The 68,024-nt window shown below is 58.0% G+C and overlaps 3 protein-coding genes across 6 annotated transcripts in view; 2 read left to right on the top strand and 1 right to left on the bottom strand.

Annotated features, from left to right (window-relative positions):
* Positions 1 to 325: 325 nt before the first annotated feature.
* On the top strand, positions 326 to 21,445 carry LOC148815971 (equilibrative nucleoside transporter 2-like). Of its 4 annotated transcripts, none has more exons than XM_088904810.1 (13): positions 326 to 601; positions 7,485 to 7,526; positions 9,734 to 9,815; positions 10,166 to 10,323; positions 10,695 to 10,834; positions 11,309 to 11,443; positions 12,643 to 12,740; positions 13,384 to 13,462; positions 13,757 to 13,866; positions 14,432 to 14,534; positions 14,842 to 14,927; positions 16,296 to 16,495; positions 17,120 to 21,445. In XM_088904810.1, the coding sequence occupies exons 2-13, from the start codon at positions 7,498 to 7,500 to the stop codon at positions 17,229 to 17,231; spliced, it is 1,332 nt and encodes a 443-aa protein (XP_088760936.1). In that variant the 5' UTR covers positions 326 to 601; positions 7,485 to 7,497; the 3' UTR covers positions 17,232 to 21,445. The 4 variants fall into 4 exon arrangements, with proteins under 4 accessions (XP_088760936.1, XP_088760938.1, XP_088760937.1 ...); XM_088904812.1 differs by having other exon boundaries at positions 500 to 611; XM_088904811.1 differs by lacking the exon at positions 326 to 601 and adding an exon at positions 5,832 to 6,005.
* A 1,915-nt stretch (positions 21,446 to 23,360) lies between these two features.
* Positions 23,361 to 48,206, bottom strand: LOC148815972 (serine/threonine-protein phosphatase PP1-beta catalytic subunit). Its single transcript, XM_088904814.1, has 8 exons — positions 47,937 to 48,206; positions 28,998 to 29,129; positions 28,509 to 28,739; positions 27,427 to 27,531; positions 26,745 to 26,816; positions 25,250 to 25,401; positions 24,825 to 24,959; positions 23,361 to 23,777 (listed from the first exon to the last, which is right to left on the bottom strand). The coding sequence occupies exons 1-8, from the start codon at positions 47,986 to 47,988 to the stop codon at positions 23,673 to 23,675; spliced, it is 984 nt and encodes a 327-aa protein (XP_088760940.1). The 5' UTR covers positions 47,989 to 48,206; the 3' UTR covers positions 23,361 to 23,672.
* A 6,350-nt stretch (positions 48,207 to 54,556) lies between these two features.
* rela (RELA proto-oncogene, NF-kB subunit a) overlaps positions 54,557 to 68,024 on the top strand; it is a 13,711-nt gene continuing 243 nt past the window's right edge. Inside the window, 12 exon segments of the mRNA XM_088904808.1 lie at positions 54,557 to 54,859; positions 59,155 to 59,193; positions 59,756 to 59,892; positions 60,990 to 61,135; positions 62,022 to 62,113; positions 62,278 to 62,295; positions 62,298 to 62,411; positions 63,555 to 63,659; positions 64,381 to 64,596; positions 65,266 to 65,343; positions 65,543 to 65,629; positions 66,358 to 68,024. The exon segment at positions 66,358 to 68,024 is cut by the window's right edge and continues 243 nt beyond it. Of these exon segments, the coding sequence (XP_088760934.1) occupies positions 54,853 to 54,859; positions 59,155 to 59,193; positions 59,756 to 59,892; positions 60,990 to 61,135; positions 62,022 to 62,113; positions 62,278 to 62,295; positions 62,298 to 62,411; positions 63,555 to 63,659; positions 64,381 to 64,596; positions 65,266 to 65,343; positions 65,543 to 65,629; positions 66,358 to 67,184 (1,866 nt within the window). The 5' untranslated portion in view covers positions 54,557 to 54,852 and the 3' untranslated portion in view covers positions 67,185 to 68,024.

A 68,024-nucleotide genomic window follows, 5' to 3' on the forward strand; every position in this document is an offset into this window, starting at 1 on the left:
CCTGCTGAGTCTCCAGTGGGGCTGCCAGCGGGGAGCTGCAGGGCGATATAACTGTTTAAATAGTTTTATTTTCAACGCGGTCGGTAGATCTAGATCGATTCATACTGTGCGCCGATTGGCGGCGTGTTATTTTGTTATTTTCTTGTCCACTTCTGTTCTCGGCGCTCCTTTGCTCCTTTTGTTTGGATGTTTTGACGTGTAAAACGGTCTGTCGCCCCCAAACCCCCCCTGCGGGCGAGGAAACGAGACTTTCCCCAGAGCCCGGCGGCGTGGAGGGAAACCGGCTCCTTTCCGTTTCCTCATACGCACTTCCTGCCCGCGCGAGCGCAGCGGAAAGGTGAAACGCGGAAGTGTAGCGCAACAGCGACACGCTGCTGTCAGCAAGGAAGAAAAAAAGAGCACTTGACACGCCGGCTGAGCTCACACGTGTGTTGAGACTCCGAGGGAGGTCCGATGGCGGCGTTTCTGAGACTTACACGGACTCTTTAACCTCTTTGGGTCCGAACCGACCCACCGTCTCGGACCCGGTTAGCCCGGACTAAGGCGATCGATAAGCCTCGAGTCGCGTCAGCAGCACGCCCGGCTTGTTTTGACCCTGAAGGTAAGGCAAGGTGAGGTGAGGTTACCTCACTGTTTCTGTGGGGAGACGGGGATCGCGCTGTCCTTGTAGTATGACCCCCCCCCCCCCCGGGGAAGGCGATCGGAGGCGGCAGGGGGGTTGGGTGAACAGACCAGCCTTTGTGCTTGGGGTGAGTGGGTGGGGGGGGGCATATCTAATTGAGTTTACTCAAGTGCCGCAGTTTGTCTAGCGAATTTCGTGGCTGAATCCGGCTACAATAAGGCCCGTTGTCCGCTCTCTCTCTCCCTCTGAACGGACTCGTTTGTCAGTGGTGGCTGTGGAGACACTGGCTCGAATCGTGAGGATTAGACCCGGACTCCCTGTAAATAAACGAGAACCTCCACGGTTTCGTCTGTCTGTCACCGGGCAGCTGCCTCAGCGTCCTTATCGAGCAAGCGTTTCAGGCGCTCGTGTGGCGTTGGGGTACCCCCCCCCCCCTGCGGTGCCGCTGGGACCCCTTCAGAAAGATATGACATTGGCCGATTTTTTCGATTCTCGTTTCCGGTCGCTTGATATGGATGTGCGAGGGTTCAGTATTTGGCTTGAAACGATTAGCTATTGTGATCGATCGATCGCCAGTCGCGCAGGTTTAGAGAGCGATACAAACCGGGCACATCGGGTTAGAGTGAGTCGACAGCCACTGCAGTTCTGTTCAGGATCATTGCGGTGGAGTTTGCTTTTAATATAACACAGTGTGCCTCTGATGCTGGATGCGTCGCCGTAGTGTGCTGTGAAGCGTTGAAGATGGATCGTGGAGAAAAGAAACAGGATTAATCTCTATTCTGCGCTAAAAAAAAAAAAAAATTCCTGTTGAATTCCTCGTCAGGTTTGTTGGTATTGATGTATGGAGAACCTGGCTGCACTGTGAGGGTACATGCCGAACAGTCCCTGGAAAAGGTGGTCAGGTTCCAGGGTCGGTGTCCTTAGATTGCTGCCTGCTGTTTTTAGTGAGTGAGCGCACTGTGAGGACAGTTCTGTAGTCCATGTTGATGCGTTACAAATGAGGAGACCTCTCTCATTAGGCCTCCAGCTGATCCAAGACGATCATCCGTTCCTTTGGTCAGCAGCCATATCTCCCTGCAGCTCCCCACTGGAGATTTAGCAGGTGGGAGCCTGGCCAGTACCTGGAGGGGAGACTCCTGGGAAAGCTGAGGCTGCTGCTGGAAGAGGTGTTCCTCTCAGCAGGGGGCGCTCACCCTGCGGTCTGTGTGGGTCCTAATGCCCCAGTTTAGTGATGGGGGACACTAGACTGTAAACAGGCGCTGTCCTTTAGATGAGATGTAAAATTGAGGTCCTGACTCTCTGCGGTCATTAAAAATCCCAGGGTGTCTCTCGAGAAGAGTAGGGGTGTTGACCCGGTGTCCTGGCCAAATTTCCCCCCTGCCTTTACCCATCATGGCCTCCTAATAACCCCCCTCTCTGAACTGGCTCCATCACTCTGCTCTCCTCCCCACTGAGAGCTGGGGTGTGGGGAGCGGACTGGCGCCTCATCCAGGTGGGGGTACACACCGCTGGGGGTGGAGGGGGATCCCCAAGACCTGGAAAGAGCTCTGAGTGGGGTGTCCAGAAAAGCGCTATAGAAGTGTAAGCAATTCTAAATTATTATTTTTTCTGGGAGATTCCTGTCAGATTTCCTTAAGCAGCCTGGCTGGGTAGCTTGTTCCGCGCCCCCGCCACCCTTTGTGTAAAGGGTGCCTCCTGTGCTTGGTTTTGAAAGCTCTTCCCTGTAGTTACCTCTTGTGCCTCCTGTCCCAGCTGGAGGATCTCACCCAGCCGGTTCTTAACGGAAACCAGGGGTCCGGCTTCATCAGCCCCCCTCTGCGGAGTCCTTACCACACGACAAAGGGGAGACGCGTGCAGGCTTCAAAGCGCGCAGCTCCCAACTTTTCTGGGCGTCTCCCCCCCCCCCCCCTTTAAAAAGGAAGTGAGAACGCTTTTTTTTTTGCACGTGATCGCTGGTTGTGGTCAAATATTAAAAGTGGAACTGTGAGCCGGTGGATTTGCGGCAGATCACCTTGCAAAACAAAGGGCGTAAAACTGATCCCCCTCCCCAGATTTTCCCTGGAGGGTTTCCCTGGGGGTTGTGTGTGTGGGGGGGGGGGGGGGGGGCTGGCTCCTCATAGGCAACTGGGGCATCCCCCTGCTCAAAGGGGGTTGGGGCTGTCTGAACCCAGTTTTTACTGGTTATGTGGGGTGGAATGTGCTGGAAAGTCTTCAAACTTAAAGGGGGAAGGAAAATAAGGTTGCACAGGGTTCCGAAGCCTGCCGATAACCCAGGGTGTTGGGTAGGTGGAGGGAGAGATCCAAGCACGAGATTGAGGTATTTATAGCAAGTCAGGGTGACCTTCTTCCCTGCAGTTTCAGTTCTCTGTGAGAAGAGAGATTCAATTATCTTCTCCTTACCCCCCCCCCCTCCTCCCAGCAGTCTGTGGGTCAGAAATGGCGAGCTCAGCAAAATCTCTCTGGCCGCCCGTCTCTATGTCACGGGTTTCCGGCGCGCGGGGCTCTCTTCAGCCAGGACCTGCCAGAGCCCTGGGACCTGAGCTCCTCCGGCCGGCTGCCTGTTTTAGGCCGTCCCTGAGAGCGGTGGCTCTGTGGCTGAGGCTCTGCGCCTGTGGCTGGGAGGTTGCTGGTTCAAATCCCGCAGCCGGCAGAAGGATCCTACTCCGTTGGGGCCCCTGAGCGAGGCCCTTCACCCCAGCTGCTCCAGGGGTGCTGTACAATGGCTGACCCTGCGCTCTGACCCCCCAGCTTCTCTCTCCCTGTCTGTGTGCCTCCTGGAGAGTGAGCTGGGGTCTGTGAAAAGACACTTTCCTAATGCAAGAAATTGTATTGGGCTGATAAAGCAACAGTATCATTACATTACACACTGCTGTTGCCCAGATCACGCATCAGCTCAGTTCTGGTTGGTTCTGGGGAGGCCAGGGAAGCATTCGGGTCAGTTTCAATGCGCAGGCGCTGGTGAGCACTGGCTACAGGGAGCTGCCAGGCTGTTGTGGGGACCGGGCACTGCAACCCCCGCAAACTACCTTTCCCGTGACGCTCTTCATTATAAATAGCTTGAGGTAAAGATGACAGATCAGTAAGTAATGATGGGAATAATTTTGATTAAGTTATTATTATTGCTTACAATTATATAGCGCTTTTCTGGAGCCTCCACTCAGAGCTCTGTACAGGTCCTGGGGATCCCCTCCACCCCCAGCAGCGTGTACCCCCACCTGGATGAGGCGCCAGTCCGCTCCCCACACCCCAGCTCTCAGTGGGGAGGAGAGCAGAGTGATGGAGCCAGTTCAGAGAGGGGGGTTATTAGGAGGCCATGATGGGTAAAGGCCAGGGGGGGAAATTCGGCCAGGACACTGGGGTAACACCCCTTCTCTTCTCGAGAAACACCCTGGGGTTTTTAATGACCACAGAGAGTCAGGACCTCGGTTTGACGTCTCATCTGAAGGACGGTGCGGAAGTATTGTGTGGGTGTGCTTGTCTGTGTGTGTCCTGCGATGGACTGGCGTCCTGTCCGGGGTGTACCCGGCCTGTCGTCCGTTGCTTGCCAGGATAGACTCCGGCTCCGCTGCGACCTTGTTCTGGATTAGAAAATGGGACAGGTGGAAGTGTAGTGGGGAAAGATATTAGCGCTGCACACACGCTCCGCAGCCCGCCGGCGGCGCGTTTCCATTTTCCCCCCGTTTATCTCACGACTCGGGCCCGTGGCGAGGGGCTTCAGAGCGGCGTGCGACGCCGAAACCCTTCCCCCGTGCCTTTCCTGCCGAGCGCGCCTCGGAAGCGTTTCCAGAGCAGCTCGAGCCCCGGACCCCGCCGTCCGAGGAAGGAGGCTGCGTCTGTGGGAAGCTGGTTACCAGGCGACACCTGTTTTGTTCCGTGTGAAACACCCCTACTCCGATAACAGCTGGGAGCTGTCCAGAGCTCCCAACGACGAATCGGACTCCCTCCCTCTCTCTCTGACTGGTAGAGGAGTTAAAGAGCCACACACTCAATTCAATTCAATTCAATTCAAGGTGCTTTATTAGCATGACCGATGGGTACAATCAGTGTTGCCAAAGCAAATGAAAGTAATGATATTTACATGAAACAAAACAAAAATAGAAGTAAAATAAAATCTACAGACATATTACAGACATTTACAACAAAGACATATTATACAATATTATGTTATTATGTTAATTATACACTCACTCTCCAGTTTCAGGCTTGCCGGGATCCCAGCGTGACTAGTATCGTGGGGCCTGTCTTTTTTATTTGTTTTATTTTTGCACTGCCAAGAGGCAGCCCTCTTCAGAGAGCGTGGTCTTGCTTGCATTGCGGGCCATCCCGAGTTCTTCTTGGTGGGGGGGGGGGCAGTATTCCGACCGTCTGGCGCCTGCCCTGTGTGGGAATGCCTGCTCCCTTCCAGCCCCAGCTTACTGACTTAACTGAAGCCCTGCTTGACTCCACTCCCCCCCGGGCCCAGTCACCGTGGAGACGTTCTTTGCTCCCATCCCGCCCCTTCTCTGTGTTTTTCCACTTATGAAAATCAGGAGCCGCTCCTCCTGTTTGCTCCTGCCGCTCGGATTAAGCTGTCCCGGCTCCCTGGTGCGGGGATCGTGCGGGGGGGGTCTCTCTCTCTCTAGGCGTTTTTATCCCCCTCCCTGCGATCGGAGGTCCAGCTTCCCAGAATCAGCCGGTTTAGTGTCCCTGAACGCGGAAGGGGACCCGACTCAGGCTCTCTCTGGCGTGTGGTTAACTGAGGCACGGGCGGCCCCTCCCTCCGTCTGAAAGTATGCGCTCCGGCTGCCTGGGCTTGCCCCCGTAGCCTGGCGCTGAGCTCCGGGGAAGACCGACTCCCGCCTGTCCTGCCGCGGATCCCGGCTCTCTCCGGAGGCTGAACGGCCTGCTGTCGTTTGAAACCTTTCTGCGGTCTCGGCGCCTCCGGTTTTCCACAGCTTGGATTTTGGAAATGTGGGAGATCCTGCCCTCTTTGTCTTTGGCTACTCGTTTTATCCCAGACGGGCCCCCTGGCGTTCTGAAAACGGGGGCTCCCCCTCCTGTTTAGGATCCAAGAAGGCCGAGAGGGAGTAGTGGAACAGGGGGGTTTCGGACCGACCGGGCCGAGGGGGCGTTTCCTGCGCGGCCGGCGGTTCTCGGAGAGGGGTCTCCTCGTCTGCCCCCCCCCCCCGCCTCAGGGGGTCCTTCGTCTCTCTTGCGTGCTCCCGTGTTTTCCTTCGGAGCGCCCGCCCCGTGTTGTGGAACGCCGTCGGATTTACTGTCGTCGCCGCCGCGGAGACAGCAGTGGGGGGGGGGGGTTCTGGGTTCTCGAAGAGATGTCCGCCTGTCGCTCGCCCGCGGCGTCCCAGATGCCCCCCGCGCCTCAGGAGGGGGGGGCGCCTGACAGGTGAGATTTCGCCAGCGGGCAAATGCGAACGCAAGGCCAATTGCGGAAGACTTCCCTGGTAAGCCATGCCAAATGCAAAAATGTAGCCTAAGATCTAGTGTAGAATGTGAGGGATGTTAAAACTGTTCTATCTATCCCTCCATTTTACCCAGTTCAGGGTCGTGGGGGAGCTGGAGTTTATCCCAGCGAGCAACGGGCTCAGGGCAGGACACTGTACGCCATCCTAGCTAGTCCATCCCAGGGCGGGCACGCACGCACGCACCAGGACCAGTTTTCCCAGAAGCCAGCTATCCCACCAGCATGTCTCTGGACGGTGGGTGGAAACTCGCGTGAACGTGGGGAGAACATGCAAACTCCCCGCAGACAGCACCCCCCGGGAATGGAACCGGGAACCCCAATGCAGCGAGGCAATTAACTAGTAATAGCAAAGGGACGTCTGGAATAGTGTGCGATGGCTTAGAAAGGTGTTGCTTTCTAGGTTTGATCATTCCTGGGCTCGGAGCAACGTTCCCAGACAGGCCCCGAACCTTTTTAGTCCTGCTAGACGTCTTCGGAAACCGCCAGTGAAAGCCAATCCAGAGCACGGTTTCGCTCTGTGAAAGGGACTTTAAAACCGGGAGCTGGAGACGCCTCTTCACGCAAAGGGTGGTGGGGGTGGAACAAGCTACCCAGCCAGATCACCTTATCGGCCGATTTCTTGTATTAGGAATTTATCCCAGCCCCCAGCTTGCTCTCCATGAGGCACCCAGACAGGGAGAGAGGAGCTGGGGGTCAGAGCGCAGGGTCGGGCATTTATACAGCGCCCCTGGAGCAGCTGGGGTGTTAAGGGCCTCGCTCAGGGGCCCCAACGGAGTAGGATTCCTCTGCCGGCCGCGGGATTTGAACCGGCAACCTCCCAGCCACAGTCGCAGATCCTCAGAGCCACAGAGCCACCGCTCCGCCCCATGGTGTTGAAGCCGATACCCCGGCTTCTCTTGAGGACCGGGCGGGCAGAGATCCCCACGTCAGCTGCTGGCTGACGACGGAACGACCTTGATGAGCCGAGCGGCCTTCTGTCGTTTGAAACCTTCCTGCAATGTCGGCACCTCCGGTTTCCCACAGCTTGGGTTTTGGAAATGTGGGACTTTCCTGCCCTCCTTGTCTTTTGGCTACCTGTTGTATCCCTGTGCGCTTGAGTATCGTGTTGGGAGGTTTTGTGCTCTGGCTCACTTGGGGAGCTTAAGAGTCCTGCGATTCTGAAATGGCAGAAGATTCAGTGTATCGGAATACGCTGTGCATTTAGCACAGTGCCATCGGAAGGGCCACAAAGGTCTCTGTGGGCCTCTGTGGGCCTCTGTGGGCCTCTGTGGGCCTCTGATTGAGAAAGCAGTCAAGGTCCAAAAAGAGCCGGTTGACTCAATCTCGGGCTGGCCCTGCTGTATCAAACCAGTGTGACTGACCCGCGCTAACCCCCCCCCCCTCTCTCTCCGTTCCCTACAGGAACGTGCTGACCATGGCCCGGAAAGACACCCCAACTGACCGGTGAGTGATCATCATCCACCCCCCCCCCCCCCCGTCTCAGTGGTCCGTCCAGGGTGACGTTCCCAACGCTGCATACCTTCCCGCGGCCCTGTTCCTGTCCGGCATGGCGGGATCGAGCCCGGACCACGCCGGAGCCCCGGGCTTTGAGCCGGCGTCGGTTCTGTGGGACAAGCGGCCGGGGGGGGGGGGGGGAGTGGACACTCGGGGATGTTTTCGGTTCTTCTCCCAAGTTTGTTTGTTTGTTTGTTTGTTTTCCACTTGTTTTTCCGACTGCCTTGTCCCCGTTGGAGGATTTTTCTCACGGCTTCCATGTGCGCATGACGTCACGGAAAATGAAAACTCGGAAGATGTTTCGGAGACAGACCTGGGGAGAGGAGGAGGAGGAGGAGGAGGAGGAGGAGGAGGAGGAGGAGGAGGAGGTCTCTCAGGGATTTTGTTGGGGTGGGGGGGTGGCTAGATGGCTGTGCTGGGCCGAAGAGACCCCCCTGGCTCAGAGGCAGAGCTGGGGGTCCCAAAGTCTGCGGGCCTGACCGACCCGCTGGGACCCCCACATCCGGAATCTGGCTTCCTTTCAATTGACTTGGCTGCCAGTCCGATCGGGAATGTTTCTAGGCTGCTCTTTTTTTTTTTAAATGATAAAATTCTGCTTTTAGCAACAGTGCTATTTTTCTTCGACATGCCAACTACAAGAGGCGAGGGGGGGGCGCTTCCGGGGAAGGGTCTACTGTTCTGTCTTCAGAAGCCGAACTGTTTTTCTTGAGCCTCAGGAGAGGGGCCGATCCCTCTCTCCCGGCATGCTGTCCGCCGACAGCAGCGGGACGGGCTTGTTTTGAAGGCCCGTGTTGTCCTCTCCCAGCGCTCTGTGGGGCGGGTTCCCATCAAATTTGCCCCCCCCTCCCCCAACAAAGAAACAGTCTGGCTCCATCACGCATCCCTCTAAATCCCTGAACTCCCCCCCCATGTTGTGTACACGTCTCCTCGGAGGCTCCAGTCAGGCGGGGCCGGTCCCGTGCTCACTGTACGTGGGAATAAACTTCTCACTGCTGGAGGTCCTGCCTTCTCTCTCGCTGCTCCTGTGTCACGGGAAGCCCTTCCTCCGACTCCTCCAGAGACAAATTCTCCGTCTCTCTCTCTTCACGTCTGATCTCAAAAACTTTTTACTGGGGCTTTTACTGGGTCTGGTTGGCTTACGTCCCGTCCTGTGCGATTTTACTGAACTTTTTATTATTTTATTTACCTCGTCACTAGGTGCAGCGTCCTTGTTTGTATGGAAAAGTGCTCTATAAATAGGTTATTATGACAGACTCGGGCATTTCACATGTTGCCAATACCAGGGGCCTCGTGTGACTGTGTCCCACATAAGGATCCCAGATCCCTCCTCTCAAGTGTGGGGGGGGGAAGGGGGAGACAGCCCTACATAGACAAAAACAGCCACCCTGACCAGCCTTTTCCGGCCTGTATGGGGAATTACAGAACAGTTGGGTTTTTTTTTTTTTTCCAGTTGATACAGTGTGGTCACTTACAGAAGGGTCTCGATATGACGGCTACATCAAAAACGTTGCCGTTTTAAAAAAAAAAACGAACAGTACTATTTTAGCACGGGGAGAGAGTGTTGAATGCTTCCTCTCCTGCCTGGCATAACATTTCTAGACGACGTCGTGTCTTCGTCCCTTTTCAGCACTGAAAGCAGCACTTGTAGCTTCACCAGGGAATTGTCCTCGTCAGCGGTTTGATAGACGTTTTTAATTAAATTTTTTAAAAAAATTTTTCCCCCGTTTTGCCGTTTCTGTCCGTAGCGGTTGCGATGAGGGGGAAGCGGAGGGGTGAGGCACACGGGCCGGGGCAGAAAAAGAGTTAGAGCAGGGGGGGGGGGGGAGCCTTACACAGAGGGTGGTGGGAGCGTGGAACAAGCCAACCAGCCGGCTTGAAGCCGACACCCTTCCCGAGAAATTGGCTCGCTCCGTTAATTGGCAGCCGACCCGATGGGCCGGAGGGCCTCCAGGCGTTTGAAACCTGTATGTCCCTGCGCTGTTGTGTGCGACGCGTAGCCGCTGTAGAGTGTGAACAGACCCTTTCTCGAACGGGGGGGGGGGTCAGCCGTCTTCCAAAGCCGGGCCGTTTTAAAATGAGCGGCCAGGGGCGAGTCCCGGGATGGCGAGGTGAGGTGGAAGCCCGGCTTTTGAGACTCCCTGTTCCTCCGCTTTCAGAGGCCGGATCGTGGGAGTGATCTTCTTCATCCTGGGGCTGGGCACCCTGCTGCCATGGAACTTCTTCCTGACGGCGACAGAGGTCAGTACCCTCCTCCTCCTCCTCCTCCTCCTCCCGTCTCCAGGTTTATTTTCAGATCCGGGGGGGGGGGGGGAAACGAGCCTTCTGTTAGCATCCCGGCTCCTGGAATGCTCTTGACACCCCCCCACCCCACCTTACTAATCTTTGACTTGAGTGAGGGAGAGCCGATTCCCAGGGCGGGGCAGTTTCCTTGCTAGGTTTTGCCGATTTCAGCCAGTCGGCAGCGGGTGGGCAGCCATCGTTTGTGGGGAAGCAGGATTGGGGGGGGTCGGGGGTAGGGAGGGGCAGCTGGAGGAGTTCTGACGTGGCTCTCTCCTTCCTCCCCCCGTCCCCCCCGTCCTCGGGCACAGTACTTCCAGCGCCGCCTGCGGCACGAGGTCAACGAGTCCGCCTGGGCCAACGGCACCGTGCCGCTCCAGAAGGAGTACCACTTCAACAACTGGATGACCCTGCTGTCCCAGCTGCCCCTGCTCCTCTTCACCTTCCTCAACTCCTTCCTGTATCAGTGGTGAGTGGGCGACGGGGCCACTGGGGGGGCGAAGGGTGAACGGGAGCGCTTCCTTAATAACCCCCCTCTCTGAACGGGCTCCATCACTCTGCTCTCCTCCCCACTGAGAGCTGGGGTGTGGGGAGCGGACTGGCGCCTCACCCAGGGGGGGGGTACACACTGCTGGGGGTGGAGGGGATCCCCATGACCTGTACAGAGCTCAGTGGAGGGTCCAGAAACTGCTTTGGGATGGGTGGGAGGGCGTCCCCCCCCCCCCCCCTCTACCGTCTTCATTGTCCGACTGAACGTGCGCTCTGTTGAAACCCGGGAGTCGTTATCCACAGCCTCATCCTGTGATGTTAACCCCCCTCCTCCTCCCCGGCTCTCCCCAGGATCGCGGAGAAAGTGCGCATCGCCGGCAGCCTGGTCTTCATCCTGCTCTTCTTCGCCCTCACGGCGGCCCTGGTCAAGGTCCCCATGGAGCAGGACCAGTTCTTCTCGGTCACCATGGCGACCATCTGGTTCATCAACTGTGAGTGCCCACGCGGGGGGGCTGGGTAGGGGTCAAAGGTCAGGTCCGGGAGATGAGCCAGCCCTTGTACCGGCTTCCAGAAGCTCAACATTATCAGGACTGGGAGCAACAGAAGAAAACAGTTTGATACTGGTATCTGCAGATTTATCCTGTTTGTAGCTGTCAGGTTGAGGAAATGACTTTTTTGTGGGGGGGGGGGGGGGTTGAATTTAAAGAAAGCTGAATACAAAACCAGCCCCTTTCTCCCCCGAGTTTCATCCCCGCAGAGCCCTGATCATCTGAGGTGCAGGAGAGTTGGGGTTGTTCCTCGTCGGTAAGCGACGGATCGGGCTTGTGAAACTCTGAGTCGTGGCGGCGCGCAGCAGGAGTCTCAGTGCGCTGAGCTGGTCTGCTGTCAGCGGCCGTGCTGACCGAGCTCGTTGATCTTGTGGGTGCTAACCTAGCCCCCCGTGTGTGTGTGTTTGTGTGTTGCAGCGTTCGGGGCCGTGCTGCAGGGCAGTCTCTTCGGCCTGGTGGGGATCCTGCCCCAGAAGTACAGCGCCGTCTTCATGAGCGGACAGGCCCTGGCCGGCACCTTCGCCGCCCTCGCCATGCTGATGGCCATCGCCAGTGAGTGCCACACCCCCTTCTCGCCTCGCACCGCCACGTGGCAGGGAAGCGGCCGGTCCGAAGGGATCTGGGCTGGGTGGGGGGGGGCGAAGAGAGGGCATCTGCCAGCATCAGCAGCCTTATCACTCTGCAACTCACAGCTGGCACCCCCACTCAGCAGGTGGGAGCCTGGCCAGTACCTGGAGGGGGAGACTCCTGGGAAAGCTGAGGCTGCTGCTGGAAGAGGTGTTAGTGGGGCCAGCAGGGGGCGCTCACCCTGCGGTCTGTGTGGGTCCTGATGCCCCAGTATAGTGACGGGGGACACTAGACTGTAAACAGACGCCGTCCTTCGGATGAGACGTCAAACCGAGGTCCTGACTCTCTGTGGTCATTAAAAATCCTGGGGCGTCTCTCGAGAAGAGTAGGGGTGTTACCCCGGTGTCCTGGCCAAATTTCCCCCCTGGCCTTTACCCATCATGGCCTCCTAATAACCCCCCTCTCTGAACTGGCTCCATCACTCTGCTCTCCTCCCCACTGAGAGCTGGGGTGTGGGGAGCGGACTGGCGCCTCACCCAGGTGGGGGTACACACTGCTGGGGGTGGAGGGGATCCCCATGACCTGTAAAGCGCTTTGAGTGGAGGGTCCAGAAAAGCGCTATATAAGCGTAAGCAATTATTATTATTCTTATTGTTGTTATTATTGTTATTAAATATCTGGGCGGGGGGCGAGGAGAGGAGATCTCGAGGCGCGGTTTATTCGCTCCAGCCTGTCTGTCCTGGAGCGGCTCTTGGCTGTGCGTCGTGTGGGTGTCTCCAGGGGACCCATGGCAGTCAAGGCAGTAAAGGGAGGGGATCTCTTGGGGGCGCAGGTGTGCCCTGCGGATCAGAGAGAGCCGGGTCACTCCCGGGTGACCCCTTCCTCCGGCTCCGTCTGCTGATTTCCCACAAGGCTGTGCGTGGTCTGCCGAGCCGGGTTGGTCGGGTGGGCGGGGGGGGGGGTGAAGTGAATCAATTTATTCCGGAGATCGGGGCTCCTGATGCGAGCCTGTCGCCTCTCCGGTCGGCAAGGTGCATCGTGGGTACGTCCGGGGAGAGCGCGTTCTTCTGGCCGGGGTGCGCCCGGGCAATCGGTGGGCGGCAGGGAGAAGCCCAGCGGTGTCCCAGGGGGAAGGGCGAAGGCCCGGGCGCAGAGGGCCTGACTGTGGCGCTGTCTCTCCGCAGGCGAAGCCGATAGAGAAACCGCGGCTCTGGGCTACTTCATCACCCCCTGCGTGGGCACGCTGGTCACCTTGGTGAGCTACCTGGCGCTGCCACACCTGGTGAGTGCTGCCCTCCTCGTCCTCAGACGGTCGACCGACAAGAAGGGTCTCGGTTTTAAACACGCTTCTGCTCCGTTTCTCCTTGTTCCATGAAAGTCATTTCTCACTGAACATCTTCCTCTTCTGTGAAGCCCAGTTAGAGAGCACGTTGACACTTTCTGTTGACGGGACAGTGGCACAGCGGTGAGCATTCCTACCTCACAGCACCGTGGCCCTGGGCTCAGTTCCTGGAGTCTGTATGCTCTCCCAGCGTTTCCTCTGGGCGCTCCAAGTTTCCTCCCACAGTCCAAAGACATGCTGGAGGGTTAACTGGCTTCTGGGAAAACAGGCCCTGGTGTCACTGTGTGCGTGTGTCCTGTGATGGACTGGCGTCCCATCCAGGGTGTACCCTGCCTTGCTCCCGTTGCTTGCTGGGATAGGCTCCGGCTGCCCCATGAGCCTGAATTGGAGGACGAGTTTAGAAAATGGATTAATGGAAGGGACTGTCGAGTCCAGACAGGCCATAAAGGATGAGAAGGGAGGGGTCTGGTGGAGGCCGTCGCTCCCACCTCGACCGAGTGGACGGTGGGGAAAGAACGAGTGTCTGTTCCCGGCGGGCTCTGATCCCGGGGCTGATCGGCCTTTCCTCCCTCCCTCCCTCCAGGAGTTCGCCCGATTCTACTTCAGCGCCGGCGGGCCGAAGAGCTACGAGCTGGAGAGCAACGACGAGCTGCTGCGCACAGGTGGGCAGGTGGCGGCCGTGGTCTGGGGAGGGAGGGGGCGCCGCCACCGGCCGCTGTCGAGCGGCGCTGGGCCTTGGTGTGGACAGCCGCGGCCGGCGCTATAGATTGGCAGAGCCAACGGCCCTTTCGTTTCTCCCCAGTCTGAGCCCTGGGTGTGTTGCTCGTGTTTGATGGGGTGTCGTTTTCCGGCCTGTCTTGTGTGGGGGGGGTTTTGGGGGCGTCATCTAATTGATGAAGATGACGAGCTGCGCCCGGCCTGCGGGTCTCATTCCTCCCCCCCCCCCTCTCTCCCAGAAAACGGTCCCACGGAGAACGGGAAGCCGAACGGCCAGGCCTGCCTTGCCCTGGAGAACGGCCCCGCCGGCCCAGCCAAAAAGTCTTCGGTCATCCAGGTTTTCAAGAAGGTGGGTCCGGCTCCTTCCTTCCTTCCCCCATTTGTCCTCCCTGTCAGAGACCCTGCTGGCCCGGTTTCCGCCTGCGGAGCTCTGGGGGGAGCTCCTGCCTGCTTCCCGATGAGGGGGGGGGCGCCATTTCTCCCAGCAGGCACCGCTCTCGAGCGGCTGCCCAGCACGCCGGAGAACGAGGGCGTGCAGACGGGCTCCTGGTGGCGCCGGGCTCTCCGCGCGTCCTCATCCTCCCCGCGCGCTGGACAGTCGGCTTTATCCCTCGTCTTCTCGCTTGTCCATCAGTCCTTCTCCCTTCGCTGCGCCCGTGACACTCCGAAGCTTCCAGCTGGCGCACTAGAGCAGGACATTCCATGCTCACGGGTTGTCGGTACCCGATTGATCCCAGGACTTCTTCCTATCCCAGGAAACCTGCTCTAACAGCATGCTGGGTGGTAGTGGGGGTGGGGGGGGGGGGATTCGTCGCCAGCCTCTGCGTCAAGTCCCTTCCGTTTCCCTGCCTGAATCCCAATCCTTCCTCAGCCGCCCCCCCCACCTAATCCCCCGCGTTCCCTCTCCGTCGCAGATCAAGGTGATGGCGCTGTGCGTGACCCTCGTGTTCACCGTCACGCTGTCCGTGTTCCCCGCCGTCACCGCCGACGTCAAGACCCTCTATCCCGGGAAGTGGGGTGAGTATCCCTGAACCCGAGCCTCCCCGCTTCCTGACGGGAGGGTTATTCCAGGAACCTCCGGTCCGGCATTGTTGCGGATTTTCATTTGGTTAAACTGCCTGCAGATGGGGAACCTTCAATCGGGGGGGGGGGTGGGGGGGAGTTGTGCATCATCCGTTTTACCTCTACACCCCCCCCCAGGATAAACGCTGTCCAGGGGCGGGACAAGGAAGTTTCCCACATCGTGCCCAGATCAGTAGGGGGGGACCCCCCCTCCCCCCGAAGGCCCTGGCCTCACGCCCCCCCCCCCCTCCCTCTCTTCCAGAGGCCTACTTCATCCCCGTCTGCTGTTTCCTCACCTTCAACCTGATGGACTGGATCGGCCGGAGCGTCCCCAGCGTCGTCCAGTGGGTACGTGTCGCGTGTCCGGCGGGCGGTGTAGCTCCGGGCGGGGGGAAAACCGATGGGACAAAATTCAGACGGAGGTGTCCCGTACGCGCATAAATGCGGCTCGGCCGTTTTTCGTTTTGTTGGAAGTTTGGATGGGATACAGATTTAAAAAAAAAAGAAAGAGAGAGAGTTCTGTCGACCCTGCCTCTCCAGGAGCCACGTTCCTCAGTTCCTCAGACAGTCCTCACGGTCGCTGTAAGAGGATGCCGTGCGCGTGTTTCCTCAAAACGTTTTATTTATCGGGGGCGAAAGGAGATGCAGATGGGCCTTGCACGGAATAAAGTAACGCCTGCGTCTCTCATTTTGTCTTTTATATAATTCGCTTTCTGACATCGGGATAGATGCGAGGTGACTTGTGGAATCGTAATCAGTAAAAACACACAAGCAGATTGCCAGATTGCTCTGCCCTCTTTCACAGATCTTCTCAGTGGGGGGTCACTAATGTCACCCAGGCGGCCCAGTACATGCTAAACCTTTCCTCATCGGTTACAGGCGGAGAGGTGATCTTTCCCCATTATATCCATCCCCTTCACAGCACTGACCTCTTGACCGGATTTCTCCAGTGATTCTTCATTGATAAGATCACTTTATTGGCCATATCCAGTTTCTTGCGTTAGGAATGTGTCTTTTATCGCAGACCCCAGCTTGCTCTCCATGAGACACACAGACAGGGAGAGAGAAGCTGGGGGGTCAGAGCACAGAGTCGGCCGTTTATACGGCGCCCCTGGAGCAGCTGGGGTGAAGGGCCTCGCTCAGGGGCCCAACGGAGTAGGATTCCTCTGCCAGCTGTGGGATTTGAACCGGCAACCTCCCAGCCACAGGCGCAGATCCTTAGCCACAGAGCCACCGCTCCGCCCCTCGTGTTTGCGATGTGTGTTCTTACTGGCAGCTATGAGATGTGTGTGTTTTACTTCATCCGATCAAAAGTTAAAATTACACGACGGAGAGTTCGAGAGGTAAGGACGTACGGTTAGTGACGTTTAATCCGAGGTGCAAGCGATCCAGTCTTAGCGCGGTTTGGAAACCTTCGGGGGACTGGATATCCAGTCACGCTTCGGGTGGGCTGACTACGTGCGCTTCTGGCGAGGATGGGTCGACGAAATTCTCTCTTTTTACTTTGTGTCCTTTCTAATTGAAACCAACAGAGCCGTATTATACGTGTATAGAACCGTTGTGTGTGTGTGTGTGCGGACTTGACCGGTCGGGTTCAGCTGGGAACTGAAGTACTGTGAGCTGCCGGGCTGTGCCCGGCGTTCCCAGATCTGTGAACGAGCGGAGTGGGGATCTCTCCGGCCTGACGTCGCTGCTGTCTCTGTCTCTGTCTCCCAGCCCCCCAAGGAGAGCCGGCTGTTCCCGGCGCTGGTGGCGGCGCGCCTGCTGTTCGTCCCCCTGCTCATGCTGTGCAATGTGCAGGCCCGCGCCCGCCTGCCCGTGTGGTTCGCCCACGACGCCCTCTTCACCGCCATCATGGTCCTCTTCTCCCTCTCCAACGGCTACTGCGTCTGCCTGTCCATGTCCTACGCACCTCAGTGAGTCCCCGCTTCCTCTCACACACCCCCTGCCCTCCAGAGCAGAGAGGGGACCCCCTCTCACACACCCCCTGCCCTCCAGAGCAGAGAGGGGACCCCCTCTCACACACCCCCTGCCCTCTAGAGCAGAGAGGGGACCCCTCTCGCACTCCCTCGCCCTCTAGAGCAGAGAGGGGACCCCCTCTCACACACCCCTGCCCTCTAGAGCAGAGAGAGGACCCCTCTCAGACACCCCTGCCCTCTAGAGCAGAGAGAGGACCCCTTTCGCACTCCCTCGCCCTCTAGAGCAGAGAGGGGACCCCTCTCACAACCCCCTGCCCTCTAGAGCAGAGAGAGGACCCCTCTCGCACTCCCTCGCCCTCTAGAGCAGAGAGAGGACCCCTCTCGCACTCCCTCGCCCTCTAGAGCAGAGAGGGGACCCCTCTCACACCCCCCTGCCCCTCTGACTCGGCGATGAAAGCAGCACAAACACTGCTCCACTGTGCAGACCGGCCCAGACAGGTGTGCTGGATGTAAGCGGGGGGTCAGCTGAATCAGGAACTGCCCTGCACTGCCCCCTGGTGGTGGTGGCGGCTTCAGAAAGCTCTTATTGAACCTCCCCCTCTGTCTCCCCCCCTCCCGCAGGCTGGTGGAGCCGCAGGACGCTGAAACCGCAGGGGCGCTCATGACCTTCTTCCTGGCCCTGGGTCTGTCTCTGGGGGCCGCCCTGTCCTTCCCCCTCCGCTTCCTGGTGTAAGAGGGGGGGGGGGGGAGGGTAGTGGCCCCCCACATGCGCGCCTGCTGAGGACGGCAGGACCAGACAGAGCGAGGAGAAGGTAGCAGGATCTGAACAGGGGGGCCCTCTCGCCCTGCCACGGACCCCACAGAGATGAACCCCTGACCTGGCCTGGCCTGGCGGCCCGAGTTTCCTTCTTGTTACAAAGACACCCCTGTTGTTGTTTTTTTATTGTCTTAGAAGAGGGGGGGCACTGCCTATACCAGGCCTTCCTTTGTCATTTATTTATGATTTTTAATGCCTTTTGTGAGTTTTATTGCGTTAGCTATAGAAGGGCACTCTTTGTCTTTTATCTTTCGACATCGTCTGAGAGAGCAGGAGGCCAGGTGTTGAGGTTCCTGGTCCGATTCTCCTAGGGGCTGGGCCCGTCTCTTGTTCAAGTCCCGTATGAGAGTCCTGCTGCTGCTCTTGCCTAGTTTTGACCTTTTTTTTTTTTTTAGTCGAGTCCTGTCGGCTCCTGCGCGGCCAGATCGTTCGGGTTTTGTAACGGCTCTCGCTCCGGCCCGCTTTCTCTGAGCCCGGGTCCAGGCGGTGCTCGCCGGGCTGGAGTCACGAGCGACTGAGCAGTGAGGCTCTTGGGAGGGGCCGACCGCGCTATCCCAGCAGCCGCTGGGCTGGACGCTGGCCTAGCCTGCCCGCCGGACACCTGTGGCGAGCGCTCGCTGCCGGGGGCCCCCTTCTCCCTTCCCCACTGCAGATATGAGAGCCGTTCGGTTCTTTGTCTTTGGGGGTGGAGTACCTCCCCTGTGCGAAGACCGCAGCTGCAGGAGAATTTCTTTTTTTTTTAGTGTTTTTGTCGGTCAGCAGCGGGCTTCGCTGGTGGGGTCCCCCCCGTTACTGGTGTGCCCAAAGCTTGGATCTTCTCGGAGAAAACGCCACAATGCTAACGGCTTGGCGGTTTTCAGATTGGGGGGGGGGGTGGCTAGGACTCCTCTGGCCTCCCTCCCGTGAGCCGTGTGGAAGGAGAGCCGATCGGAGTGGAGCCAAGCGGACCTGAGGGAGCGGGCGACACACGAGGCCAGTTTTCAGTATGAGCCGTGCGCGCGCAGTGGTCCTGTTACAGTCGCCAGCTCATCCCAGCACAGCCCGACAGGACCCAGAATACTGTTTTTAGCCAGACGCCACTAAATGCTTGTTCTTTTTTTAAAACCCAGCTCAGGAGGGGCAGTCGTGTGTTTTCTTGCTCAGGGGGCTCCGCGTCTGGATTTAAGGGAATTGAGTTGTGGGGAGGGGAAAGGCAGCTAATGTATAGGGTCAGAAAACAGATCAGGGTCTCTAAGGAAGAGGCTACAGCAATCTGGAGGAGAAACCAAGACTTTTTTTTTTAACCTGTTAATGTTAATTTATTGAATGTCGAGTGCAGTACAAAGAGAACTTTATCGATGGAGAGGACGAAAAAGGGAAACTCCCTGGCCAGTGAAAATGTCTCCACCCCCCCCCCCCCCCCCACCCCAGTTCATGGCTACGGGAGGATCAGGGCAGCAGAGTTTTTGGAAATCTGTGATTTAGGTCAGATTTGTTTTTGTTTTGTAAACCCAGGCTGACTTCATGTGCGGTCGTTTGATTATTTAAGTGGCCGATGAGAGTTGGCCGCCCGGGTGCCGAGCCATCTCGCTCCCTTGCTCTTTTGCGCTTGTGTGACTCGGTGTCCCTCTCTTTTTTTAAAGATCGGAGTGGCGCCTTGCCCCCCGCTGCGGTTTCTGGGGGCGGGGGGGACGTTTCACAGCGCCCGGCGCTGGGAGAGATGAACGGGGTTGCTGGAGTGTTGCTGGGGTTGCTGCGCTGGCGGGGGTGGCCAGGCTCAGTTTTCCGCGACACAGAAGGTGGCTGGGGAGAATCCCTCCACCCATTTTTCTTTCCAGCCAGTTTGATCCAGTACAGGGCCGCGGGAGAGCCGGAGCCTATCCCAGCAAGCAGTGGTCACAAGGTGGGGTTCCCCCCCAGGACGGGACGCCAGTCCATCACAGAGCACGCGCGCAGACGCACCCGTTCAGGGCCAGGTTTCCCAGATCCAAATCTACCTCCCGGCCTGTCTCGGACTGTGGGAGGAAACCCCCGTGAACCGGGGGGGGAACATGCAAACTCCACCCAGACAGCACACCGGGTCTGGACTTGAACCCAGGGCCCCCGGCGCTGACCTGCGCGCCAGAGTGTGGCCCGGATCCACGACCTGTGCTTTTTGATACTTCTTAAGAGGTCGGCCCCCTCCCCGGTTTGATTCAGGTCCTGAGGCGCCAGTCTGGGTGGAGTTTGCATGCTGTCCCTGCCTTTCCGAAGGCTCTTGAGGACCTTGCTGTCTCCGTCCTGGGGTAGCGCACTCCTGTGCACCTGGGATGGGCTCCCGCGACCCTTTCCCAGGGATAACCGGCTTTCCGATGATGGATGGAAAATAGTTGAGCCCAAGGAACATTTTTTTGGATAGTGCCTGGCTCCCCGCTACAGCACCCCAACAACCGCCCTGGTCCCAGCAGTTTTTTTTCCCCCTAATCCTCCAGTAGGTTGTGGATCTTGGGGGGGGGGGGTAGATTCGGTCACGCGAGCACGGCCCGTGTTTTCGTTGCCGTTACTCTAGCTAGGGCGGCGCAGGTAGCTGCCGGCGGTCAGTCCTGGATGGACCCCCGCTCTCGGAGACGAAGGCCCGGATCCTGTTTTGAGTCGGTCACAGTGCGACACCAAAGGATATACAGCTCTAGCCAGCACTGGGCACAGAGATCTGTGGACAGCCCCAGTACAGTCAAACCGGACTAATCAACCTCTTCTGCATCTGCAGCTGCGGACAATTGGAGAGACACCCCAAAACGCGCTGGGTTCTGGCTAAGCCTCCGTGGATCAGGACGGTCGGGGTACCTCGGTTCTAGCGTCTCGGAAGAGTTAGGGGTTTCTTCAGTGAACGTCATTGAAAAGGGACTGGAGGTGGAGCGACTGGGATGTGAGTTAAATGCTCAGGCTCCTGCAAGAGCATTTGAAATCCCAAGCTCCAAGCGGGGCTTTCTGAAGCAGGAAAGCCCGATCGGATCTGCGAGAAGATGTACATTCTGCTGGGAAAGCAGGCTGTGTTCCTTGGATCTGAATGTTTCAGTGGACTGTTGATGTTACTGTGTTAAAAAAAAAAGCTGGTAAAGTTATCTAGGTCCATGAAACGTCTCTGCTCCAGTATTTTGTTTCGATTCCATCTTCGATGTAACTATGTAGTTCGTCTTCAAACTCTCTAGGTGGGGGGTAGCTGCCCTGAAATTGTGGGGAGGGGAGGTCGCCATTGGCTGGTACCTGACTCATGTTACGTTTTCCAAGTTTATTCAACACTGTCGCTCTCCAGAGGGAGGAAGATGCTCCCCAAGCAGAGAGACTCCAGCCCCGGGTACTGAAGGGCCCGATCCAGCCGGGTTTGTAGGACGATGCGTTGCTGAAACCTACAGCCCCTACAATTAAGCCCGTTTATTCAACTTGGTCATTTAGAGATCATTCAGAACAGAATTCCTTATACCCTTCGGTCTGTAAAGGTTCATGCTTGGTTTAGGGTGGCCCTTTTACACAGCATTGACTGGACTGGGGCTCCCCAGGACCAGGTCTGGGCGACACCTGCTTCAGGGTGACCCATAAGAGTAACTGGACTGGGGCTCCCAAGAACAGGGCTGGAGACCCCCTGATTCAGGGTGTCCTGTAAGAATAACTGGACTGGGGCTCCTAGGACCAGGGCTGGAGACCCCTGATTCAGGGTGTCCTGTAAGAATAACTGGACTGGGGCTCCTAGGACCAGGGCTGGAGACCCCCTGATTCAGGGTGTCCTGTAAGACTGACTGGACTGGAGCTCCCCAGCTGGTGACTCCTGCTCTGGAAGGCTGGGGAAACACAGGGATACCGGAGAGCCCCAGAGCGGTAGCGCTGGTTGGGCGACACCCTTCTCAGGGTGGTGGGAAGATCAGGGACCATTTCTAAACAATAAGGGAAAAATGTACCGAGAGAGCAATAGAAAGGGAGCCCGTTGGTCTGCGGTGATTCTGTGTCCAGGTGCGTTTGATACCGATGACGCAGGTGTTGTTTGAGCTGGTTTGTCTGCTGGACTGTCTGAATGGGACTGCTGTTGCCTTTGGTTTTGAGGCCTGTGCTGGAGAGGGAGAATTTGCGGTAGTTCCTCGTCATCTTCACTGTCTGCTACAATAAACTGTTTTTCTGAACTGTGTCTTTTTTAACACTGTTGGCAGTGTTTTGTACAAGTCAGGGGGAGGGGGAGGCAGGAATCATTAAGCCCTTGGTAAAGGGCACCCTGACTAGGGCAATATTGGGGGCTCCCCCTCCAAATAATAGATCACATTGTCATTACCATTAAAACCACCTTAGATTTTTTTTTATCCATCCATCCATCCATTTTCTAGCTGCTTTATCCAGGAGAGCTGTGGGGGAGCCAGAGCCTATCCCAGCATGCAATGGGTGCAAGGTGGGGTACACCCTGGACAGGCCACCAGTCCATCACAGGACACCCGCGGGCACCCCAGAATGATTTGCCCAGATGCTGCCAGCATGTCTTCGGACTGGGCCAGGAAAGCAGCTCACCCAGAGAAAGCAGGGAGACCGTGCAAACTCCACCCAGACAGCACCCCGGAGCCAGAATTGAACCCAAGCTCCCCTACTGCTACCAAAAACTGAAAATAACCCAAGTTCTTGGATGGAGAATGGTGAGATTATCCAGATCATGTCCTGTAAGTCTGTGCAGCCTTTCATTCCTGCTGGGCTTTTAACACGCTAAACCTGCTCGTTATTAGATCATCTGGCCCAACGGCATAGCAGCAGCAGCACCTGCAAACCTGGGACAGGCGTTTCAGAGCCCTAGTGCACCTGCAGTGGCAGTCCAGAATGAAAATGAGCTGAAATTTCAAGCGTTTCTTGACGAACACCACGCACGCCCTCTACTCCTCTCCAAGTGCACAGACGTACCCGTAACCGCCAGGCTGCGCTGGTGGGGGAGGCATGTGTGTCCCACCCACGCACAAGCTGGGAGGAGTGGTTCCTCCTCTTCTTGAGAAACACCCTGGGATTTCTAATGACCACAGAGAGTCAGGACCTCGGTTTTACGTCTCATCCGAAGGACGGCGCCTGTTTACAGTCTAGTGTCCCCCGTCACTATACTGGGGCATCAGGACCCACACAGACCGCAGGGTGAGCGCCCCCTGCTGGCCCCACTAACACCTCTTCCAGCAGCAACCTTAGTTTTTCCCAGGTGTCTCCCCTCCAGGTACTGGCCAGGCTCAATTAAATCAGAAAAGGGAGATTTTTTTTTTGTCCAAGGCGGTCTCACAGCTACACTAAAGCAATATTGACGAAAGGAAAATAGCAGCTACATTTTAGATTATTAAATATGTGTTTCACCACCTGTGTCTGAATTATTACTCTTCACCACATCTGCGGCAGAGTAAAAGAAACCACTTGCCTCGAACTAAACCATCCCCTTGGATATAATTCTTGATAAAATCTTTACAAGGTGGTGGGGGGGGGGGGGGGGGGAGGGATTAATTAACTTATCAATTTATCTGCTTGGCTTATCACTGATTTCTCTACTTTCTTCACCCCTTCGCTGTAACAGTTTTTAAGAACTGAGGCATTGGGAAAAAAAAAGTCAGTGTCAGAGATTGGAATCGAAGACGAGTTTTTTTTTTTTAACTAGAGCTTCTAGTGCAGGTTTAAGTGACATCGGGCCCTGCCAGCTGTGGCCCTTGAACACCAGGAAGGCCTCTTGCAGGAGCTGTGCGATGACAACTCCTGTGTGGGGGGAAAAAAAAAAACTCCGATCTAATCCGCTATGAACTTCATTAAACGGGGGAAAAGCCCTGTAAACCAACCGCTCCGATGACACCGACCGGAGCCAACGCAACTCCCAGCCTAGTGCCGAAGAGCAGCTCACACCTGCATGACCGACAGCCACGGTCCAGAGCCTTAACTCTCCAGTTATTTATTGATAAGCCACCGATCAGAACTCACGTCGGAGTGCGGACAAGAACGGAGCTGGAAACACAGGAGGGGGAACGCCGTTCGGAAAGAAGGGGGGGGGGGGGGGGGGGGAGAGACTGGGGTAAAAGAGAAGAGAGGACAAGGCGCTGAATTTAAATACTTTTTATAAACAGGCGTGGTTACAGAGGGAAGGGGTGAGGGGGGCAGCAGTGCAGGAAATCAACAAGGCGTGAGCACCTAACAGGAGACAGGTTTTCTTTCCTTAAAAAAAAAAAAGAAGCAAGTTGTCGTTTCGGTTTTTAAATTCGTGTTGGTTTGTTTTTGTCGCTTGTGGTTGTTTATTTTTTCGGATGCGTCTTCTTCTCGCCTGGGGGGGGGGGGGGGGGGGGCGGTGATCGCCGCTGGGGGGTCCCGTCCTCTCGCTCTCTCTCTCTCTCTCTCTCGTCGCTCGCATGCGCTTCACCGCTTCTTCGGGGGGGTCGCTGTGCGCGGGGGGGTGACCGGCCGGCCCGAGTTCATGCCCCCGTACTGGTACTTGGCTTTCTTCTCAGACGGCTTCAGGATCTGGGGGGGGGGGGAGACAAGAGAGCGCGTTTCTAAGGCGTCTTTCATTTTGCACCCACCCGGCGAGAAACTACCGCAGCCCTGCGGGAGGCGCTGTTGAGCCGTGAGCAGGCAGAGGACTCTGGGGTCCCCCCAGCTCTCAGCAGCAGCGGGGGGTGGGGGGGGGGAGCAGTACTTAACAGACCCTGCTGTCAGTGTTGTGCGAACACCAGACTCGCACTTTGAAAAGCACCTTTTCGGGCCTCTATAGCACTTTGGCCGACGTGCATTTTCGCAAAGCCAACGCAGCTGTGAAAATGCCCGCGTTGCTTGTTAAGAACGAGCCTTGCTCGTCTTCTTGAAAGCCTCCTGTCCGCTGATTAAGAGGAGCACATGTCCTGCACACTGCTGGGCTCTCCTCAGCAACGACTCCATTTTACAGAAACACCCAGTAGAAATACTGCTCTCCTCTTCCAGACGGTTTCACTGACAAATACTCCTCACTGGTTAACTCTGCCTGCGGATCACGCTGGAACATTTCTGCAGTGAAATGTCTGCTGCACAACCTGTACTTATCTCAGTACATTAGTCAGCACAGGGACTAGTGAGCAGGAAGGGCCGCTGCACATCTCAGTACATTAGTCAGTACGGGGACTAGTGAGCAGGAAGAGCCGCTTCACATCTCAGTACATTAGTCAGTACGGGGACTAGTGAGCAGGAAGGGCAGCTTCACATCTCAGTGCATTAGTCAGTACGGGGACTAGTGAGCAGGAAGGGCCGCTTCACATCTCAGTACATTAGACAGTACAGGGACTAGTGAGCAGGAAGGGCCGCTTCACATCTCAGTGCATTAGTCAGTACGGGGACTAGTGAGCAGGAAGGGCAGCTTCACATCTCAGTGCATTAGTCAGTACGGGGACTATTGAGCAGGAAGGGCCACATGTCGCAATTCATGGGACGTGGGGTTAGACAGGAAACCTAACCACCACCCCCCAGCCTGCTTCAGCCTGTTGAGAGGGTCTCTGTGAACTTTGCATGTACTTCTACTGCTGAAGCTACAGTATTTACCTGGAAGGAGCACATGAGGGTCTCGTCCACACTCATCATCCCCCCGGCGTTGTCGAACTCCCCGCAGTAATTGGGAGCAGAGAACAGGGTGACCAGCTGCCTCTTCGCGAAGAACTCGTAGCCGTCCTCCACCACCTGCGGGGCGGAGCCAACAGCAGCTGACACTGAGAGCGTGTGGGGGGGTTTACTGAGAGCGTGTGTGCGTGTGCACGCGTGGGGGTTTGGATGCATGGCTGTTCTCCCAAGAACCCCCTCCGGGACCAGGGCTGCAAACTCCTGGGGTGAGCCGTATCGCACTGGGGTGTCCTCGTACCTGGTGCGCCCCACAGATGAGGGAACCCCTGAGCGGAGCTGTATCGCACTGGGGTGACCCCATACCTGGGAACCCCGGAGCGGAGCTGTATCGCACTGGGGTGACCCCGTACCTGGTGCGCCCTGCAGATGAGGTCCAGGTCGTGCCGGTTGAGGAACTTGCTGACCACGTCGGCCCCGAAGGTGAAGGAGACGCCACGGTCGTTCTCCCCCCAGCCCTGGACATCCTTGTCGGGGTCCGACCACAGCAGGTCGCACAGCAGCCCTGGGACGGACAGACAGACAGACAGACAGAGGGGGCCACTCTCACACAGGGTCGCCAAAGGGGGACGCGTTTCCCATGGGACCACTTTCACCGCAACACCTGCGCGATGTCATCGTTCAAGCACACCTGGCACGTGTCCTCACAGAGAGAGGGATGTACACACCCCACAACCTCAGGACAAACACCAGAGGCACCCACCACCCACAGACAGACAGACGCACCGCCCTGCCAGCACAAGTGGATATTTTGACAGTCATTTCAACCTGGAGGGGGCTCTGCAGTGCCGTTCTAATTTCAGAACATAAACACAGTATTCTGCATGTGAGGTGTGTTATCTTCCAAGCGGTTGACACACTATAGGAGAGTCAGGACCCATGTGGATATACTGGTGCTTTCTAGCTTCGCTGCTGCTGGACGATGCTGCCCTCTGGTGGAGGTTGCTGGTTATTGTAATTGACCTGCAGCATCGCTCCTGTGAACTGGCAGTAGAACTGCAGGCAGATATCCCGCTCACCCTGAAACTACCACTTAACTGAAGCACATCTGAATAAAACCTGATTGAGTGAAACCAGCCTGAAAGGCCGGACTGCGGTATGACCACTAACGAGACGGCGCTATGCTAACGAGCACACGTTGAAGCAGACCTGGCTGCGACAAATACCAGTGATTCGCTCTTCACTAAAGCCTGAAAAATCTCCACTCAGCAACTGGCTGAAAAACACTCATTTAACTTTTCAATTAACTCATTAACAGTTCAAACAGAGGGCAGCACGGTGGCACAGTGGTTGGCTTCGCTGCCTCGCAGAGCTGGGGGCCCTGGATTCAACTTTGGACCTGGGGTGCTGTCTGGGTGGAGTTTGCATGTTCTGCCCATGTTCATGTAGGTTTCCTCCAGGTGCTCCGCTGTTCCCCCATAGTCCAGGCACATTTTGGGAGGTTCATTTGTCTTCTGGGAAAATTGGCCCTGGTGTGTCTGTGTGTGTCTGTGATGGACTGGTGTCCCGTCCAGGGTGTACCCTGCCCTGTGCTCTTTGTTGGCCAGGATAGACTCCGGCTGCCCAGCGACCCTGAATTGGCTAGAAAATGGAGGGAGGGATAGGACAGGTCAAACAGTGACAAAGATATCGCTCCCGTGGTATTAAGTTCAATAACACTGAAGACCTGGTATCTCTGCTGGCAGAAGAGAAGATGAAAAACCCTTACAAGCATGAAGAGGACACAAGGCCCAGCTCAGCTGATCTGATGATGTCGCACAGCCTCTTCTTCAAGGGTCCCAGGGGCGTGGGAACACGCCTGCTCGTGCGAGGGGGGGGGGGCGTTTCAGGGCCGGGGCGGGACCTCACCTGTGTCCGGGACGTCTGTGGGTCTCATGATGCGACGGATCTGCTCCATGGACTGCAGGTCAGGAGACAGTCCTGGAGAGACGGAGGGAGAGGTCAGGACAGGGCGAGGGGACAGAGGACACAGAGAGACAGAGGGAGAGGTCAGGAGAGCAGACAGACAGAGGGAGAGAGGTCAGAGAGGGCGAGGGGACAGAGGACACAGAGAGACACAGGGAGAGAGGTCAGAGAGGGCGAGAGGACAGAGGAGAGAGAGGTCAGAGAGGGCGAGAGGACAGAGGACACAGAGACCAAGGGAGAGGTCAGGAGACTAGACAGAGGAGAGAGGTCAGAGAGGGCGAGGGGACAGAGACTGAGGGAGAGGTCAGGAGAGCAGACAGACAGAGGAGAGAGGTCAGAGAGGACGAGGGGACAGAAGTAAACGGAGAGACAGAGGGAGAGGTCTTTCTGAAGGAGGGGGTTTGGAGTCTGGATGTGAAGGAGTTTAGAGAAGGTGACTCTCTGATATCCTTGGAGACAGAACTCCAGAGCTGTGGTGTGCAGCAGGAGAAGACCCTGTCGCCCACAGAGTGTAGACGGGATTTGGGGGGACAGACAGGAGACCAGAGTCGGAGGAACGAAAGTTGAGAGGTGGGGAGGAGGAAGACAGTAACTCAGACAGGTACTGAGTCGCCGGGCCAGGTACCTCCGTGGCAGCAGAAGATCTTCTCGTCCACGATGGCGGCGATGGGCAGGCAGTTGAAGCAGTCGGTGAAGGTCTTCCACAGCTTAATGTTGAACCGCCGCTTGCCTGTCGGCAACGCACAGGGACTCGTCAGACCCGGCCCGCCACTCCGCCCAGCCCCACAACACCCTCCGCCTTCTTTCAGGACGGGGCTGGCCCGTTTCCTTCTTCTGGGCCCGCCCCGTCCTGAAAAGCACAAGTGAGGGGCTGACAAATTCCTCCTCTCCCCTCCCTCTGACCCACCCCCTCTCCCCTCCCCTCCCACGGACACCCCCCTCTCCCCTTCCCTCCCCTGGATCCACCCCCCTCTCCCCTCCCCTGGACACACACCCCCTCTCTCCTTCCCTCCCACGGACCCACCCCCCTCTCCCCTCATCATACACCCCCCCGTGCCTCCCACTCATCGTAGAAGCCGTAAATGCAGTTGATGGAGGAGCACTCTTGGTGGAGTCTCCCCTCTCACTCACACAACCCCCCCCCTCTCCCCCCGACACCCCCCTCTCCCTCCCACGCCCCCCGGAGACTCACACTCGTCGTAGAAGCCGTAAATGCAGTTGATGGAGGCGCACTCGTGGTGGAGTCTCCCCTCTCACTCACACAACCCCCCCTCTCTCCCCCCGACACCCCCCTCTCCCTCCGACGCCCCCCGGAGACTCACACTCGTCGTAGAAGCCGTAGATGCGGTTGATGGAGGCGCACTCGTGGTGGAGTCTCCCCTCTCACTCACACAACCCCCCTCTCCCCCCGACACCCCCCTCTCCCTCCCACGCCCCCCGGAGACTCACACTCGTCGTAGAAGCCGTAAATGCAGTTGATGGAGGCGCACTCGTGGTGGAGTCTCCCCTCTCACTCACACAACCCCCCCTCTCTCCCCCCGACACCCCCCTCTCCCTCCGACGCCCCCCGGAGACTCACACTCGTCGTAGAAGCCGTAGATGCGGTTGATGGAGGCGCACTCGTGGTGGAGTCTCCCCTCTCACTCACACAACCCCCCCTCTCCCCCCGACACCCCCCTCTCCCTCCCACGCCCCCCGGAGACTCACACTCGTCGTAGAAGCCGTAGATGCGGTTGATGGAGGCGCACTCGTGGTTGCCGCGCAGCAGGAAGAAGTTCTCGGGGTACTTGATCTTGTAGGCCAGCAGCAGGCAGATGGTCTCCAGCGACTGCTTGCCCCGGTCCACGTAGTCGCCCAGGAACAGGTAGTTGGCCTCGGGGGGGAAGCCGCCGTACTCGAAGAGCCGCAGCAGGTCTGTGTACTGCCCGTGGATGTCGCCTGCGCGCGCCGGGGAAAAGGCACTTTAATCAAGGGCGCCTTTTTCCACACAGCGGGTTTTAGGCCAAGTTCGAGGCAAAGCAACAAATGAGTTCATCACCAGCACAGCACACCCTCCGGCCAAAATATTAGGAACCACCTCCCATCACCACCATGACCATCGCCCATGTCTCAGTGCATAATGAGCTGGGCTTCGGGGAGCAGCAGAAACAGGATGGGGAGGGGGGGGGGGGGGGGGAAGGGGGGTGCAGCACTCACCGCAGATTTTAAGGGGGGCCTCCAGCTCCAGCAGGATGGGCTGGCTGAGGAAGATCTCCCGGGACTTGATGCACAGGCCCCGCACCTCCGCCTCCGTCATCTGCACGATCTTCCCCGGGCGACATCCCCGCACTGCGGAAGAGAGAAGGGGGGGGGGGCGGGCGTTAGGGAGAGGGGCAGGAATCCGATCCATGCGGGCTTTTTCCGAGCCCCATTCCTCCACGGCTTCCCGCCCCCAAGCCACAGACCCACACCGCCGAGGCGCGGTCGGCTCGGACTCTCGAGGTCCAGGGGCCCGGCGGACAGGGCAGCTCACGGTTCGAGGCCTGGGGCCTCTCAGGCAGAGACTCGCTGCGGGTGCAACAGCTCATCCCGCGCTGTATCGGAGCAACGGAAAAGAGGCTTTTCGGATTTGAACTGTACCGCAGCGGACCCACTGCCACCGGCCAGAGATCCACAGACTAGGGCTGCGGCGCCCCCAAAGCACCCCAAATAAACCCCCCACCCCCCAACCCCACTGAGACGTCTGCCTTGAGCGAGAGAGACCTTTCAGGACGGCCAGCGTTTCTCAGAGAAACGCGCTCCACTGTGCCCAAGGAAAGCTGCAAACTCTCGGGTAAGACATCAGACACTTGCTTAGTGTGTGGCAACCAATTCCAGTCTGAGGGCCATTCACTGCTGAGCCCTCGCCTTCGCCACGACGCCAGAGCACCATGTACTGACCCAGTTCAAAGGCCAAAAGACTAGAATCCGTCATTCCGGCTGGGAATTTTTTCCTCTCCAAAAAACAAATGAAAAGGGTTGGAGCGCTTTCTTATCCATCTAAGACAGTGCTGCGTTTGGGGACGCCCAGATTTGCCCCCTGAAAGGGCCGTGTAGAGATCAGGCTGTGGAAGGGGAGAGCAGCCGTTCCTGAACTCCTGGGGAGGCCAGTGCGGTTCCTGGGAAGCCTGTGGGAGGAGCTGGAATGGCAGAACGGACCGGGTGTTTACGAGCTTGGCGCGAGTCGGGCGGGGAACAGTGCCAGCGTTGTGGTCACACTGTGCTGTCTCAACACTGGACCCGTGCCCAGCTCGGTTTCCCTTGTCCTCCGTGTCCTCGCTGCCCCCAGGACGAAACCGCCCACACAGATCTGCGCCACAGGGGGGGCTGCTTGCCTGCGGTTCTCGGGACACAGGGCACTGCGGCAGCAGGTGGGGTGGATCGGCGAGCCAGCAGCCAGGAGATCTCCATCACACAGAGCTACAGGTAACACTGATCAGACTGAGAAGCTGGGAAAGGGAAATAGAGGGAAATTCGGATAAAGCAAGGAAGACGGACTACAGAGATCGGAGCCAGAGGTGGGACAGATCTAAGGAAAGGACACCTCTGCTGGAAGAGGTGTTAGTGGGGCCAGCAGGGGGCGCTCACCCTGCGATCTGTGTGGGTCCTAATGCCCCAGTATAGTGACGGGGGACACTAGACTGTAAACAGGCGCCGTCCTTCAAATGAGACGTCAAACCGAGGTCCTGACTCTCTGTGGTCATTAAAAATCCCAGGGCGTTTCTCGAGAAGAGTAGGGGTGTTACCCCGGTGTCCTGGCCAAATTTCCCCCCTGGCCTTTACCCATCATGGCCTCCTAATAACCCCCCCTCTCTGAACCGGCTCTTTTCGAGAAACGTCCTGGGATTTTTAAATGACCACAGAGTAGTCAGGACCTCGGTTTTACATCTCATCCAAAGGACGGTGCCCTTTAACAGTCTTAAGTCTGTGACCGTACATTTTCTGTATGAGCTGTATTTTTGCATCCATAGTTTTATTCTCTTTCGTGAAAAACTAAAGCCAAAAACATATCACCGAAACCAAGGAATATGGCCTCTCCAAACCAGGCTCTTGCGAGTGGTCAAGTCCCGGAGACAGCGTGCCCGAGTCTGGTGGCGCCCGTAGCAGTATCCTGTACTAGAAGTATTAATAGTTTCTTCTCCCTGGTGGGTTTGTCACAGCCTGAGCGGGCGAGGGTACCCAGGGGAGCGGGGCATTCTGGGAGATCGTGAACGCGCGGCGGCAGAGCGCCACTCGGTTGCCTGGCAACAGGACGGCGAAACAACAACAACAACAGCGCAACCTGCGCTAAACTCGGTTGTAACGCCTATTTACCAAGTTGTTTTGGCTAGACTCGCATTAAACTGTCTTTATCACAGTCCTACATGAAACATTTAAATACTTATTCTTCGCAAGACGCAAAAGGGGGGAAAAAACATTCGTAATTAACTTGTTAGTAATACGGGGCAGATATCGTATCCACAAACTAAAACGGTCTAACGCTACTCCCTTCTTTAAAGCTTGATGGAAACGCAATATTACTTAAACGGCATGAAGAATAACGAGGCGAAAAACACGACTGATGTAAAATGTTGAACTTGTGCTCCGACTTGGGTAGCGAATTGATTCGAGCAGCGCATTGAGGAGCTGTTTTTTTTTTAGGAGCGTCTTTTTCTGGATAGTTTTTCTCCTTTGCATGATTTCGTGTTCAATAAATGCCTCACGCCGTCCCGTCCCCCCAAGTAGCCCCTGCTATCGACGACAACAGCTCGGCGCTCGGCTGAGCCGGCCTGAATCACAGGCGCTGTCGCAGGGGCCGCTGGGAACTCCTCCTGCCCCCCCCCCCCCCCGGCCTGCCGGTTCACCTTACACGCCGGTAAACAGGGCCCCGTCGTCAGCGGCTGCCTAGCAACCAGACCAAGGGTGACGGAGCAGGTCCCGGCTCAGAGACCCGGCCGGGGGAGGGGGGGGTGGAGAACAGCGGAAGGGGGCTGAGTGACGTCACGGGCAACCTCTCGGCTCCGCAGCGACAAGCCATTAACAACCCGGGGAAGAAATACATTCACCGCACACAGAAGCAGCGGGGGGAGGGGGAGAAGCTGGTTTACTAGGGAGACCTTGGCTGATCGTGGTAGTCGGTTGATGCATTGCCCTCCCCCCCCCCCCGCGGTGAAGCCCGACAGGCTATCCAAACATTGGGGATCACGTGAAAACTGCGCGGCAGGATGTCAGAAAATAGCTCTGGGATCAACTGGGGTCAAGTCAGGAGAGCAGGAGACCTCCCCTCCTGTGCCCCACCTCCACTGCTCCCTGGAAGGCGCCGATTCCCCCAGGAGCCCAGAAGCAGGCTTGCTCACCCCGCAGTTGTAATGAGCTCAGCTCGGGGGTCTCCCCCGGGTCCCCCAGAACCCTCCCGCTGCTGACCGCGCAGCAAAGGGCACTCGATTCACTCGGTGCCAGCAAGCCGGTGGCACAGCTGGGAGGCGAACTGGGGACCTCTGGTCCGCAGCGCACCTTTTCCTCGCCCCCAGCTGCCGGCTAGATTAGGGGTTCCCCACCCCCTGGGCCCGCCGACCCACGCACCCCCGGCAGATTTCAGTTCTCCATCACACCGTGGAGCTCGCTCCGTAGCGGGGTGAATCCGCTCACCCTGCGGTCTGTGTGGGTCCTGATGCCCCAGTATAGTGACGGGGGACACTAGACTGTAAACAGGCGCCGTCCTTCGGATGAGACGTCAAACCGAGGTCCTGACTCTCTGTGGTCATTAAAAATCCCAGGGCGTCTCTCGAGAAGAGTAGGGGTGTTACCCCAGTGTCCTGGCCAAATTTCCCCCCTGGCCTTTACCCATCATGGCCTCCTAATAACCCCCCTCTCTGAACTGACTTCTCGAGAAACGCCCTGGGATTTTTAATGAGCACAGATAGTCAGGACCTCGGTTTGACGTCTCATCCGAAGGATGGCGCCTGTTTACAGTCTACCGCATTCGGTTGTTGTCATTTCGACTTTCAGATGGGAGAGCACATTTAATGCAGCGTACCTGTGGTTGCCTGTATGAAGCCTGTGAGATGCCCGTGTGAATGCCCATAGTTGCCTGTATGATGCCCGTGGTTGCCTGTGTGTTGCCCATGTTGATGCCCGTGGTTGCCTGTGTGTTGCCCATGTTGATGCCTGTGTGTTGCCTGTGTGTTGCCCATGTGTTGCCCATGTGTTGCCCATGTTGATGCCCATGTTGATGCCCGTGGTTGCCTGTATGATGCCCGTGTGTTGCCCGTGTTGATGCCCGTGTGTTGCTCACGTGTTGCCCATGTTGATGCCCGTGGTTGCCTGTGTGTTGCCCATGTTGATGCCCGTGTGTTGCCTGTGTGTTGCTCATGTGTTGCCCATGTTGATGCCCGTGGTTGCCTGTATGATGCCCGTGTGTTGCCCGTGTTGATGCCCGTGTGTTGCTCACGTGTTGCCCATGTTGATGCCCGTGTGTTGCCTCTGTGTTGCTCACGTGTTGCCCATGTTGATGCCGTGGTTGCCTGTGTGATGCCTGTGTGATGCTCGTATTGATGCCCGTGGTTGCCCATGTGTTGATCACGTGTTGCCCATGTTGATGCCCGTGGTTGCCTGTATGATGCCCGTGTGTTGCCCGTGTTGATGCCCGTGTTGATGCCCGTGTGTTGCTCACGTGTTGCCCATGTTGATGCCCGTGCGTGTTTCTGCTACTGCTCTCCCATCCTGCTGCCTCTCCTCCCCAGAGCTGTTCCTGCAGCAGCTGCCAGCAGGCCTGTCGCCAGCACCTGGGCTTGAAGGCCTCCTCAAGTGGAGCCTCTCATCTCCGGCGCCCAGGGCCGGGGGGGTGAGAGATCTCAACAACGACTGACTGAGGAGGACAGGAGGAGCCAGAGCAAGGCGACAGACCCGAGGAGACCGCTGGGCCCCACCAGCCCGAATTTGGTAGCTAACAGCCCGTCGATCCCAGGATCTCATCCACCTGTTTCTTGTCAGGCGCCAGGGTATCGGCTTCAACACCAGGGCCGGGCAACCTGCTCCACTCTCCCACCACCCTTTGTGTAAAGAACTGCCTCCTATCCGGGCTGGACAGGGAACTGCAATACTTTCCCAGCAACATGCAAACTCCACACAGACAGCACCCCAGTCTGGAAACAAAACCCCCGGACTCCAACACCGCAAGGCAGCAATAATAAAAACCCGACAACTGAAACGCACCGAAGCCTGAAGGCCGATCCTGAAAAAGCCCGTTTCTTCTAGCGTAACCACCCCTCACCTGCGCCCCGGGCGGCGCTGTGCGCGGGCGAGAGAGGGGGAACGGGGCATGGCGCCGCTCCGGTCACCCCGCAGGACTGACCTTCCTCAGGGAGGTAGCGAATGTCCTGATTTTTTTTTTTTTTGGTCTTGTTTCAAGTACATTTTATTTTTACGTGCTTGGGCAACACTGATGCCAGTACATTAAATGCCATTAAAATGCCAATAAAGCGCCTTGAGTTGAATTGAGACCGAGACAGAGAGAGATGGGCCGAGCCAGCTGCACCTATCCGCCACTTCGGAGAATGCAGGGAGGAGAGGAGGAGGAGGAGGAGGAGGAGGAAGAGGGGGCAGACTGCAGACGAGGAATCTGCTGTTGCCTGACTGCAGCGCTCAGGAATGCCTGCCCCCCCCACCCCCACCCTCCCAACGCTGCCTAATATGGGAGCCGAGAGCCCCCCCCAAGACGGAACACAATGTCCTAGCCACAGAGCAGGCAAGCGCCCTTGAAGACACCCCAGCCTGGGGCACAGAGCCGAAAACAGCACATCAATCAGCCCGCCCCGTGTGCCACCACCCCCAGTGGTGAGAGGCCATGTCTGCACACGAGAGAGAGAGCTGGGCCTCGTCTGTGCCACGCACAACCCAACCCACGCAGCAGCCTCGCGGAGAACGCCAGTCGAAAACGGAACCGAGGCACCGCGCCTCAGTTATCAGGCGGTGAGCCGACAGCATCGAGATGAAAGGAGGAGTTGAAACCCAGCAACGTGGGATCTGAAAAGCTTCACCTTAACTTGGCCAAAAAAACAAAACGGGGCAGGGATTGTGGGATGTGCCTCGGCCTACAAAAACAGTCTGAAGACGGCAGTCGCCAACAAGAACAGGAGAGGCAATCCAGCCGGTTGGTTGAGCTGTTAATTGAAGACGCCAACGCTATGCACGAGAAGCCTGTCCCACACCCCCACCGCCCTTTGTGTAAAGGAGCGTCTGCTGTCCTGATGCCGGGATCCTATCCAGCCGTGTCTGTTGCCCGACTCCAGGTTTGTCCGCTTCCACCACACGGCTGGGCGGCCTGCTCCACACCCCCACCACCACTTGGTGTAAAGAGGGCCGCGTTTTAAAAGCGGGGGCACCATTCCCACGCAGTCCAGAGATGAAGGGACAGGGAAGAAGACGAGGCAATTTCAAGTTTTAAAAAAAAAAAGCTTCACTGTCTTACAGATGCGACTATTCCACTATCGCTCATATTTGCTTGGTGGATCAATTGGATCAACAGGGGGTGAGAGGTCACGTTCGTCCTGTTAAGCGCCTTTAAACTGTGGCCGCAATGAAATAAAGAAACAAGAAGGGCCAGTTTTTAAAAACAAATGACCTATATGCACCCATTTCCTAGACGCTTCCTCCCATTCAGGGTTGGGTGGGGAGCCTATCCCAGCATGCAATGGGCACAAGGCGGGCTACACCCGGGACGGGACGCCAGTCCATCACCGGACACACAGACACACCAGGGCCAGTTTTCCCAGAAGCCCATTAACCCACCAGCCTGTCTCTGGACTGCGGGAGGAAACTGGAGCACCTGGAGGAAACCTACACAAACGCATGGAGAACATGCAAACTCCACCCAGACAGCAGCACCCCAGCGATCGAACCCAGGGCCCCCGCGCTGCGAGGCAGCAATGCTCACCACTGCGCCACCGCCCTTTAGCCTGCATCCTTGTCTTTAAATATTTATCGCAGGTCCAAGAAAACAGATGCCGCCCGCGAACCCTCCACACAGCCTGTGGCTCGCGATGGTTAACGTTTCAGGAGGGCCTGTGTCCTCTGCATTCCTGCCGGAGGCTCAGTTCCTACCCCCTGCCCTTCGCTTGCTCCTCTCTCCCGGGGGGGGGGGGGGGAGGAGACGGGCTCGGCTGACCGGGGCTGTGTGCCGAACTCCGTCTTGGATGAGGGGCTCAGCGATGCCCTGGGGGGGGGGGACTCTCTCAGCCGGCAGAGAGCCTGAAAATTTCATAGGCGAGACAAAGGGAGCGAGGCCTCGGAGATACGAAGGGATCCGATACTTGATATCCCGAGGGGTCGAGAAAAACTCCAGGCGACTGCGACCCAACAGTCCCGAGACCGAGGGAAGGGACACACGGACAGCACCGGACCAGAAAAACAACACAGCTCTCGTGTCGTACAACAAGGCCCACCGTGGGACGATTCCACACCCGGCTGGGTGCAAATGTTGACTTTTCTTGTTCTCCTCCCCCCAAGGTTTGGCCCTCGTGTCTTTTTTTTTTAAATTTATTTTCCAAATCTCAAGACAAGCCAGTGTGGACCAAGCCCTGTGTTTTTCCGAACCCTTCTGGTCGCTCGTAGAGCGCCTTGGTTCGCGAAAAGTGGAGGCGCTGTGATCCGACGCTCAGCAGTTTTGCCACTAGTCATGCGAACGGCGGTCAGTTTCAGTTTCGAGTGAACAGAGCTGACAAACGAGACGACTGATCTTGCTTGTCCTCCTGCTCATTTGCTACTCGGCACCCAGGTTATCCTGAGGATCTCTCACGGGCTGTTTCTCGAAGATCCCCAGCGAAACGCCACTTCCAGAGCGCGGCCAGGAGGCGCCTGGTTCCAGACACCCGCCACCCTTGGCGTAAGGACGCGCGCGCCTGTGCCTCCCTCTCGCGATCTGCAACGCAGCCCCCCCCCTCTTGCTTCACCCCCCGTCCCCCCGTCCCGTTTACAGAGCTCATCCAATGCCCGCAGATCGAACCCAGGCCCCTAAATAAGGAGAGCAGATTACCGGGTAGGTCCGCTGGGCTCTGTGGGAAACAGATACCCAAGACCCCCCCCAGGCTTGGTTTTGTTTTTACTTCTCTGCGACTCGCCAGCACAGCAGCCCCCTCTCCAGCTAATAGAGACAGAGCCAAGGTCTGGGCCCGGAGGCCTGGAGATGCACTCCTGAGGAACACAGCAGCCCGGCTCCTGGCCATATATGGGCAGTCTTCGGAGAACACACAGTGCGAAGCCGTGACAACAGAGGCAGCGGCGATGGAGGCCGCCGTCGGACACAAACGGAGGGAGGGGGGGGGGGTCACGCGCCGCCGACCCCCCCCCCCCAAAAAAAGGCAAACGACTGCCCTGAACGTCCGAGGAAGCCCCGAGAAATTTAGGATCCTTTCTGACGCTCCGTCAAAACAGTGTTGTTCAGCAGTTTGGGGGGGGGTGGGTCCTGTGACACCTCCGATCGGGGCGGGCACGTTTGAGGGCGACTGAAGATTGATACCTCACTGCTGGGCAGCGTGGGTCAAAATCTCCCCCCCCCCCCCACCTCCTCCTCCTCCTCCTCCTCCTCCTCCTCCTCCCAGCCACACCGGTGGCCTGCAGGGAGGAATCGGGGTACGGCTCCGTGCCTCCATCGGGGGGGAGACCGCAGCAGGTGCCAGCGCTGCCCACAGCAAGGAAAGGGTCCTGATGAACTCGGGGGGGGGGGGGGCATACGCGGAGGGGGTCACAAGGAGCCCACTCAACCGGCCGGCGCCGGGCACGGCCACCGTGGGAGAGAACGAGCTAGAGACTTAACCCCCCCGCGCCCCCACGCAGCTCGCTCGAGCAACACCCCCCCAGACAGCAAACAGCATGTCTGCCCTTGCTGATCTCCCGAACTGGGCTGGCAGCGGCTCGCCGTTAATTCAATTCCATTTTATATAGCGCCTTTCACAACAAGGTTGCCCCCAAGGCGCTTAACAACGCAACTAATCAGGCATTTTGCGACTGTGAATACAGACTGTTCTTACTTCTTACAGAAGCTTACTTCTTGGAGAAGGGGGGGGGGGGGTAGGTATTGGAACAAAGCCCAGTGAATTCCCCCTCCTCGTCGCTTCTGGGAAGCACGATTCACTCCCCCGCCCCCCCCGGGCTGGCAGTGCCACGCGGAGACGGCCCCTCGCGCTGGGCACAAAGGGCCCTCTGTGAGCCCTACACACTGGGGCACAGTCAGCCCAAGGCACACCGACACGACCGCCCTGACACTGGAGAGCTTTCCCAAGTCGAAAACAGGCTCGTGACTTCTGATCCTCCGCGATCCCTCTGGTGCTTGTTCCAGTAACCACGACCAGGGCACGGCAACCAGCCACAGACCCCTCTTTTGGAAGAGTCATTCGAGTCCGACCTGTCCCAAACTTCCCCAGGTTAGAGCCGGGGGGGGGGGGGGGGCAGCGTGCGAGAGCAGCCGGTTACTGGCTTTACTGGGGACACTTACCACAACAACAACTTACTCGCACAGCGCCTTCCCAAACCCAAGCATGCCGTACGTAGCGATCAGGAGAGAGAGAGACCAAAATACAAGCAAAGGTCACAAAGGTTAAAAAAAAAGGTGGTGTCTGAAGTCACCTCCCTACACCTTGTACCTACTGTCCTCCTCCCCACCTCTCAACCTTCACTCTCCGAATCCTGGTCTCCTGTCTGTCCAGCCCCCCCCCCCCACCCCCAAAGCCTGTCTACACTCTGGGGGCGACAGGGTCTTCTCCTGCTGCGCCCCAGAGCTCTGGAGTTCTGCCCCCAAGGATATCAGAGAGCCACCTTCTCTAAACTCCTTCTCAACCAGACTCAAGTCCTCTTCTTAAGAAGAGCCTGTACTGAACCGGTTCTGTACTTCACTCCTCTGCTCCTGCTGTATCCAGAACCCCCATCTACCGTCTCCTCTCACTGTGCGTTCTCATTGGGCACATCTTGTGGATTTTTTCCCAGTGTCATTGCTGTGGTTCTGCAAAGCGCTGTGAAAAGCCACCTGCAAAGGCGCTATATAAAATCAAGTTTGCTCAAAATAAAAAATGACTAGTTACTATTTGCTTCCTACGATGCTAAAACTTCAATCTTTGTAACGGCTGAGGGCTTCGATAACTGGGCTGTGGCTTTCTTAAGGCAGAGTCCAGCCGGTTCCTGACTCACTGTCTGTCTGACCTGGAACAGTGGGTCGGGGGGGGCGATGCGTTTTGAAGGGGGCGCTGCAGGCCTGGCACAAGCACGAGCTGGACGCCGGGCGTCTCGCGCGGGTAACACTCGAGTGCAGGTGCCCCCTGGGTGGGGAGGGAGTCTGTAGGAGTCACAGTCCTGCGGCACCAACCCCAACCTCTGTATCCCCCCCCGCCACAGTGCCACCCCCCCCCACCTGCACAGCGCCCATTTCCCTGAAGCCTGGCTGAGCCCTTTTCGGGAGATCACACTGGAACGGTTTTCACCACGTGCACGAAATCAGGACAGTCCTACCACTAGGGCCTGTAGCTCCTATCCAACTCCTGAACATACCGCTTCTCCCAGTCCAGGGTCGCGGGAGACCGGGAGCCTATCCCAGCAAGAAATGGGCACACACACACACACATCCCAGGGCACACACACCCACACCGGGGCTCGTCTTCCCAGAAGCCCATTACCCTCCCAGCATGTCTGTGGATTGGGAAACTGGAGCACCCGGAGGAAACGCACGTGAACACAGGGAGATTCCGGAATATCTAAAGGACTTCAAAGATTCAGCCGTCTCTTAAATAAGACATCCATCCGATATGAATCTCCGGGTGAGCGGAGCAAACGGCAGATCCAGGAGACGCTGAAAATTTCGCCCTGAACCGTACATTAAAAATCAAAACTGCCCCCTCCGGGTTATATAATCAAACACTCCCTCCCCTAAAGCTCTTCTGTAACCCTCACTTTTGGAAAAAAGGGTTTCTGTTTCCAAATATAGTGCCAAACTGTGGGACGCTACAGGCCCAGAACGGGGAGCCTGGAATTTATAACGTGGGACAGCGGAATGGAACAGCACAAACTGCACAGCTGAGTCATCTCCATATATGAACTACTCGCAAAAGCAGAAAACGCCAGATGGGAGAGAGAAATGTTTTGCTCTTTCTACAAGACTTGAGGACCTTCAAGTCACCCACACCCTGCGGGGGAAACCTGATTTCAAGGACGAGAAAGTGGGAAATGTCACCGTTATCCCACAGGGGTCAGGTTGAGAACTTGTATAAACAAAAGGGTTGGTTAACGGGTTACTTGCCGGTTAATCATACTGAAAACAGATGAAAAGATTCCGGTTAAATTGCTCACATGCAGCAGATGCTGAGACCTTGGGGAATTCCTTCAGTGCGAGAGCAAGGCAGAGGCAGAAGAGCCCTGCGCGTCTTTCTCGAGCACGGCTTTCAGCCCCTCTCCGTACAACCCTCTCTCCGGAGATCCTGTGAGATTTGGGGGGGTCTAGCGCGTCGGATAACACGGGGGCAGAATCGGTTTCCGACGCCCCGAGTTTCAATGCGATTATGCGACAACCGGAGCCCGACAGAAATATCCTAGGACAAAGATCTCATTGGCGAGGGTCAGGAATTCGCCCCGTCTCGTCCTCTGGCTTCCTTTAAAAAAAAACGAAAACCAGCTCAACCGGGAGAAAAGCAAACCGATTTCCCTGCAAAGCCGAATTCCTATGGCTCCCGGGCGTTCCGGGAAATATCGGAGCAGCCTCCCCCGACAGCCGGAAACGGATCGCCGTGCCTGGCCTGGCCTCGGGTGAAAACAAAGCTCTCTCTCTGGTCACCGAGGCCCGGCGCTCACAGGCTGACACCCTAGACCAGTGGTCCTCCAAGCCCTATGGTCTGCGGACCACTTACACCAAGTCACAGATGCACTGGGACCACCCACGCCTACGTCCACATCTTACCCTGTAAAAAATCATCGCCTACCAATGTACTGAAATTTAAGATTGAATTCGATTTTATTAAAAAAGGACTCATATTTTTAGAAACAAAAGAGCATATTTCGCCAATCTTTGTATGACTTAAAAAGTTCCAGGTGAAGAAGGGAGACTTGCTTTAAGAAAGATGACTAGGGTCAGCTCGCGGACCACCAACGGTCTTCGGACCATACTTGGGAGAACCACTGCCCTAGACCACCCTAGAGCAAGGGGCTGCCCCCCCCCCCCGACTGCTACTGAAAATCGCGCAGGCCCGTTTCAGTCCAGGAGCGCTCAGCCGGAGGCTCAGACTCTCTGGTGCGAGGCTGCAGACCGAGCCACAAAACACAGACGTGCATTTCGCAGACAGAACCGAACCGCCCGCTGTCGGCCCACCTGCTCCTCCTCGGACCACCGGGACGAGAGAGAGAGAGAGAGAGCGTGTGCGCGTTTCCGACGCGGTAGCGCTGCTGTCCGGGGAAACCGCAACACGGACGGATTTCCGAGACCGTTAAAAGCTCTGTTCTCGATACGAAGGTGTCGCGGGCTCCTGAACGCAGCCAGGCACCTGCTCTGTGCCAAGACGCGCAGCTGGGGAACCCCAGCATTGAACCGCAGGCCAGTGAGAAACCCGGGTGTTTAAAGCAGGGAGGATTTAGGACATAAATGAGCAGCCAGAGATGGGGGAGGGGCGAGCTGGTCGATACCAGCAGTCAAACTGGACTTCAGGGGACCGTACAGTTCAGTGTTGGCTCTGGCCAGAAACTGCCCTCTGTGCCATGGGGAAAAAGGGCTATTACCAGGCTGGGGCACAATCCTGAAAGGCCTGGAATACTACTTCAGCCTTAACGGAGACACCCAGACCAAAGGACACCGGCCAAGGTCAGTGCAAGTGTATTTTAGGACTTCTAAAAACACAGGAGGCCGGAAGGGGAGCGGACCTACGTAACCACCCTGCAGAAGCAGAGTCGGCATCACTGAGGTCTCTGTCTCTCACGGGGAGATGGCACAGCTGTCCTGTGGACACCGCTATCCTGTCTCTCTCTCTGGGAGATGGCACAGCTGTCCTGTGGACACCGCTCTCCTGTCTCTCTCTCTGGGAGATGGCACAGCTGTCCTGTGGACACCACTCTCCTGTCTCTCTCTCTGGGAGATGACACAGCTGTCCTGTGGACACCACTCTCCTGTCTCTCTCTCTGGGAGATGACACAGCTGTCCTGTGGACACCACTCTCCTGTCTGTCTCTCACAGGGAGATGGCACAGCTCTGGGAGACGCCAACAAGAGGAGGCCATACAGACCGTACTAGTCTGTGGCCGGTAGCCGATCCCAGGATGACATCCAGCTGTTTCTTGAAGGAAGCCAGGGGGTCGGCTTCAATAACGTGTCCGAGCTTCTCGTTCCAGACTCCCTCGTGTGAAGAGGGTGCTTCCCGCTCCTGTCCTCCGATTTGTGCTTCACTGTTCCTTCAGCCGGAAAACAGCGGGGGGCACCCAGTGTCGCCCAACAGGGGACACCCGATCGGGGCCCCCGGTTTCCTCTCGGGGACTCAACACCCGCCCCCCCCTTGTCTGAAACCTTCCCATGAACCTTTGAACTTTTCCCAGAGTTCATTCCCCCCGCACGCTCCTGAAACCGCCGGCTTTAAAAGTCCCGGTCAGGAGCCACCTCTCCTCACTCCGAAGAGTTATTCCGGCAGGCGCTTTTCACCAGAAGGAGTAAACACAGGGAGGTCGGGGAGAGGGCTGGGGCGGACTCGGGGGCCGACTGGAGCCCGGGTTTTCAAGACTGGTCTGTGGGACAGGGGATCAGGGAGGGGGGGGCCCTCCGGGGTGACCAGCAGAGATCGGGAATCGGGACCCTTTCCCTCCGCCTCCAAACCAATCCGAAAGAAAACACAAAACAAGCCCACGCTCGAGACCGCCCTGCGCCCGGGAGTTTAAGACTGGCTGAAAGTTAGAGTGTGGTGCCAATAACGCCAAGCTCGCGGGTTCGATCCCCGAACGGGCCACATCTGCCTTTGGGGCGGAGCGGTGGCTCTGGGGCTGAGGCTCTGCGCCTGTGGCTGGGAGGTTGCCGGTTCAAATCCCGCGGCCGGCAGAGGAATCCTACTCCGTTGGGGCCCCTGAGCGAGGCCCTTAACACCCCCAGCTGCTCCAGGGGCGCCGTATAAATGGCCGACCCTGCGCTCTGACCCCCCAGCTTCTCTCTCCCTGTCTGTGTGTCTCCTGGAGAGCGAGCTGGGGTCTGCGAAAAGACACGTTCCTCATGCAAGACATTGGATAGGACCGATAAAGCAACAATATCATTATTTATTAAAAGCGCCCCCAGACCTCGCCGAGCATGATCCGGAGAACCAGACGCCATCGGAGCGCGGCTCTTCATGCTCGTGTTGGGGGACTGAACGCCATGCTTCACAAGAAGCTGGAGGGAAAGCCTGCTGAAAGCCTGGCAGCCCCGTCTGATCTATTCTGAGACTTTAAGCCTGCCCTTCCACACCCCGGAGCTTAATCCGTCTCTTAATTGGCTACTCGGATGACACCTGAGAGAACTGGCCTTCTGCTGCTTCTCTGTCTTTTTTTTCGGTTTCCTGGAGACTGTTAGGTGTCATTGGCCCCCTTCGCAAGGCTCTGTGTGTGTGTGTTTCCCCCCCCCCCCCCATCGCTCCCTCCTTTAATTTGACTTCTTATCGTGAGAGAAGGTCTGGAGGGGAGAACGTTTCCCCTTTCCTGAATTCCTCTCGGATACCGCACTGGTCCCAACGGTGTACCGCTCCTGTGATAGGACTACAACGCGTAGCTGACGCGGCGGGTATTTTTTATTGGCCGAAAACACTGTTCCTAAACAGGAAGTTCACGAAAACGAGTCCCGCGACGCGAGCGTTTGGACTTTGGGCAGCGGGATGGAGCTCAGAGCTCCAGCTCAGCTCGGTTATCTGCGGGTTATCTCCCACCACTACTGCGCGGGTCCAGCTCCCACACACCCCACCATTCTGGTGCAGAATGATCGCTGTGTGTCTCCCAGGTGGGGGCTGCTGGTGCAGAATGATCACTGTGCGTCTCACAGGTGGGGGCTGCTGGTGCAGAATGAACACTGTGCGTCTCACAGGTGGGGGCTGCTGGTGCAGAATGAACACTGTGCGTCTCCCAGGTGGGGGCTGCTGGTGCAGAATGAACACTGTGCGTCTCCCAGGTGGGGGCTGCTGGTACAGATTGACCACTGTGCGTCTCCCAGGTGGGGGCTGCTGGTGCAGAATGAACACCGTGCGTCTCCCAGGTGGGGGCTGCTGGTGCAGAATGAACACCGTGCGTCTCCCAGGTGGGGGCTTCTGGGGCAGAATGATCACTGTGCGTCTCCCAGGTGGGAGCTGCTGGGGCAGAATGAACACTGCGTCTCCCAGGTGGGGCTGCTGGTGCAGAATGATCACTGTGCATCTCCCAGGTGGGGGCTGCTGGTGCAGAATGAACACCGCGAGTCTCCCAGGTGGGGGCTGCTGGGGCAGAATGATCACTGTGTGTCTCCCAGGTGGGGGCTGCTGGGGCAGAATGAACACTGTGTGTCTCCCAGGTGGGGGCTGCACTCTCCTACATCTGTCAAGCACTTTGGGATCTTTCAGGATGAAAAGTGCTATGTGCGTATATACTGTAAATGCGATTCATTATTAAATATTTGACAGTCAAGCTTTTTGGATGCCTGCAGAAAAGAAATGCCGGGCCATGTCTAAGAGTTATCTCCAAAATAACACACAGATCTAGCGGACTTTTCAAGTCCTCTGTAAGCTCCACACTGCACAGGATCTCGAGCTCGTCCAGCCCAGACGACAGCCAGCTATAAAGCCCACATCAGCAGCAGAGGGAGGGGTCTGTACGGGACCTTCGAAAGCTCAGAGTCTCCCAGCTCCAGGCCCCTCAACCCTGACAGCTCGAGGCCAGCTGCCATCATCTGGGACCGACCCAGCGCTTCTGCCACATCTGGAAGGCATTACATCTGGATTCACCAACTTCCCAGATCTCCTCCAGGCCCAGGAATGTGCAGCCAGACCGCCTCCTCTCCCAGTCCGCAGACTTCGGGAGAGTTACGCAACAACCCCCCCCCACCACAAGCCGTCCTAAACAGGCTTACTCCTCCATCCCCAGCCCAGGGAAAAGCCAATTACAGTCACCCGTGCGCTCCCATGTGAGTGCGGTGTGTGTGTGTGTGTGTGTGTGTGTGCCTGCCTGTCCCTCTCTGTGCGTGTCTGGCTGCCTGTGCCTCTGTGTGCGGGTGCGTGTCCCTCTCTGTGTGCGTGTCTGACTGCCTGTGCCTCTCTGTGTGCGTGTGCATGTCTGCCTGTGCCTCTCTGTGTGCGTGTGCATGTCTGCCTGTGCCTCTCTGTGTGCGTGTGCGTGTCTGCCTGTGCCTCTCTGTGTGAGTGCATCTGTCTGCCTGTGCCTCTCTGTGTGAGTGTGCGTGTCTCCCTGTGCCTCTCTGTGTGAGTGTGCGCGTGTCTGCCTGTGCCTCTCTGTGTGCGGGTGCGTGTCCCTCTCTGTGTCTCTCTGTGTGCGGGTGCGTGTCCCTCTCTGTGTGCGTGTCTGTCTGCCTGTGCCTCTCTGTGTGCGTGCGTCTGTCTGCCTGTGCCTCTCTGTGTGCGTGCGTCTGTCTGCCTGTGCCTCTCTGTGTGCGTGCGTCTGTCTGCCTGTGCCTCTCTGTGAAAGTGTGTCTGTCTGCCTGTGCCTCTCTGTGTGCGTGCGTCTGTCTGCCTGTGCCTCTCTGTGAAAGTGTGTCTGTCTGCCTGTGCCTCTCTGTGTGCGTGCGTCTGTCTGCCTGTGCCTCTCTGTGTGCGTGCGTCTGTCTGCCTGTGCCTCTCTGTGTGCGTGCGTCTGTCTGCCTGTGCCTCTCTGTGTGCGTGCGTCTGTCTGCCTGTGCCTCTCTGTGTGCGTGCGTCTGTCTGCCTGTGCCTCTCTGTGAAAGTGTGTCTGTCTGCCTGTGCCTCTCTGTGAAAGTGTGTCTGTCTGCCTGTGCCTCTCTGTGAAAGTGCGTCTGTCTGCCTGTGCCTCTCTGTGTGCGTGCGTCTGTCTGCCTGTGCCTCTCTGTGTGCGTGCGTCTGTCTGCCTGTGCCTCTCTGTGTGCGTGCGTCTGTCTGCCTGTGCCTCTCTGTGTGCGTGTGTCTGTCTGCCTGTGCCTCTCTGTGAAAGTGTCTGTCTGCCTGTGCCTCTCTGTGTGCGTGCGTCTGTCTGCCTGTGCCTCTCTGTGAAAGTGTCTGTCTGCCTGTGCCTCTCTGTGAAAGTGTCTGTCTGCCTGTGCCTCTCTGTGTGTGTGTGTCTGACTGCCTGTGCCTCTCTGTGTGCGTGTGCGTGTCTGCCTGTGCCTCTCTGTGTGCGTGTGTCTGTCTGCCTGTGCCTCTCTGTGTGCGTCTGTCTGCCTGTGAAAGACTGAGCTCGTGCATGCTGGATCCGCTTTCGAAAAAGGAGGTCTGGCTCTCCGAGAGGTAGTTTCCGTTCCTCTGAGCGCAGCACTCCTGGAAAAGGGTTCTCCGTCCCTCTCGGATCTGACTTTTCGTTTCTGGCCCGCGTGCGACCCGGCACGACCTCGCCAGTCGCCGTGCCCACCTGCTGCTCCTTCTACAAGGATACGGATATACAAGGATGGGCACAGGCCCCGGCACAACGCTCCAGGGAGCCAGCGGTGGTTGATCCGCAGCTGGTACCTCGCAGCGCTGGAGCCCTGGGTTCAACTCCTGGGGTGCCATCTGGGTGGAGTCTGCATGTTCTCCCCAGGTTGGCGTAGGCTCTGGGATAACCAGCCCTGGTGCGAGCGCGCGTGTCTGCGAGCGTGCGTGCCAAGGTGACGGACTGGCGTCCCATCCAGGGCGTACCCTGCCTCGCGCCTGCTGCCGGCTGGGATAGACCCCGGCTGTCCTGCAGCCCTGACCCGGAAACAGCAGTTCGAAAACGGCTGGACGGTCGTCTTCGCTTTCGGGAGAAGGGGGGGGGGGTTAACGCAGACCCCCGGAGCTGCCACCCGAGCTCCGTCACGCCGAGGAGGGCAGACACACAGCGCAGGAAGGACACCCAGTGTCTGAGCTTCCACCACACCTCCCCCAGAACCCCGACGTACGATGAGCAGCAGATGCAGAATGAACTGCATGGTGCCAAAATAACCCTCCCCCCCCCCCCATCCATACACAGCCGTTTTCCAGGGTCCCAGTAAGTTTCTTTCAGGAAAAAACGCGCCAGGTCGTGCCCATCTCCAATGCCAACACGCAGCAACAACAACTAGGCGGAAAAACCACATCTTGGGGGGGGGGGTCGAACAGAGGCGCATCCGAGGCAGAGGGCGGCGGGTCCGAGCTGAAACACGCACTCCATCTCCTCCCCTTGGGGTCAGGCGCGTCAAGAGCAGCACACACACACCGGGGCATTCACTACAGTAAACAACGGGAGACCCAGGAACACCATCACCGACACGCCAGCTCCCCCCACCCCCGCCGGCCGAAGAACTGCAGCACCCAGGGGGGCCGAGGAGCCAGGGAGAGATCCCCCAGAGGGGTCGAGGGGGCAGGTCGGGCGCGCACACACGCGTGCACTTCCACACCCACTGGAGGTAAACAGAGCCACAGCGCCCCCCCACCACCACCACCACCACATCCCCGCTGACACTGGACGGCGAACCGAAATAAAACCCGCAGCCCCCCCCCCCAAACCAGCGATCGGCAGCCAGCGGGACCCCCCTCCTCCTCCACCACAACAGATGACCGTTTTCTTTGTGTTTTTTTCCCTTCTTCACGAGGATCCGAGGGGGAAAAAAAAACCAAAACAAAACACGACACACATCGCAGCTAGGCAGCGGCGCAAAACAGCAAAACACCGCGTTCACAGACGCATCCACTCCGTCTCGCTGACGGAGACTGCCTAGCAGTACACAGGGCGATTTCAGCCGTGACATCAGCGGGGCCGGCGGCGGCGACGGCGGCGGCTCCCAAGCCGGGCTGGGCGGGTTACGCGAGCCCGAGGCTCCGCTGGCCGCCGCTAGGCCTCTCGCTCCAGCCCCGGCGCCGGGTCCCTCCTCCTCCGCCTCTCTCTCTCTCTCTCTCTCGCCGCCGCCCGGACGACTGAGCCAGAAAACGAAAGCCTGCGCGGTCTGCAGCGACCGTGACACCCGCCGAGAAGCACCAGAATTCGTGGGCGGGGGGGAAAAACCCAGGGAACTCACCTTCCAAAAGCCTGGAGATCAGCGAATCCACATCCAGCTCCCCCTCCGCCATGACTGTGACTGCCGTCAGAGCTCCGCTCGCGCTCCGGCCCCCCGAGCCAACCCCGCGCGCCCGCCGCCCCCGTGCCGAGAGATAGCGAGAGCCGCGGCCGCTGGGTCCCGCCGCCCGCCTGTCTCCGTCTGCCTGTCGCCCTTGACAACCGCCCCTGCTGCGGCTCTCGCGGTAAACAGCCCCCCCCCCCCCCCGCCCTCGCCTGCTGCGGACGCGCGTACGCAGGGGCGCGGGCGCGGGGGGCGCGCACGGCGAACCCGGCTGCGCTGCGTGAGCACGCAGGAGGCGGGAGCGGATGTCGCAGGGTGTTCGGGAGAGAGAGGATTTATTCCCTGTTTTCTTTAAAACATCGTTTTTGACAACGATGAAGACCCCCCCCCCCCCCAGCAAAGGGAAAAGTGCTGTCGAGACTCCGGAAGAGCAAAGATTGTATCAGCTCCGCTTCTCCTTCGCCACGATAGATATTTATGGCGGTAAATGGCGAAAGGCTAGTGAGATCAGGTTCAGACCTCCTGGGGAAAAACTAAGGCTGCTGCTGGAAGAGGTGTTAGTGGGGGCCAGCAGGGGGCGCTCACCCTGCGGTCTGTGTGGGTCCTGATGCCCCAGTATAGTGACGGGGGACACTAGACTGTAAACAGGCGCCGTCCTTCGGATGAGACGTCAAACCGAGGTCCTGACTCTCTGTGGTCATTAAAAATCCCAGGGTGTTTCTCGAGAAGAGTAGGGGTGTTACCCCGGTGTCCTGGCCAAATTTCCCCCCTGGCCTTTACCCATCATGGCCTCCTAATAACCCCCCTCTCTGAACTGGCTCCATCACTCTGCTCTCCTCCCCTCTCCCACTCCGATGGCAGGCGGAGCGACGCGCCGGTTGGAGTATTTTCTCGGTCGCAGCTAATGGCAACATCAGCTCAAAGATTTGGTTCAAACCACCAAACGGAGACGGGTGTGCCGACAAGAGAGTGAGATCAGGTTCAGGCGAGGAAAAAAAAAATCCTAAATATCACCAGGCAGCCTGTACTGCAGTGAAAAACGCGGGTGGCCTCCTGGTTTGTGTTCCAGCCGGTGCCTGTTCCTGATCTGCTTCCTGGTTTGGAGCAAAACGTTTCAAACGTACCCCCAGATACAGTCAAAATTCTCGGCAACAGCAGCACTCAAGAACTCCACACAGCCTCTCCCTGACTTGCTCAATTAAACAGAATGAGCAAATTTGACCCAGCTACCCCGTTCAGGCCTGATCAATCGATCCGATGATCTCGTCTGGCTGTCTTCCCGAGAGAAGCCAGGGTATCGGCTGCAACCACACGGCTGGGCAGCTTGTTCCACGCTCCCGCCCCCCTTGGTGCAAAGAAGGGGGGGGGGCACCTGTTCTTCGTTGTAGATGTGCTTCGCCTGCGATCTCCCCTTGTGCCTCCCGTCCCGGCTGGGGGATCTCATCCCTCATCCGGCTGTGTCCCGAGAGGAGCCAGGCCTCTGCAGCGTGGCTGGGCAGCGTGTTGCACACCCCCACCACTCTTTGTGTAACGCAGCGCCTCCTGTTCTTGGTCTTAAAATGTGCTCCTGTGCTCGTGTCCTCTGGTTTGTGTTTCTCGCCGGTCAAGATCAAGGTTGATCAAGACCAGGGCTGTTAGGAGATGTTCTCCCTGGAGGGTGTGAGATCGAGAAACTCGGCACTTTGATTTGGAGATTTTTGCACGGTTCAGTGTTATTCCATCTCTCCCTGTTATGCATTACACTACTGTTGTGTGTTTAGAACTGTATTATTCTCTCTGTGCTGTGTATTTGTCACGGATGTCTCTTAATTGTATGAGCTCAACAGAAAAAAAAACAAATTCCACGCATCTAGCTGTTATGACAACAAAGTACTCAACTATTTAGGATTAATGTGAAAGGCCTCCAAGCCCATGAGGGTACTGCAATACCTCCCAGCAAGAATGAATAATAATAATAATAATTGCTTACACTTATATAGCGCTTTTCTGGACACTCCACTCAAAGCGCTTTACAGGTCATGGGGATCCCCTCCACCCCCACCAGTGTGTACCCCCACCTGGATGAGGCGCCAGTCCGCTCCCCACACCCCAGCTCTCAGTGGGGAGGAGAGCAGAGTGATGGAGCCAGTTCAGAGAGGGGGGTTATTAGGAGGCCATGATGGGTAAAGGCCAGGGGGGAAATTTGGCCAGGACACTGGGGTAACACCCCTACTCTTCTCGAGAAACACCCTGGGATTTTTAATGACCACAGAGAGTCAGGACCTCGGTTTTACGTCTCATCCAAAGGACAGCGCCTGTTTACAGTATAGTGTCCCCCGTCACTATACTGGGGCATCAGGACCCACACAGACCGCAGGGTGAGCGCCCCCTGCTGGCCCCACTAACACCTCTTCCAGCATTTACTTTTTTAATTTCCAGATTTACTTTATGAAAAATCTTAAAAGCCAGCGGGAGTTGAAAAGGTTAGAGAATGGATGGATAGCAGTGGGATTTGCTACCTCTTCATTATAGCCAGCAGCCATATCACCCTGCGGCTCACCACTGGAGCTCAGCAGGTGTGAGCCTGGCCAGTACCTGGAGGGGGAGACTCCTGGGAAAGCTGAGGCTGCTGCTGGAAGAGGTGTTAGTGGGGCCAGTAGGGGGCGCTCACCCTGCGGTCTGTGTGGGTCCTGATGCCCCAGTATAGTGACGGGGGACACTATACTGTAAACAGGCGCCGTCCTTCAGATGAGACGTAAAACCGAGGTCCTGACTCTCTGTGGTCATTAAAAATCCCAGGGTGTTTCCCGAGAGAGTAGGGGTGTCACCCCGGTGTCCTGGCCAAATTTCCCCCCTGGCCTTTACCCCTCATGGCCTCCTAATAACCCCCCTCTCTGAACTGGCTCCATCACTCTGCTCTCCTCCCCACTGAGAGCTGGGGTGTGGGGAGCGGACTGGCGCCTCATCCAGGTGGGGCTGCACCCTGCTGGGGGTGGAGGGGATCCCCATGACCTGTAAAGAGCTCCGAGTGGAGGGTCCAGAAAACCGCTATATAAGTGTAAGCAATTATTATTGTTGTTGTTGTTGTTGTTGTTAAATCATCACAGAAGTAGCATGTAAGTGTAACGGAGTACGTGTTAAAATACCTTCCTCCAACACTGCAAAGACCGAAAAGTACCCAGCTCTTCATTCAGCGCCAGCAGAGCCTCTGCTTTGGGTGGGAGGAAATGTTGTAATGGCGCTCCGCTGCCGGGAGGCGGCGCCACCGACCCCGCCGCCTCCCGGCTCGAGTTTCGCCCCCGCTTTTCACCTCCGCATCAACCGACGGCGCTGGAAACGCCGGCGTTTCTCGGTTAAACTCTCTCTCTCTCTCTTTGGACGGGTTGTGAGTGAAACAGGAAGCCGCCATCGAAACTAACTCTCTCTCTCTCGATTATGTCAATTTTCCTCTCGGCTCTCGATTTCTCGTCTTCTCCCCCACCCGCCTCTCCCTTCTCTCGGAAAAGGTCCTTGCTGAGAGAGGCGCAGAGGCGAGGCGGGACGGAGACGGCAGAAAAAAAAACAACAAAACCCGTCCGGAACCAGAGATCAGTTTGAAGGTGGCAGTGGGGAAACGGGGAGCGACGCACCGCATTACCGGAAAGCCTCTCGGTTTGTTTTCCGAGCGTTGTGAGCGGCAGCATTTACTCAGAAGGAGAGGACGCCTACGGCATATTGTTTCCTAACCAAATAAACTTTATTTCACCATACACATCTTACCATGGGGCGGGGCGGAGGCCGGGAGGTTGCCGGTTCGAATCCCGCGGCCGGCAGAGGAATCCTACTCCGTTGGGGCCCCTGAGCAAGGCCCTTCACCCCCCAGGTGCTCCAGGGGCGCCGTATAAATGCGCTCTGACCCCCAGCTTCTCTCCCTGTCTGTGTGTCTCCTGGAGAGCAAGCTGGGGTCTGCGAAAAGACACATTCCTCATGCGAGAAATTGTATACGGCCGATAAAGTGATCTGATCTCTCTCTTACTGTTGAGTCCAGACTGTAACAAAACCGTGCGATCTCTAGTACATTGCGAAGGTTCTTCAAAAGGGTGATCGTCCTTGATCAGTCCGAGTAAGGGGTTGTGGGGCTGGATTTGCACAGTGTGTGTCCCTCCAAGTCCTACCCCTTGCTGTTGTCTGTGCCTTGCCCCTGTCCCGGCTCGAAAACTGGGGCCGTCCAGTCTTCCGCAGGCGCTCAAAGCATCAGAGCTTTCTGCGGATGATTGCTGTAGCAGACAGGACCGGCAAAAACACAAAACGGAAAAGCAATGCAATACTGTGCGTTACCCGTCCATCCACTTTCTAACCAGTTCTCTCAATTCAGGGCAGCTGGGGAGCCGGAACCTATCCCAGCAAGCAATGGGGCACGAGGCGGGCTACACCCTGGACAGGACGCCAGTCCGTCCCAGGGCGCGCGCACACACACTCACACCAGGGCCAGGTGTCCCAGAAGCCAGTTAACCCACCAGCCTGTCTCTGGACTGTGGGAGGAAACCGGAGCACCTGGAGGAAACCTGCACAAACACAGGGAGAACATGCAAACTCCACCCAGACAGCAGCACCCCAGGTCCGGAACTGAACCCAGGGCCCCAGCGCTGTGAGGCAGCATCGCTAAACTCTGTGCCTCAGTGCTGCCCAATACTGCATTTAAGGGAGGCGCTGATTCATTGTTGTTTAGTTATATTGGTTCAACTCTTCTCTCACTTATCGCCAACTACCTCTCTTGGGGGGGGGGATTAGTTCTGAAACTGGGTTCCCCAAGGCTTGATCCTCGAGCTCTTCTATTGGGCAGCAGCCATATCACCCTGCAGCTCCCTACTGGCAGCCCCACTGGAGACTCAGCAGGTGTGAGCCTGGCCAGTACCTGGAGGGGGAGACTCCTGGGAGAGCTGAGGCTGCTGCTGGAAGAGGTGTTAGTGGGGCCAGCAGGGGGCGCTCACCCTGCGGTCCGTGTGGGTCCTGATGCCCCAGTATAGTGACGGGGGACACTAGACTGTAAACAGGCGCCGTCCTTCGGATGAGACGTCAAACCGAGGTCCTGACTCTCTGTGCTCATTAAAAATCCTGGGGCGTCTCTCGAGAAGAGTAGGGGTGTTACCCCGGTGTCCTGGCCAAATTTCCCCCCTGGCCTTTACCCCTCATGGCCTCCTAATAACCCCCCTCTCTGAACTGGCTCCATCACTCTGCTCTCCTCCCCACTGAGAGCTGGGGTGTGGGGAGCGGACTGGCGCCTCATCCAGGTGGGGCTGCACCCTGCTGGGGGTGGAGGGGATCCCCATGACCTGGAAAGAGCTCTGAGCTCTGGAGGGTCCAGAAAGGCGCTATAGAAGTGTAAGCAATTATTATTCAGCATCTTCATGTTCCCACTTGGTCAGTAATTAAAATCACAGGTCTGAATGTCTGAATTTTCCTTTCCTTTCCTGATGATATTCCGATCTATGTCCATACTAAACCTGACACTGAAGCAACTGCCTCTGCTCTCTCTAAACGCACATAAAAACCTGGATGACTCAGAATTTCCTTCTCTCAAACTGCGACAAGACTGGAGTCGTGCTTTTCTGCACGTCCCCTTAACGAGCTGCAGCCAATGCAGTAACGCTCGAATTTTAATCCAGATTGAAGAATTGAGGGCTGATGTTTGATCCTGGCTCGTCTTTCGACCCTCGTGTGCAGAATATCGCAAAACACATCCTTCTTCCATTGCAGAAATATCACAAGACTACCTCCTGTGTTGATGCTAGCTGTTGCCGAAAATGCATTTTCCTTCTCTCCTGTCGACTACTGTAACGCCCTACTGTAGCTGGGGTATCCACACTGGAAAAAAAAAAAACTACAGTCTCTGCAGAATTTCTTCAGCCAGTATCCTGCCCCGGTCATTGTGCCAGTGATCACATCACCCCTGTGCTGGAGTCCCTGCACTGGCATCCCGTCTGGTTTCGTGTCGACTTCAAAACCCTCCTGCTCACCTTGTGAGGCTCTGCGCGGCCTCAGCACCTCAGTACCTGGCCGAGTTACCACCACCCTGTTTTACTTCCTACATCACTCCTGTGCTGGAGTCCCTGCACCGGCTCCCTGTCAGGTTTCATGTCGACTTCAAAACCCTCCTGCTCACCTATAAGGCTCTGCATGGCCTCAGTACCTGTCTGAGCTGACCTGATCACCCCCCCCCCCCCTCCTCCCTCCCTCCTTGTAACGCCTTCGGGTCAGACAACGAGCTGTTGCCTTCATCCCCCACACGGTGAGCCCGCTCTGAGCCCGCTCTGGGCGGGCAACGGCCGGTGCGTCTCACAAGCAAGATGAAGCGAGGTGAAGTACGCGCAAATCTCAGATAACTCCCCCTCCTGGAATAATTTGGAGCCACGCCCTTAAACCCAACGTGGGGGTGTCTTTCCCAGAGCCTTTTTCTCTTCCAGGTGTGAGAGAAGCGGGGCGCGTTGCGCGCAGGGGAGTGTTTTTGCTCCGACGGGCGCCACCTGCTTGTAGGCTCGCTCGGCCGCCTGCCTCTGACGTCAGCGGGGTATTTCCGCAATTCTTCCTCGCATGGGGCGGAGGGAGAGAGAGAAAGAGATAGAGAGAGAGGGAGAGAGAGGGGGAGGCGGCGGAGTAGTGGGGGTGTCGTTCTCGCCAGCGAGTCGTGCTCTAGTTTGACTGCAGGGAAGCGAGGGGGGAGGCACCCCAAAACACGGACGTGGACGGGGGGATACGGAGCTCCCAACCTCCCCCCCTCCTCCTCCTCCTCCACCCACCCACTCGTGTCAGGACGAGGCGAGGAACTCGGGCTCCCTGTGTGGCGAAGCGTATCTCCCGGGATCTGTTTTTTTTTTGTGTGTGTGTGTTTCGGATAGGAGAGAGAGAAAGTCCGGAGATGGATGGTGAGTAAATGGCGCACCGGAGCTCGCACTGGAGTCGTCTTGTGCTTTTTTTGTGTGTGTGTGTTTTGTTGTGTTGTGCGTTTGTCGTGTCGTGGGATTTCATTGGGGCTGGCGCCCTGGGTGAAACCGGGACTGGGGTCGGTGGGGGTGGGAGGAGGAGGAGGAGGGAGGGGGGGTTGTTTTGCAGTCCGAAATCGGACGCGACTCGGAAGTCGGTGCGGACCCCCCCCCCACCGGCGGGGGGCGACACGGGTCCCCCGGCGGCGGGGACGCGCTGCGCCCCGGTTTGTTGTGGTCGTGGGGGCTGGGCGGTTTCTCTCCCAAGTGGGCACCCCCCCCGGGCCAGGGGACCGTCGGGGTTGGGGGTTGGGGGTTGGGGGGGGGAGTAAGAGCGGTCGGCCCCCTCCTCTTCCTCCTCCTCCTCCTCCTCCTCCGGGGTGAGCTTGACGCGGCCTGCGTGTTTCTCCGAGCGTCGCTCCCCGTGGCCCTGGGGTTTTCCTGCGCCCTGAACTTTCTCCCCTTTCTCCGATACTTTATTTTTATTTTTTATTTTTTAAGGCGGCGACGCTTTTTAAATGCGGGAAGCGTAAGGCGACAAAAAAAAATGGTGGCGGCGGTGTTGATAACAATGGCCTGTTTCGTCGCCGGTCAAGCCCCGCTGACACTCCCACTGGTGGAGCCAAACCAAAAGTTTTTCTGCTCCGTGTCGCTGCTGCGACGCGAGTAGTCCGGTCAAAGGCCGTTGTTTTTGGTTTTGTTTTTAGTGTGTTTTTTTGGGGGGGAGGGGGGCTGTTTTGAAAGACGTACTGCCGGCGCCGGAAGTGCGTAAGATGGACTCCGCGGCGAAATTAAGCCCCCCCCCCCCCTCCACCCCAGTACCAACCTCTGGAGGTGTGGTCCCCCAACCTGGTTCTGGGGTGCCCCCTGTCCCCTTCCGAGTGTCGCTCCAGACGAGCTCTTGAATTGCAGGTGAATTGATTTCGCTGCTTGAGAGGTTTAAAATGGCCGCTTCGTCTCTCGTCTGGGGTTGAGAGCTCTGCTGAAGGAAAGCCGGTCGCGGCGGAGGAGGAGCGGCACCTGTCGCTGCCTCAGGCAGGAGCGCGGCGAGAGCCCGTTTGTCAAAGAGAGCAAACGGGGCGCCGCGCTTTACACAGAGGGTGGTGGGGGTGTGGAACAGGCTGCCCAGCCGGGTTGTGCCCAGACAGGGGTAAGAGGACTGTGTGTGGGGGGGTACAGGGGAGCGAGGAGCGAGGGGACTGTGTGTGTGTGTGTGGGGGGGGGGTACAGGGGAGCGAGGAGCGAGGGGACTGTGAGGGGGTGGAAGGAGCAGTGCAGTGCGGCCCCTCTCTGGACAGGACACACTGGGTGCAGTGCAGCCCCCCCCCCTCTCTGGACAGGACACATTGGGTGCAGTACAGCCCCCCCCCCCTCTCTGGACAGGACACATTGGGTGCAGTACAGCCCCCCCCCCTCTCTGGACAGGACACACTGGGTGCAGTACAGCCCCACTCTCTGGACAGGACACACTGGGTGCAGTACAGCCCCCCCCCCCTCTCTGGACAGGACACACTGGGTGCAGTACAGCCCCACTCTCTGGACAGGACACACTGGGTGCAGTGCAGCCCCCCCCCCTCTTTGGACAGGACACACTAGGTGCAATACAGCCCCCCCCTCTCTGGACAAGACACACTGGGTGCAGTACAGCCCCCCCCTCTGGACAGGACACACTGGGTGCAGTGCAGCCCCCCCCCTCTTTGGACAGGACACACTAGGTGCAATACAGCCCCCCCCTCTCTGGACAAGACACACTGGGTGCAGTACAGCCCCCCCCTCTCTGGACAGGACACACTGGGTGCAATACAGCCCCCCCCCCCCCCTCTGGACAGGACACACTGGGTGCAGTACAGCCCCCCCCTCTCTGGACAGGACACACTGGGTGCAATACAGCCCCCCCTCTCTGGACAGGACACACTGGGTGCAGTACAGCCCCCCCCTCTCTGGACAAGACACACTGGGTGCAGTACAGCCCCCCCCCCCCCTCTGGACAGGACACACTGGGTGCAGTACAGCCCCCCCCTCTCTGGACAGGACACACTGGGTGCAATACAGCCCCCCCCTCTCTGGACAGGACACACTGGGTGCAGTACAGCCCCCCCCTCTCTGGACAAGACACACTGGGTGCAGTACAGCCCCCCCCCCCCCTCTGGACAGGACACACTGGGAGCAGTACAGCCCCTCCCCCCCTCTGGACAGGACACACTGGGTGCAGTACAGCCCCTCCCCCCCTCTGGACAGGACGCACTGGGTGCAGTACAGCCCCCACCCCTCTCTGGACAGGACACACTGGGTGCAGTACAGCCCCCACCCCTCTCTGGACAGGACACACTGGGAGCAGTACAGCCCCCACCCCTCTCTGGACAGGACACACTGGGAGCAGTACAGCCCCCACCCCTCTCTAGACAATACACACTGGGTGCAGTGCAGCCCCTCTCTCCCTCTGGACAGGACATACTGGGAGTTTCGGGGCTGAGCAGTCTCTGCTGGTTTTGGGGTGCCCAGCCTCGCTTGGCCTTTCACCCCATGCGCCACACGGGGGGCCCATCTCGGCCTCATCCGGTGCCCTCTGAGCGGATGTGGAGTCTTTTTCAGGGGGGGGGAGGGACCCGAGATTAGATCGTACTGTCGCTCAGTAGCTAATCGATCCCAGGGTCTCATCCAGCTGTTTCTCGAACGAATCCGGGGTGTCGGGCTTCAACCGCATGGCTGGGCAGCTTGTTTCACAACCCCACCACCCTTTGTGTAAAGAAGAGCCTCCTGTCCCGACTGGGGGGGGGGGGATCTCATCCAGCCAGTTTGTGGCCGGGTTGCCCTTGCTTCCCTGCGGGTGGACCAGAGATGACCCCCCCCCTCCCCCCACCCCAGAGGGGATGTCACCCCCCCTCCCCTGGCTCAGGGCCACAGTTTCTGTATGTGACGAGACGAGAAACGACTGCTTTCGTTTCCCCTACCCCCCTCCCCACCCCCCCAACTGTCAGGAAGCGCTGGAGGCCACTCTCGCCGAAGCCACCTGGTTTCGGGTCGCCTGTGTCTTCTGGTTCCCTTCAGACTAAAGACAGTCAGTTCCTTCAGCCTGTCAGTGTAGGGACGCTCCCTTCAGACTAAAGAGAGTCAGTTCCTTCAGCCTGTCAGTGTAGGGACGCTCCCTTCAGACTAAAGAGGCTCAGTTCCTTCAGCCTGTCAGTGTAGGGACGCTCTCTTCAGACTAAAGAGAGTCAGTTCCTTCAGCCTGGCAGCGTGGGGACATTCTTCTAGTCCCAGAGTGCATCTCGTTGCTCTTCTGTGGGCTGGTTCCAGAGCAGCAGTATGTTTTTGTGACGAGGTGACCGAAACTGGGCGCAGTCTTCTCAGTGAGGCCCAACTACTGCACTGCACAATTTCGACACGACTACCCTGGATTTGGATTCCTTTTGGGAAGAACTTATATCTATAAGAGCCGGCAGCCGGTAAGAGCCGAGATGTGGGAGGGGACTCCTATGACAGCCCTAGTCCCTTCAGACTAAAGAGACTCAGTGCCTTCAGCCCGTCAGTGTGGGACGCTCCCTTCAGACTGAAGAGACTCAGTTCCTTCAGCCTGTCAATGTTGGACACTCCCTTCAGACTGAAGAGACTCAGTTCCTTCAGCCTGTCAGTGTGGGACACTCCCTTCAGACTGAAGAGACTCAGTTCCTTCAGCCCGTCAGTGTGGGACACTCCCTTCAGACTGAAGAGACTCAGTTCCTTCAGCCCATCAGTATGGGACACTCCCTTCAGACTGAAGAGACTCAGTTCCTTCAGCCCGTCAGTGTGGGACACTCCCTTCAGACTGAAGAGACTCAGTTCCTCCAGCCCGTCAGTGTGTGACACTCCCTTCAGACTAAAGAGACTCAGTTCCTTCAGCCCGTCAGTGTGGGACACTCCCTTCAGACTAAAGAGACTCAGTTCCTCCAGCCTGGCAGTGTGGGACGCTCCTTCAGACTAGAGAGACTCAGTTCCTTCAGCCCGTCAGTGTGGGACACTCCCTTCAGACTGAAGAGACTCAGTTCCTTCAGCCCATCAGTGTGAGATGCTCCCTTCAGACTGAAGAGACTCAGTTCCTTCAGCCCGTCAGTGTGGGACACTCCCTTCAGACTAAAGAGACTCAGTTCCTCCAGCCTGGCAGTGTGGGACGCTCCTATGACAGCCTTGACGGCTTTAAAATTGCTGCTCCGCTTTTCCTGAGCCCCAGAGGTCTTGATCCGTTTGTGTTTGTCTTCCAGGGATGTCGTTTGGCTGGGGTCAGCCCGCTGTGAACCCAGGTAAGAGCCCGGCGGTCTTTCTCCTGCTGTGCCGTCTGGGATCTGAAGTGGGCCCGGATCAGCTGTGTTCTGTCGGGGGGGATCTTGAGAGAGGTTACGAGTGAGAGGAGAGAGGGGGGGCCCTTCAGCCCCTGTGGCTTGTTAGGTAGTTAGTCGTTAATTGATCGCAGGATCTCATCCAGCTGTGCCTCGAGAGAAGCCAGGGAATCGGCTTCAACCGCAGGGCCGGGCAGCTTGTTCCCCACCCCCACCACCCTTTGTGTAAAGAAGAGCCTCCTGTCCCGACTGGGGGGTCTAATCCAGCCAGTTTGTGGAGGAAGCCAGGGTACTGGCTTGGCAGATTGCTCCCCACCCCACCACCCTTTGTGTAAAGTAGTACCCTCCTGTACCGACTGGGGGGATCTCACCCCGCCGTGCCTTCGAGAGAAGTCAGGGTATTGGCTTCAACGGCTGAGCACCTTGTTCCACACTCCTGCCACCCTTTGTGTAAACTAGTGTGCCTCCTGGTTGACTCCTTGTCCCCCCTTTTTTTTTTTTGCCAACCCCCTCCTCCCCTTTCCAGGGACCCCCTACATCGAGATCATCGAGCAGCCCAAGCAGAGGGGGATGCGCTTCCGGTACAAGTGCGAGGGCCGGTCGGCGGGCAGCATCCCTGGGGAGAAGAGCAACGACACCACCAAGACCCACCCGGCCATCAAGGTCAGGCGGGGTGACCGCTGGACGAGCCCCAGCGCGCGGGAGGCCGGATAGCGGGCAGGGCGCTGCTGTCTCCTTCTGCCCTCCGGCGCGGGGCGGAGTGGGGGTGGGGGTGTGTGGAGTGGACATAGGAGAGGGGAGTGGGGGTGTGTGGAGTGGACATAGGAGAGGGGAGTGGGGAGGGGGGCTGTGGAGTGGACATAGGAGAGAGGAGTGGGGGTGTGTGGAGTGGACATAGGAGAGAGGGGGGTGGATTGGGGGCTGTGGAGTGGACATAGGAGAGGGGAGTGGGGGGGGGGGGCTGTGGAGTGGACATAGGAGAGAGGAGTGGGGGTGTGTGGAGTGGACATAGGAGAGGGGAGTGGGGTGTGTGGAGTGGACATAGGAGAGAGGGGGGTGGATTGGGGGCTGTGGAGTGGACGTAGGAGAGGGGAGTGGGGGGGGTGGAGTGGACATAGGAGAGAGGAGTGGGGGTGTGTGGAGTGGACATAGGAGAGGGGAGTGGGGTGACTGGGGGGAGTGGTGAGTGGGGGGGAGTGGGAGTGGGGTGACTGGGGGGAGTGGTGAGTGTGGGAGTGGGGTGATTGGGGGGAGTGGAGTGGGGGGGGAGTGGGGTGATTGGGGGGAGTGGTGAGTGGGGTGATTGGGGGAGTGGGGTGATTGGGGGAGTGGTGAGTGTGGGGGGAGTGGGGTGACTGGGGAGTGGTGAGTGTGGGGGGGAGTGGGGTGATTGGGGGGAGTGGTGAGTGTGGGGGGAGTGGGGTGACTGGGGGGAGTGGTGAGTCGGGGGGGAGTGGGGTGACTGGGGGGAGTGGTGAGTGGGGAGTCTTCAAACAGCTGGTAATTCCAAGCTGGTTTGGGGGAGACCTATTAAACCCGCTGGATCACGTCTCTCCACAACCGGGGTGCCTTCCTGCTCCCCCTAAAATTACTCTGGTCTCGCACGCTCCCGCACACTCCCGCACGCTCTCGCACACGTGCTTCAGGGGTCCTAGTAGGACGCGAAGGTCCGAGATGGGATGAAAACCAGGAACGGATTCACCGGAGCCGGGAGGGCTGATGTGTGCCTCTCCCCCCCCCCCCCCCCCGTGTCCCCCCAGATCCACAACTACAGCGGTCCGGTCAAGGTGCGCATCTCGCTGGTCACCAAGACGACGCCGTACAAGCCCCACCCCCACGAGCTGGTGGGCAAGGACTGCAAGCACGGCTACTACGAGGCGGAGCTGCAGGACCGCCGCGTCCACAGGTAGCGCCCGCCGCGGGGTGGGGGCTCTCACTGTCTGGGGCCCCTGGGCCGGCGATCGGGGCGTCGCGCGGAGGAAGGTTGCGACGGGGAATCTGCTCGTGGAAGAGAAAGCGAATCCCCGATCGGGGAGGGGCGGTTTCGGGCTGGTGCTGGGACGTGCCTAAAAATCAACACCTCCGCATTCTGGAGAGGGCAGTGATGGCGCCCCCTGCTGGCCCGGTCTCTCTCCCTCTCTATCCCTTCTCTCATTTCTCATCCTCCTCTCCCCCCCCACCCTTCTCTCTCTCTCTCTCTGTCCCTTCTCTCATTTCTCATCCTCTCTCTCTCTCCTTCTCCTCCTCTTTGTCTCCTCCTCCTTTTCCTCTCCCCCATTCTCTCCCTCTTTCTAATCCTCTCTCCCACTCTCTCATTTCTCATCCTCCTCTCTCTCATCTCTCTCTCTCTCTCCCTCTCCTCCCTCCCTGTCTCCTCCTCTTCCTCTCCCTCTCCTCCTTTTCCTCTACTCCTCCTCCCTCTCCTCTCTCCCTCTCTCTCTCATCTCTCTCTCTCTCCCTCTCCTCCCTCCCTGTCTCCTCCTCTTCTCTCCCTCTCCTCCTTTTCCTCTACTCCTCCTCCCTCTCCTCTCTCCCCCCTCTCTAATCTCTCTCTCCCTCTCCTCCCTCCCTGTCTCCTCCTCTTCCTCTCCCTCTCCTCCTTTTCCTCTACTCCTCCTCCTCTCCTCTCTCCCTCTCTCTCTCTCTCTCCCTCTCCTCCCTCCCTGTCTCCTCTTCCTCTCCCTCTCCTCCTTTTCCTCTCCCCCATTCTCTCCCTCTCTCTAATCTCTCTCCCACTCTCTCATTTCTCTTCCCTCTCTCTCTCTCTCTCTCTCTCTCTCTCTCTCCTGCAGCTTTCAGAACCTGGGGATCCAGTGTGTGAAGAAGAAAGATGTGGTGGAGGCTGTGGGTATCCGCCTGCAGACCCAGAACAACCCCTTCAACAGTGAGTACAGGGCCCAGCAGCTCCCCCTCTCTCCCTCTCTCCCTCTCTGTCTCTCTCTCCCTCCCCCTCTCCCACTTCCCGCCGCGTTCCCGCGCACCCTCCGCGCAGGTTCCCCCCCCCTCCTTGTCCATCCAGCCACTCCTCCTGTGTTTATCCTCCCGCAGTCCCGGAGTCGGAGGTGTGGGGGAGGAGTACGACCTGAACGCGGTCCGGCTCTGCTTCCAGGCCACCATCACCCTGCCCAGCGGCGAGCTGTACCAGCTGGAGCCCGTGGTCTCCCAGCCCATCTACGACAACCGTGAGTCCCGCTGTGCTGTGCCACCTCCAAGGGGGCTACGGGTTCAAATCCCAAAAGAAGGCGCCGGTTCAGGATGGGAAGCCTTTTATGTCCGTTTCTGATCCAGGGAATACAAAGCGGAGGTCATGTCCGAGCAGGAAGGCCCCCGGGCGCTAACGACTCTCCTTTTAATCGAGCAAAATGTTTTGGATCTCCTTAAGAAGCAGCCGTTAAAGCACGTTTGAAATGCGGTCACTAGCGGTCACTAGCGGTCACTAGCGGCGAGGCGGTCCTCTGTACTGGAGTCGCTGGAGTTCAGACTGAGAGGCGGAGATGTGAAACGTTATCGCTTCCGAAACCTTAAATTCCCACGGTTCGGATTCCAATTTGGGTCATCTTTCATGTACAGCGCCCCCCCCCCCCAGAAGGATGAGATGAGGTCAGCGCTGCTGGTTTTGCCGTTGAGTCAAGCAGTTCGGCTTCGAGACGAACGGATGACTGTGAGGCAGAAGTGCAGAATTATGGCCTTTTATTTCTGGGCATTGCTGTGCTTGTATGTTGTACAGTCCTGACAAATAGCATCTAACTAGCTGTTGACGATGTACTGTTTTAGAGCAAATAGCACTTAAAAAGCTCTAAAATATTATCTTCGAATAACAGCATTTAAATAGGACCTTAGTAGAACACAAAAGGTGTTATTATTCTAAAATGTTAAAGCTTATACGCGCAGAAATACCCAGAAATATGTATTTGTTCCTCTCGAACGCGAATTGCTTGAGTATACAGCAGGAATAGCACTTTGATCTCACTGTCCCAATACTTACAGAAGGCACTGTAGCAGATTATCTGAGGCAACACAAATGAGTTTTTTTTTTTTCAGTGGGGTTAAGCAGAGTTAACAGATCATCACCAAATGAAAGATGAAATTACTACAGAACTACAGGAATCCAAGCCACTTACAGTACTTGGGATTATTCTGGGGGACTGTGGTGCATTGCTGTAGCATTTCTGCAGAAGTTTGTGTTGTTCTCTAGCTAGCTGTGACCCCAAAACAGCCCTGCTGGATCCCCAAAACGCACCCCCACTGAACAGAGGGGTGGGTGGGGGGTGGGTGGTTTCCCGCTGTCTCACGGCCGTGCCTGTCTCTCTGTCTGCGGGGTGCAGGGGCGCCCAACACCGCAGAGCTCAAGATCTGCCGCGTGAACCGCAACTCGGGCAGCTGCAGGGGGGGAGACGAGATCTTCCTGCTGTGTGACAAGGTGCAGAAAGGTGAGGCGGGGGCAGGGGTGTCAGGCTGCTCGTCGGCACGTTGTTTCCCCCTCTCCCTCTCTCTCTCATCCCTCTCCACTACCCCTCTCTCTTATCCCTCTCTCTTATCCCTCCCCTCTCTCCCATCCCTCACCCTCATCCCTCACCACTGTCCCTCTCTCTCATCCCTCCCCTCTCTCCCATCCCTCACCCTCATCCCTCCCCTCTCTCTCATCCCTCTCTCTCATCCCTCTCTCTCATCCCTCTCTCTCATCCCTCTCTCCCATCCCTCACCACTGTCCCTCTCTCTCATCCCTCTCTCTCATCCCTCTCTCTCATCCCTCACCACTGTCCCTCTCTCTCATCCCTCTCTCTCATCCCTCTCTCTCATCCCTCACCACTGTCCCTCTCTCTCATCCCTCACCCTCATCCCTCACCCTCTATCCCTCCCTTTCTCTCAGAAACGCCCTGGGATTTTTAATGACCACAGAGAGTCAGGCCCTCGGTTTGACGTGGAAAACCACGTTTTTACGTTTTACGTGGTTTTTCCATGAACACAGGAAGAACATGCAGACTCCATGCAGATAGCACCCCAGGTATGGAATTGAACCCAGGGCCCCAGGACTAAACACTGTGCTGTGCCTCTATGTCGCCCAGCATCATATTAATACCTGGTGGAGGTATGGGGTGCGATAAAACCCTCTTTAACCAAATAATAACCCGTGATCACCCCCCCCCCCAGAGGACATCGAGGTGCGCTTCTTCCGCGACTCCTGGGAGGGCAGGGGCTCCTTCTCCCAGGCGGACGTGCACCGCCAGGTGGCCATCGTCTTCCGCACGCCGCCCTACAGCAACCCCAACCTCACCGAGCCCGTCAAGGTCAAGATGCAGCTGCGCCGGCCGTCCGACCGCGAGGTCAGCGAGCCCATGGACTTCCAGTACCTGCCCGCGGACCCAGGTCAGAGCCCGCCCCGCCCCGCCCCGCCCAGTCCTCTCCTCCAGCTGCCCCTTCAAGGATCCCAGCGGATCTCTGGGATGGGGGGAGACTCCCACAATCCTTTGCCCGGATTGGCGTGATGGAACTAGGGGGGGTGCCGCAGGGGCCTGTACTAGGGCCACCTGCCGTTCTTCGATGATCTAGATTCCTGAATCGTTTTCTAATTTGTCGTCGTCGTCGTCGTCGTCGTCGTCGATAGTCAAGTATGAGATTCCAGCCGGGGGGGGTTGGGAGAGGTGACCAGCGAGGGGAGTCGAGCCTGTGGGGCGTCGAGCAGCTGATCGCTCTGAAGGCCCTCATCCGGCCGTTTCTGGAGAGAAGCCAGGGTATCGGCTCCTACAACAAAAGTCTGGGCGGCTTGCTCCCCCCTCCCTCCACCCTCTGTGTAAAGAAGGGCCTCCCGTTCAGTGGCACACGTGTAACACGTTACAGGGTGGGACTCTCTCGCGGTGTCGTGCGCTGTCCAGGGAGGGGCGCTGTGCGAGCTCGGAGCCCGGCAGGAGGGGGGGCAGGGAGAGCTTCCCAGAGGCCCGAGGAGACGCAGCGGCGCTCCGTAGGGGACCACTGATTCGGCTGCAGCTGCCCGTGACTGACCTTGTCCCCCCCGCCCTCTGTCCCCCCCCCCCGCAGACGAGTACAGGCTGCTGGAGAAGAGGAAGAGGACGGAGGGGATGTTCCAGAACCTCAAGCTGAGCAACATCATGTCAGGTACGCGGGACAGCGGGAGGGAGCGGGGGGGGAGATCCCGGCCTTCGGAAGCCGGAGGAGCCAACGTTGCTGGGGAGGCCGCAGAGCCGCCCGGTCAGTCCGCCTGCGGGGGGGGGGGGGGGGGGGGTGCGCGCGCGCGCGCGGGAGTTGGCGTCTCCCCAACGCCTCCCACCTTGCCCGTGTTTCCCCATTTCCGCAGGGGCGACCCCGGCGGAGCGCCGGATCCTGAACATTCCCAAGAGGACGGCGACAGCCGCCAAGCCGCTGGCCAGCCGGGCGCAGCCGGGTGAGAACTCCTCTCGCGCTCGCCGGCTGAAAGGGGGGGGGGGGGGAGGCTGCGATGCGGGGTCCCGGGTTCGAGTCCGGCCTCCGGTGCCTGTCTGTGTGGAGTCTGCATGCTTGTTGCCTCCCGCTGCTGGGTTCAGCTGGCGACCCTGAGCAGCATTCCTCCCGGATTTCGATCCCTGTCCCCCATGAGGGAGCCCTCCGCCCTTTCTGGGAATCCGGAAGCCGGGAATGATCAGGAGGGCTCACGGCTCGGTAGCTGGGGTGTGCGGAGTCAGGGGAGTGATCTGGACTTCGCCCCCCCCCTCTCTCTCTCCTCCTTTTCCTCTACTCCTCCTCCCTCTCCTCTCCCCCCCACCCTCTCTAATCTCTCTCTCCCTTCTCTCGTTTCTCATCCTCTTCCTCTCCCTCTCCTCCTTTTCCTCTACTCCTCCTCCCTCTCATCTCCTCTCTCCCTCTCTCTAATATCTCTCCCACTCTCTCATTTCTCATCCTCCTCTCTGTCCCTCTCTCTCATCTCTCTCTCCCTCCCTCTCCTCCCTGTCTCCTCCTCTTCCTCTCCCTCTCCTCCTTTTCCTCTACTCCTCCTCCCTCTCCTCTCTCTCCCTTCTCTCATTTCTCATCCTCCTCTCTCCCTCTCCTCCCTCCCTGTCTCCTCCTCTACTCCTCCTCCCTCTCCTCTCTCCCCCACTCTCTCCCTCTCTCTAATCTCTCTCTCCCCCCCCGTAGTGAACGCCGTGGCCCCGATGATGTCGGTCAGACCGGTGGCGCCCGCGCAGTCCCTCTTCGGCCCACCCGCCCCGGCGAAGCTGTCCGAGGCCCCCGAGCCCTGGCAGTTCCTCAGCGACCTCAGCCTGGGCTCGGACGCCCCCCGGGCGACCCCCGTGGGGAGGTTCCCGGCCCCCGGCCTGGGCCCTGCCCCGGCTCCGGCCCCGGCTCCCCCGCAGGACTACCACACCGTCAACCTGTCCGACCTCTACGACTTCGCCCTGCCGGCGTTCGGCAAGGAGGGGGCCGGCGGTGGCGGGGGGGGCGTGGCCGACGGGGGAGGGGGGCCGGCGGCCAGGCCTGGCGGCGGCATGCCCCCCCCCCCGTCCTCCTCCTCCTCCTCCGCCGCCGCAACGGAAGTGGGGCCCCTGGGGGCCCACTTCGGGGCCCCGCCGGCCGAGCAGCTGTGCGACGAGGAGATCCCCGAGTTCCCCAGCTTCAGCGAGGCCCAGGCCTCGGCCGCCCTGGACAGCATCAACACCGAGGACTTCCAGGCCCTGCTGGGCCACAGCGCCATGGCGGTGGACGGCCCCCCGCCCCCCGACCCCCCCCAGCAGGGGCAGGGGCAGGGGCAGGGGCAGGGCGGGAGCCCCAACACCTGGATGAGCTACCCCAACAGCATCATGAGCCTGCTGCAGAGCGAGGGCCTCCTGGACGTCCCGGCGCCACCGAACCTCCCCGTCACCCTGGACGAGACGGACGTGTTCAACTCCCTGGACGAGGACCGGCTCATGTCCATCTTCAACAGCGGCGCCCAGTCCGCCTTCATGCCGGGGCACCCCAGCTAACTCCGTCTGCCCCCCCCTCCCCGTTCCAGCTGGGGCGGCTCCTCACCCCCCCACCCCCACCCCCTCTCTCGCCTGCCCTGAGCCGTTCCGCTTGGCGGGGGGGGGGGGCGAGATCCCGCAGTCAGGGTGCAGAAATGGTAAGAAAGTGTTCAAGTCGGCACTTTCCGAGTTTAATCCCCCCCCACCACCCGTTGCAGTGCATCATGGGACACAGTCACGTCATTGGCGGGAGGGCTGACTGAGGAGGCTCCGCTGGAACATGGAACCAGCAGGTGTGGGCGCGGGTTGGGGGTACCCCCCCCCCCCCGAGACCAGAAATTACTGTAAAAGAGGTGTGAGGACCCCCTGGACAGACTTTTCTTTCAACATGCATGGGAGGGGTTACCAGCCTCCATGGCTCAATATATTTCAGACCTCCTGACGCTTGAAGTTGATCGCGGGGAGCTTGTTTTCATTTAAAGGTGTACATACGTCTGTTTTTCCAATTCTGACTTCCAGTGAAACCCGGTGTACCATACACCAAACAGAGGGCGAGATTTCCTCACAGCCCCGGAGGCTGTAGTACGAGGTTACTTCAGATCCCTCAAAACAGTCCAACACTCCTACACACCCAGATATTGGGGGGGGGGGGAGAGGGGAACATGATTTTCAGCCAGGTGCAGGTCTGTTACAGAAGACCTACAGCCTCCGTTGTCCCCTGTAGGCCTCCAGATTGAAATTGGTTAGCCACCTGCAGCTGGCTGGCTTTTAAAAGGAAAAAACGATTCAAGAAGAGGGTCTGCAGCTCCTCGTAAAACTGGGGCCGGTGTCGTTTTGCCGTGTTACAGGCCGGGGGGTGTC

The sequence above is a fragment of the Atractosteus spatula genome, chromosome 24, assembly GCF_055471065.1.
Source record: "Atractosteus spatula isolate fAtrSpa1 chromosome 24, fAtrSpa1.hap1, whole genome shotgun sequence".
In the NCBI taxonomy this organism is placed as follows: Eukaryota; Metazoa; Chordata; class Actinopteri; order Semionotiformes; family Lepisosteidae; genus Atractosteus; species Atractosteus spatula.

Bases quoted from the DNA above. Each gene is read 5' to 3' on its own strand.
- LOC148815971 (XM_088904811.1), top strand. From the start codon at position 5,935: ATGTCCGCCTGTCGCTCGCCCGCGGCGTCCCAGATGCCCCCCGCGCCT. The intron at 12,741-13,383 runs GTGAGTGCTGCC...CCCTCCCTCCAG, and splicing joins ACCTGGCGCTGCCACACCTG to GAGTTCGCCCGATTCTACTT. The intron at 14,535-14,841 runs GTGAGTATCCCT...CCTCTCTTCCAG, and splicing joins CCTCTATCCCGGGAAGTGGG to AGGCCTACTTCATCCCCGTC.
- LOC148815972 (XM_088904814.1), bottom strand. From the start codon at position 47,988: ATGGCGGAGGGGGAGCTGGATGTGGATTCGCTGATCTCCAGGCTTTTG. The intron at 28,740-28,997 runs GTGAGTGCTGCA...CGGCGCGCGCAG, and splicing joins GGCCCCCCTTAAAATCTGCG to GCGACATCCACGGGCAGTAC. The intron at 26,817-27,426 runs GTACCTGGCCCG...CCGTCTCTCCAG, and splicing joins GATCTTCTGCTGCCACGGAG to GACTGTCTCCTGACCTGCAG.